Genomic DNA, 60948 nt, shown 5'->3' with positions numbered 1-60948 from the left:
GCAGCCCTGTGCTTCACAGAACATGTAGAGCCTTGGCCTTGAAACTTACTGCCCAGAAGTTGGCGTCAGGAGTTGAGCTTGGCAGGTTCTTGATATTTTCTTGCTCTGAACAGTCCTGCTCAGCTCCAGTCCAGCTGCAAACAGATGCAGCTTTTTGGCAAGAGGCATGTGCTGTGGTGCTGTCTCTTCCCTGGGATGCTTTTCCTTGGACTTCTTTCTGCATCTCCTGGTGAGACTTTGCAGAGTCCTCCAAAATTTGATGTGCACAAGCAGGTCAGATACAACATACCTGCTGGGTCTTCTCTGGCACAGAGCAGAAGAGTGATCCCTTTATGTATTATATTTTTCCCCTGTGCTAAACAAGTTGTGTCAAAACTGCCATGTAAAATGTGGTTCTACATGGCCCCCTTTGATTAGGCAGTTATGAAAAAGCTGGGCTTCAATGTGTTTGTGATCCCCCAGGCATCCCAGAGAAAGTGTAAGGACTTAGAATAACTCTCCCAGGGTGTGGAGCTTGCAAACCTAATTAAATTCAATAGAGATCCTGAAGGAGGAGAGATTCTTTTCCTCTACGACCTGCCCATAGTCAATGGGAGAAAAGATTAAATGCTAGAAATGTTTCGATCTATTTGTTGTGGTTAAAGAACCTTGCACAGGATGTGTCAGGAGCAGTTCACTGTCTTCATAATGTAATTTAAGCTATTGTGATCCATATGGGTCATCAGTCTTTCATCTGACATTTTTCCCAGCTTGGGGAAGCATGACTTTTTGGCTGATAAAGACATCTTGTTATGATGCATCTTATTATGTCATACAATACCTCAGGTGGATGATCCAGTGACCTATATGAGAGCTGAAGCTTGAGGGAAGGAGTACAAGAGAATGGGAATGGTGAGGACACTTGTTCCCTTTTATCTCTAAGGGCAGTCAGAGTGTCACACTGCCTGCTCCACCTTCACTGGGGACAGGAGAAGTCTCAGGGCTGCTGAGATCAACAGGCGTTTGCTGACAGTTTCAAACAAAGTGAGTGATTTAACCCCAGACAAGCCCAAAGCCAAACCTGATGAGTGCTGCTGCTGCCTGGGTCTTTGAACTGCAATCAGCACGTTTTGTACCAGGTACAAGGTATCAAGGTACAAGGTGGCCTGAAGAAGCCAGCAAGAGATGACAAAGATGGCAAAGCTCTGGCCTACTCACCACTCTTGGAGCATGAAAACATAAATTCCTTCAATGGATTTTAAAGCAAAGAAATGCACCTTAAGGGAAAGGATACTAGAAACGGTGAACAGTTTAGAGATTTTCCCACAACACGGGAGAACTCCTTTAATACTTCCATAAACACTCCTGGTATGTGGGAGGTCAGGAGGAGGGAGCCTGACCTTGGCCCCCACGCAGCAGTTTCCTTTCCTTCTGACTCTCTGCTTTGCATGGGCTCAGCCAGAACATATTGCTTAATTTGTGGAAGCCTTGGAGCATCTGGTTGATAAATAATCCTTATTCCCATGGTGAAGATGCAGGGAATGGATATGAAAAATCTGGGCCAGTGAAACTCAAGGTTAAGTAGAGGTGCATTCCTGGCCACCATCAGACATGGACAAGCTGGACTTAAGGCTGGTCCCCCACTGAGATGTTATTTCCTGCAGCAAAACCAACAGAGGAGATGGGAGACTAGAGATTAGAACAAGCAAGAAGGCAATATTGAGAAAGAAAAAGGCTAAAAGGTGAAACTTCTGATCTGCTGGAGAAGGAGTCAGAATGAAACCTCTCAATCACGGTGGTGGTTGTTTTCCTTGGACCCACCTGGCAGAAATGAGTACTTGTCCTTTCACTCAGCAATGGTTTGCAAAGATTTTTCCTTCATTTTCCAGACTGTGAGGCTGAAATTAGGATGAATGGCTCCATCCTGCAGGACAGTGCCAGCTGTTCCTCCATGTGACAAACTGTGTGGATGCTGGGGGGACACAAACCTCAGAGGATCCTGAACATGGATGGGAATTTGAGACATTGGTGCTCCCCACTGGAGTGTCCAGAGGTGTTCAAAGGTGTGGGGATATTTTGCAGTAAATATGTTTCACTTTTACACCCAGGAGGGAATCAACAACTAGAAAAACCACTGCAGGAAGTTTTCCTCATTCCTTGACCTCTTCAGTGGAGGCTGCAGGCTTTTCTGGAAGATACTTTTTAATCAAATGCTTACTGCTGAGCTAAACACAGCAGTTATTGAGTGAAATGCTATGGGATAGGTTATTCTGCAGACTGATGAGCTAATAGTCTCTATTGGCCTTAGAATCTGGATGGACATTTTAAGGGGATTCTATAAAAAGGTTGTCCCAATAAATAATTACTCAGGGCGGTAAAAGCTAAAGCATTTGTGAATTCCTTGGTGACCACAAGAAACTTGAAGACTGTTTAACATATTACCTAAGTGCCAGCAAGTGCAGTCTGACATCCATTGATATGCCTGGAAAGTCTCCTCTGGCTTCAGTGCATATTTGGTCAGGTCATAGTCATGGAAATGGTGGAAAGGTTAAAGAAAGCAGGGAGACAGGGCTGGGCCACCTCCCTCTCAGAGCATCACTGGAGGTGAGATATCTTCCTTCAGGTTTTAACACTCATGGGAAGGTTAATTTGATTTTCCTTTAGAAGACCTTGATGGTCAAGACTTGGAGATGAGCCAGTAACCAACAGAGAGACAGATTGCACAGCAAATTCACCTGAATGTGCAAGAAATCAGTGTGTACTTTGCACAGCTTGGAAATACCTTCTCTGCTCTGCAGCTCAGTATGGAAGGTAGCACCTTCCCAAGAGCTCACGTGGAACAAATATATCTCCATCCCTGACCTGAGACCCTCCACGGCCTCTTGTTGAGCTGTGGTCAAGGAAATCTTGCAAAGTAGGCAGGTGGTTACCTGCCATGCTTGCTGCTGCCTTCACCTGTCAGGTCAGGAAGAACCTGTGCCTCAACAGCAGGAGCAAAGGCTGAGCAGAGGGAATCATAAGCAGCACTGACTGCCAGTGCCCTTCAAGATGTTCCCTTCCAGGGCTGAAATCCAAAAGCAGCTCCTGTTGGGTTTGTTTGTTGTTGTTGTTTTTTTCTTCCCCATTTTTGACCTAAATTCAGTCACACCTTTGACTTTGTGCATATTCACTCCAGAAAGGGAGCTGGTCTGTGCTGCTGCCTGAGAAATGTTTCAGTCTTGCTCCTCTTCCTCGTGGTTAACAATGCAATCAAAAATACCCAAACTGAAAAGCCCAAGTGAAGGCTTATTTATGAAAAAGACTGGTCATGAATATAAATACTTGAATTCTTCTGGATCTACTTCAGTTGGTTTAAACAAGCTTAAAGATAAAGTTTCTTCTCTCAAATGCATTAGCCTGTGGCCACTTCAATCATCAGTGTTTTGTACTTGGTCTTAAAGGTTCATTTTACAAACACTCAGACATGCAGCATGGGGGGGTTTATTTCTCATAGGCATTTGTGCCAGCAAGAGCCAATTCTTCCCACAACCACAAAGAAGAAATTAAACATAGCAGAGGGAAGCTAATTAAAAAATTTAGACCAATATTCACAAACATATTTTATCTTATTCATCCTACCCCACAGTTAATTTTCTCTTTGTTTGTAAATATATTGAGGGGAGAGGGGGGAATCACTTCTGCCTAGGACTGCTGTCAAGTGTACTGCTTTGAGGAATCTGGCATGTTTTCGAGTCAGCACATCTGGTATGGCTGAATGTTATTCAACAGACTGATTTTTTTGGGTGGTTGTTATATTCTAAGTGATCCTGTGCCAAAACTCGTTTAGCTGAACAAGAAGTTTGCCCGTTATCAACGACTGGCTAATAACCAGTGCCAACTCAAAGATTCATCTTTCCAGGCACAGCCTCTGTGTGTGCTGGCTGCAGAAGCCAACTTGAGCAGTATTGATACTCTACTGAGATTTCAGAGAAAGTGCAAATACAGACTACTTGATTAAAAAAAGCAGTCTGCAGGCTGCATATTGCTAAGTGCTATTTAATGACTTAGAAAGGTTTGGTGTTTATCTTTAGCCTAGGAAAGCATCGACACTCCCACCCAGACTGTTACAGAGAGGTAAAAAAAGCAGCTTCCTGGGTTGTCCAGATGTTGCCTTGTTTTCCCAAATCCCAGCTGAGCACTCCAGGGAGCACAACAGGCTCAGAGAGTCTTTTCTACCTGGAGTGTAACCAGTTGTGCTCCCAGCATAGGGCTACGCTTTGGCCTTTAGATTTGCTCTTTCTCTTAAAAGCAAAGCCAGTAAGAGATGAAGGACTTGCTGTTGGCACACTAAGAAATGTAAACCAGTCTTTGAACTACAAGCTATAGTGGGGAAGGACTGTTTTTTCTATGTTTCTATCTTTTGACTGCTGCTAATAGTTTAAGAAATGTCTGTGCAGAAGGAGGTACTAGGTAAAATGAGATTTGCTTTCTTTTTATCTCTCAGTAAAAGAGATTAATCAGGAAACTATTTGGGAGTTCCTGTGAGTAGCTGAGACACCAAGTTGTTTGAAGGGTTTTTGGTATGTTGAGGTCTTGTTTTTCTAATGGCACAAATTTGCCCTGAGGTTGCTGTAAGGAAAGTGAAGTAAAGGCTTGCTGCACAACACCTCAGCTGTCAGTGGGACAAGCACTTTGGTTTGAGGTAATAATGTGTCTAATGTTTTGCAAGGTAGAGCACAGAAGAGTCATTGATTGCATCAGATATGGCACAGAGAGAGCCCCGAGCCCAGGCTTGCTGCAGTTCATGCCAGTCCGTTGGCTGTGTCTTGCTCTAGAGGGGTTGCAACTGAATGAAAAGTTGCAGGACAGTGTGAACCAGACATGAGTGGAAAAAACCTGTCTCCCCATGGGGAGTTATCAACGTGGAGAGGGAGCCAGGAAGTTATGGAGAAATAGCTAGTGAGTGTTGCAGTGATGAAAGTCTGATTTTCTTCCTCAACACAAACTTCTCCTTCAGCATCCTCAGCTTCAGTGTTTCCAGCCCTGGAGAATTATTCCTGTGCACAAACACAAAGCACTACTGCTGCTGTAAGAGAGGACAAGACAGTGGCAACTTGTTCATTTTTGCATAGCTGGGGTTAACAGCACGTGTGAGTAAGTAACGTGCTCTAGCCTAGGCCAGCAAATTGGGCTGAAATATCTTTGTATTAGGGCTCTGGTATGTAGGGAAGAGACTGTGACCCCTGCGAGGAGCCGGGCACTGACCCTGGAGAGCTGTGCAGCCAGCAGAGGTGGGGAAGGTGGGTGTGCAAGGCCATGGCTGAAGGGGACTTCTGCTTAATTTGGAAGGAGTTGCTGAAGGGGAAGGCAAAGAAGATGGGAGGTTTGAGGGAAAGGTGGAGTCTATGGGGGAGCCAGACAAGTTAAATGTGCCAGTGACTGAAGGGAAGAGGAGATGAAAGGGAAGAGGAGAGTGGAGAACAAAGCAGAGACATCAGTGAAAGGTGGGGAGGGGAAGCAGGAAATGCTGGTGCTAAAATTAGATGGGGAATGGGGACAGGGAGTGCTGAACTGGTGCTTTCCCTTTGGATGCAATTCCCACTGAAGCTGCTATCAAACCTCGCCTGGGGGAGCAGACAGAACTGGAGTCTAGATGGGGAAGAGGGGGAGTCATGGCAGACCTGCAGCAACATGAGCTGCTTGGAGGGTTATTCCCTAACCCCAAGGCCCCCCCTCCTCCCTTGAGCGTGACCTCCAGCCTGGGACACACACCCAGTGTGCTTTTGTAAAATCAATGTCTTGTATTTCTGAATCTGCACCACATTCAACTGTTTCAAACCAATTTTTGCAGGTGATTCCTAATTATATGCTACTAGTCACAGCCCACAAAATGCTAATGAAACCTTTGCCATCAATTAAATGTAATTTCTGGCTGCTGAGGGGGAAGCGAGGAAAGAAAAAGGCAAAGTGACCAGACTTTCCTCTGGCTGCAATGGGATTTTGGGGCACAGCTTCTCCCAGTTGCTCTTGATTCCAGAGATCTGGGACTGTGGGAACACTGCTCTGCACAAACTATGCTGCAGGCAACGGGGCAGTAGAGGGTGTGGGTTGAAGAGCATCCTTTCCACTGAAGCCTTGAGCTTTTACATCACAGCAAATTGTCACCAGGCTTTTACAGGAGGCAGTTTCACAGCACAGCTGTACCTTGGGCTAGCAAGTACTCACCAGGACCACACGCCAGGGGAGCACTGGCTGATACTCAACTATTTCAGCTGCATATGGTCCCTTTTCCTCCCAGGAGTTCAGGATTAATTTGGCTGGGAACTTCCTGTCAGTCAGGGAATGGTTGATCAGACATCCTCTTTCATGACCAAGGAGTGTACTATGGATCTCATTATTATTATTTTATTACATTCCTTGATTTCTAGCTGGACCAGCTTTTGCTATGGGAGCCAACTCTGGAAACTTATCAGTATCTGGAAAAAAAAAAAGCAACATCAGCTAAACCTGGACTACTGGTACGAAATTAAGTTTCCTACTTCTTCCTTGGTGTTTGCAATTCTGAAGGCTACAGGGAGCTTTTCAGCCCATTTTGATGACCTGAAAACATGCTCTGTAGGAAGTGGTGTAGGGCTGAAATCACTCAGCCATGCAATTGGTGAGTAAATGGCTGTTTATAGCATAACATAATCTGAGAAAAATGTGGAAAATGGAACTCAAGGACACTGTCTCTTTCAGTGTTGTTAAGCAGTGGTAAGAATAAATGTATAAACACTTCTTCCAGTTTAGAAATATGTATGTTTATCTCCTATTTTATTAGCTGCTCTGTGCTTTAAATGTCTTTACAGATATACATACACTGGATCACGTGCAACGTTCTTCAAAGTCAGTGGAAGGACTTGCACATCAGTAGGTTTCAGACAAAACCACTCTCCTGACTTCTTATTTCTCCTAGGAAAGCAGAGGGGTCTGCTCTCAAGGTTGTCAGACACATTTATGCCAGTTTGTCTGTAGTGGTCTGCCTCCCGGGGCATGTTTGTCCATACAACCCTTTGAATTGGTTCATCTAGTAAAGAAAAGCTGGTAGTCCACTTCCCAAACAGTACTAGGGAGATGAAAACTCAAGCCTTTGACACCTTACTGCTTTACTCACCCAGCGACACCTCTACGAAGAGCTCTCTGCAATATTTTCTGGGTGGTGTCCAAGCCGACCATCAGCAAGGGGAGAAGCAACACTGACCTAAGATCAGCCCCTAAGGTAAGGGAAGCTCCTGCCTGCCCAGACTGGCAGCCAGTGTGCCTCGGGGCTGCACATGCACCGTAGCACACCCAAGGTGGGGACTCCCCTGTTGTGCAGCCCCTAGTACCAGCGTCCTGCACCACCAGACCCCACCCCCGCAAGGACCACGACCCTCCTGACATCCCCGCAAGGACCACGACCTGCCTGCCTCAAGGGAGGTGGGGTTCCAGTGGCCTCGGGAGGGCAGGTTGGTCCCGCAGCACCAGGCTCGGGCATCGGTGGCCTCTGCAGCCCGAGGGTGTTGGGCGTGCAAGGGTGAGCGCTGGGGTGCCGTGACCCCAGGTGGGAAGAGGGTGCCTTTCCTGCTGAGCATCCCCCTTTGCACCAGGTTGCGGCCCCGCTGTCACTCTCTACCCGGATTTGGGATGCGGGAGGGAAACACCGGCTCTGACACTGCGGGAGGACCCGGGGGTCAGTGCCACCGGGACCCCTCGCTGGGCCCCCCCCCCCCCGCAGCTCCAGAGGCTGCCAGAGCGGCCGGGACTCACGCTCATAATAACAATGAAAACCAACAGCAGGCAGAGCGGGCGAAGCGCGGGTGCCCGCCCCCCAGCGCGCTCCCTGCGGGCCGGGGGGGCTCGCCCGCCGCTGCCGCAGCGCCCGGGGCCGGCCGGGGAGCTGCGGGGGGCGGGGGGGCGGTGCAGGGAGGCTCGGCCTGTGCAGCCCCCTCCTCCTCCTCCCCTCCCCTCCCTCCTCCCATGCCAACCTGCTGCCGCCTTTGTCAGCGCAGCCCGGCGCTATGGCATCCTGCTGGGGCTCCAGGCTCGGGCTGCTCTTCCTCCTCCTCCTCCTTCTCGGTGGGAAGCGGCTGCTGCAGCGGCAGAACCAGCCGTGACGGCCGCGCTGCCCGGGTAAGAGGCGGGCGGAGCCCCCAGGTGAGCCCCAGGTGTGGGGAAAGGGGGGTAGGGATGTGCAGAAGGGTGGGCTGGGAGAAAGGGGAGCCGAGGACAAGCGTCCTCCCATCCCCAGACCCCAGGGATGCTCTGGGGATGGCGGGTGCCTGGGAGGGGGATTCAGCACCGGCTCCGCCCCCCGTCGGGTTGAGGGCAGGTGGGTTAAGTGCAGGTAAGAGACCCTTCGCAGTCCCTGCGCTCCCCACCGGGCATCCTGGGGTCCCACCTCTTTGTCAGGCTTTGGGGAAAAAAGGCACTTAAAAATTTTGAAACTCTGTCTGTGACTTTGGCAGCTCCACTTTGATCCCACACAGCTGGATCTGGTTGTGGACAGCTGGAGGGGAGCAAGTGGGTGACCCCGGCCTGGGCCCCAGGACCCCAAAACCCAAGTGGGAAACCTGAAGGGATGGGAGACCAGGGAAGCTGGAGCAGAGGCTAGTCTGAGCAGAGTCAAGTGTGGGATGGCAGTGGGGTTGTTATAGGTTTGCCATGCAAAAATCCAGGTTGCCCACGGATAGAATGAATTGCTCACATGAGCTCGATTAGACCTTTTTGTGTATATCTGTCACCGTTTGTAATGGTGTCTCCTTAGCAAAAAAAATTGGGAAAAATGTGACTTGGATGTGCTCTAATAACACACTGAGAGGACAGTATTTGTGTGTGTTTGCGTGTGCCAAGAGTTGGCAAAGAATAACCAAGAATATATGATGCAGTAATAATTCAAGTAATTTATTGCATAGTTTTAGAATGGTTGTTTGCACTTTTCCAGCTCATATGGATACCTTAACCTGGATTGCATAACTGAACAACGCAAATAATCAGCCTAAGGTTATTGTGCAAGAAAAATCAACGGCAAACCTTGTTTGACTTGAGCCCTGACACGGCTGTGAGGGCACGCTGCCTTGATCCACAACTTCCTCGTTAGTTTATCCACTGGGAGCCTTTAAAAACTGCTGAATTCTGGTGAGGGGGGGCTAAGGTGTTTTGCAGAGTCCTTTTACAGCAGAGCCGGCCACTGTTAAGGAGCTGGGTTTTTAAAGTGTGGTTTTCCAAGGCTGCTGCACACAAGATAAGAGCCAGAAAACAAGTGCTAGTCTCCCTGACCCCCCAGCCAACCACGGATGAGGTTAGCGGTGGGATGCCCGGGAGGCTGCAAGGCGTGTGTCGTCCCTGGGCAGAACAGCAGCGAGCTGCTGGCGAGAGAGGGTGGCACAAGCCCTGAGAGCTCCCAGGCTGCAGGCGTTCATCCCCTTCGGCTCTGGAGGGGTGAACAAAAATCCCCGCGGTGAGGCAGGGAGCCAGCACGCATCTCCTCCCTGCCCCGGGAGCGGAGCCCGCTCGGCTCCCGCTGGAGCAGGACGCTCCATCCCGGTGTGCCTGCACAGCCCTGGGGATGCTCTGGAGCAGCCTGCCCGTGTCGGGCTGTTCAGGAGGACTTTTCTCTTCAATGAAAGGTGGAGAGAAGCGATTATCGTTGCACGGGCAGGGCTCCAAAGTGGGCTTTTTAGTTTTCTTTTTAATGAGCAGCAGGAGGCAAGGGGAGGAGGAGGAATAAGGGGTGTAGAAACGGGCATTGTTTCCCCCAGTGCCGGGTATGCATGGTGGAAGCCAGACAGGGCTCAAGGTGCCCATTCGTTTGTCAGCAATTTGTTAATGTTTTGACAGAGAAATGGATTTGTGAGCATGGGAGAAAACAAAACCTGAATCCCATCGTGATGTGTTACGTGTTTCACGCCAGGCGTGTGTGTTGCCTGCCTTGTTTTATAGTATCTGGCACTGGGAAGACAGGCTGCAAGATTGATGAGCTGAAGTTAATAGTAAACCAGCGTATCACTGGCTCTATATTAATGTTCTCCTGCACTGAAGTAGCTGGCTCTTTCCGGGAGGATTTATGCAAGGATTGCTGGCTCTCTCTGTTGTCACTGTTGTGGTGTTGTAGGGTGGCCCGTTGGTCACCGTAGGGAGAAGCAAAACAAGGATGTTGTTTCCTTCTTGGCTGGCAAATCAAAGGGAGAGGGGAAATGATGACTCCAGTGATGGCATCAGTGCATTAGCTGCACCTGCTGTGGACACTGGGAATGGGGAGAGCAAATGTCAGAGGCACAGAGAGCAGGGAAGGAAATGAAGGAGGTAATACCAGACGAAGATAACGTGGTCTGTCTGCTAGTGGCCACGATCCAGGCTCCTGCCAGGCACCTTGCCACCCACAGCTGCTCAGGGAAGTTGGGTGGTGGGACTTTCTCTGCGACCTGCCCCAGTGTGGGGTGCTTCTAGCAGAGGGGGTGGGACAGGGTTTGGGCTGAGGGTGCCACGCAACTGGAAAGCAGTACTTATTTAATGAGTTCCTGTGGATGCTGAATTTACAGGGCAGTCAGGAGGTGAGGGGAGTTCCCTGCCCCAGTGCTGATTTGGTAGGTGGTGAGGAAGTGCATTCTGGTCTTTCTGAAGGGAAGCAAGCTGCATGAAAGAGTAGGCAGGTTCCTCTGGTTTGGAGGCCCACAGGGGAGAGGTCTTACAGAGGATTGATTCCTAAAGACATCAGAAAATAGAACAGTATATTCCCTTTGTGTAGCAAGAAGCACCTCTAGGGATGGAAGCTACAATTGTGATTTTCTTGGTCTTCTTCTTCAGAGGCTGAGATAGTGAGTTAATGGTAAGATGAGAGCTCAGTTCGTTGCTCTTGGTGCAGGGCAAGAAGGCATTGATTTGTGGTAAACCTGGAACTCATCTGCTGCAAGGAGAGCCAGGCCCCATCGACTGGCCATGCAATACGATGCTGTTCAAGTCCGCACTGAGATATAATTATGCTATTAGAGCAGTGAATGTTGAATCTTAGGAAGCTGAGTCAAAGCCACCCTCCTGGTGTTAATATAACAAAAATCGTTAAAGACAAAATGTTAAATGGCTCCTTTGGTCAGAGATTATCCTGCTGAAGATAAATAAGCTGGATTCTGCCACTGTGTTTGGTTAACTCCATGTCTCAGGAGACCAGTGTCAGTTTGAGGGTGGTTTGGAGGGTGCTTGTGGCTGCTGGTACTGAAGGTAGGGCATGAGGACACTGGTGGAATTGAAGCTGCTGTGGGTGCTTTCATTCCCTTTGCTGCTTTTGACGGAGTCATGACCCTCTCTAAAAGGTCTTCCTGTCCTTATTTCAGAGCTTTGCATTTATGTGCCACGTTCAGGTTTATTCTGGTCCTGCTTTGAGAGATAATGAATGGACGTGGACGTAGCAGCTGAGACAGTTCATGACCAAGTGCTTGGCACCTGGGATGTGGCAGCTCCTGGAGTGACTTGCCAAGAGGCACCTGTCTCTGTCACAAGCTGTTAGGAGGCTTGACAAGAGACAGAGGAGTTTAATGTGCCACTGAAAACCTTGGCACCAGGTTTCACATCCCTGACCCAAGAGACAAGATTAAGGCCCTTTTATATTATCCTTGTGGGGTAGTACATCCTGTTCTTCACAGCCCAAATCTGCTGTGTGCTCCACTAACAACATCTCTGATACTCTGGCACAAGGGAGGACTCATTTGCATGCCCAGGCTGAAGCCCAAAGGTACCTTTTGCATCTAAGTGTGCTCACACCAGAAAGCTGTGAACAGCTAAGGGGTGAAGAGGAAATTATTCCAATTCCCAGCTAGCTTGCTTTTCCTCAAGGCCTACATCTGATTTTGTGACCTGCCTTTTCAATTCCCAGCCTCAGTTGAGTGAACTGGCCAAATTCCCACCTCAACAGGCTTAGCTCTTACCTGATCACCCTCATCTTATAGCTTCTGGCACCTCCCTGTCCCCTCACTGCTTTAGAGCTGACCACCATCTCTTGAGCTTGGCTCTGGGAGCCTGGAGCCCCAGGCTGAGCTAATCCAGGTCTTGCAGAGCTCCTCTGCTTGGGCTCAGTGTGGCAGTGCTGCTGCTTGGGTATGGGCTGGAGTCCCCAAACCAAGGCTCCTTCTCAGTGCTAAATAAAAGCTTCCGCTGAACTTACTGAGCTTGTCAGCACTCAGCACCTTTGAAAATCAGGTACCTGAGAGCCTAAGTTTTACTAGATTAATAGGGTTCATAGATCTGTAGGGTTTAGAAACATGACTGGAAGTTAAAACCTCTGTTGGGAAGAGTACACTAAAGATGGCTTGATAGAAACCAGAAAATTAAAAAAAATCCTATACCTAAGATATCCTCATGGGGATAACAGAATACAGACTGAAACTGGGGGAACAAATGGGTTAGCAGTTTAAGAAATATGTGACTGCAAACTGGCTACTTTTGTATTTTAGCAGGAATGTGCGTGGGGAGAAAGCTGGGCTCTGGCAGGCCAGTGCAGGCAGCAGGTAGAGTATCAGGCTGTGAAGGTGCATACCCAGGTGAGGGTTTTGTGAGAAGCTGCAAAGTTACAAATGGAAGGAGATAGTTAGTTTCTTTTGCTGGTATTCAGCCTGGAGGTGATGAAAAGACAGATTTCTACTCTTGCCTCAAATAATTTATAACATGCAGAAAATGAACTTGCAATGCCAGTCACTTGGCAGCTGTGAAAGTTCCTGAGCCCCACAGTTTACTCTGCAAGTGCTTAGTGGCTTTGATGGCTAACAGAGTAGTTTGGACCTAGCTTGGGAGCTTCATTTTCTGATGGTGACATGCCAGAGAAAGTCAAAGGCAGGCAGTTAAAAAATCTGTGCTTCCAAGCACATGCTGTTGATGAAGGGGATACAAGTCTCCTCCTCCAGCTTTTAGCCTTTCTGCAGCCCAGAGCTGGGAAATGCTCTTTTGTCAGCTAGCAGAAGAATTGTGCTGCTATGCATAATGCTTTAAAATCAAACATGCCTGCAGCAGAGGTGTTGGAAAATCCCTGTAGCCATTGGTTTCTGAGAGTAGTGTTTACAAGCACAGAAATACATTCATGTTGCTGCTGCTGCTCAACTTCTGATCATATGCAGCAGAAAGATGCTACTTAAATGAACAGCCAAGTGTTGAGGGAGACTTGTTTCATATTCTTATGGACAGTCTGATGGTTTTCTTTTTCCCTCTGGAAGATGTTCTATGGTGTTTGTTGTGGAAGCTGGTGCGTGTTGGCTTCTGACACTGAGAGAAATCAGCAGTGCGTAGTGTCAGGGCAAGATGCAGGGTTACAGGAGAGAACAGGAGCCCTGAATTTCTGGAGTGGTGCTCAGGAGTCCTGAGGCTTTTGGCTGGGAGGTAACTTTTAAAATGAGTAATAAGAAGCCTTGCAAGCCAGACCTTTGTGTTTTGCCATTTGAGTGGCTGTTTTGCACTGGGTGCAGATGGAGAGACAAGTTCTAGGGGACACCTAAGGGTGGGAGTGAGTGGGAGAAGATACCATAGCTTTTTAGGGAAGGGAAAATATTTTTGCCATTCCTATCAGTGAGATTAATAAAGTGATGAGACATGGGCACTGGCAGACTGCATCATCCCGTGCTCTCCTAGTAGCCAGCAGCAGAGACACTGACAAGGATATTCACAGTAGGCAGATGAAAAATAATCTGCCCCCATCAACATCCTTTTCTAATCCATATCAGCTAGAAGTTGGCTTCAGCTCCAAAAGCAGAGGGCTTTATATCCTTCCCAAGACTTTTGCTACTGTTAGCTGTGCTGGCTCAAGCTGTTCTTGTTATCCCCATAAATGTGGAGCCTTTACTCTCCGCCTCTACCCTGTCATTTCAGGCTGGTGAATGGAGCTGCACTCCCCAGGTTTCTCTGGGAGCTCATCACTGAAGAGGATGTTCTCTGTCCTTGATATTTCTCAGTCTTCAAATCCACCCTGACTGGCAGTCAGTCCTCTAGCATCTGCTGGATTGGTTTCAAGATTCTGTGGGATTTTTTTGTTGTTGTTAACTCTTCCTGCTCTTTTCTAAATGTTGCATTTTATAGCTGAAATGGGGCACACACAGGTTTTTTGCAGAGAACTGGGCAGTTTTTGAACTCAGGAAAAGGTATTTCTGGAAGAAATGTTGTGGTATTCAGAGGAGATGATTTAGAGTAGAGGAGAAAATGTTTTTAAATAAGCAAGATGATAACAATGTGCTCAGGTAACTTCTAAAAACATGTCAGAAGTTTATCCTTGGAAAATCTGCCTGAGAGCCATTTGCAGTCAGATAAGAAAACAGTTGGTGTTGTCATGGTGTGGTGGAACATCTCTGGTAGGACTAGGGCTGGAATTATTGCCAAACAAGTTGATGTGTCTGTACTTTGAAGCTCTTACAAGTCAGTAAGAAATTCTGTGAAAAACCCCATAGTAAGCAGGCTGGGACTGTGTATCTGCTTTTAGTTCAGCCCCCTCAGAGCTTCTGCTTGTCATTCACTTTCTCACTTTAGTAGACACTGACGTAACTGAGCCCTCCTTGGATGAAATCCTGATTCCATTTAAGTTTTGATTTAATTGATGCTAGGATTACAGCCTGGAGTTTGGAAACATGAAGATGGGTTTTACACACAAGCCCTTGTCTGCAGGGCTGGGGAGTCAGGTCCCACCTGTGGCTGAACTACAAGGTCCTGAATATTATCTGTGGGTGACTTACATTCTTTTTTGTTTGCTGTTGTGTGTTGCTGTAGAAGTGGAAAGAAGTTTCCAAGCTAAACAACAAAATAACCCTTAAGCCATGGAGTCCAACCAGGAATCCTCACTCTTCCTGGTGAAGATCTTGGAGGAGCTGGACACGAAGCAGAACACGGTTTCTTACCAGGACCTTTGCAAGTCCCTGTGTGCAAGGTTTGATTTGTCCCAGTTGGCCAAGCTCAGAAGTGTGCTGTTCTACACCGCCTGCCTGGATCCTAATTTCCCAGCGACTTTGTTCAAAGACAAAATGAGATGCACTGTGAACAATCAGCAATCAAAGAAAATCATGGTTGCAGCAGATATAGTAACAATATTCAACCTCATACAAATGAATGGGGGAGTGGCCAAGGAGAAACTTCCAGTTGCAAGGCAGAAAGTGAAGAAGAAAGAGTCCTTTGAGTCCTGTAGATCTGACACAGAAATCTGCAACGTGGCAGACTGTGTGCCCAACTGTGACCTGAACGACCAGGAGTTTAACCGGGGCTTTCCAGTCAGAAGGTCTTCAAAATGCAGAAAGATGGACTGCAAAGACTGTCAACAGTTTGTCCCCTCGTCAGAGCCCAACTTTTTACTTGGTGTTAATAAGGAGATGAAGGGCAGGGCTGCCTCTCTGGACAGGCTGCAGGCGCTGGCTTCCTACTCCATCGCCGCGTCTCCACCGTGCGAGATGCAGAGTACGTACTTCCCCATGAACATTGAAAATGAATCTATTTCAGACCAGGACTCCTTGCCCATAAGTGCAGGCATAAAAGAAACCTTCATTTCAAATGATGAGCCGTTTGTGATGCAATCGTGTATCCAGAAAAGAAATATATTCAAAGAAGATTTTCATAATCTGATTACAATATCCCCCAACTTAATACCGTCCAACAAAAAGTCAGAAGATGGACACAGAGAGCCTCAGAACAGGAAAGAAAGCTCTAAGCAGGCTTTCTTCAACCACAGCTTTGAAATGCCATACAGCAGCCAGTACTTGAATCCAGTTTATTCTCCTATACCAGACAAAAGACGAGTCAAGCATGAAAGTTTAGATGATCTTCAAGCGTCAACGTATTTTGGCCCAACCACTATTCTTGGGCCCCAGGACACCAAAAAGTGGACTGGAAAGCCAACCAAGCAAACTGCCTGGCCATCTAAAAGCTGGAGTTTAAATACTGAGGAGGTACCTGACTTTGAACGATCCTTTTTTAATAGGAAGCAGTCTGAAGAGAAGTCACGATACCAGAGTTCCAATAACCCCTCTCCAAACTTTCCTTCAGCTGACAGACATCAGTCCTACCTAAATGTGAAGGATCAGCAACCGATAATGCAGACAAACTATGCTGTGAAGCCAAATGGACATAAACCCAAGGAAATTCCTTCCATTATAGATGTGGAGAAACATGAGCCGGTCAAAAAGTTTAAGGATAAAAGCATTAATTGTACTTCTGTTCAGATCTTAAGCATTGACAGGACCACGAGTGTTGGGACACAAACAGAGCAGCAAGCTCTGGACCACAAGAAATGCAAGGATTTGTGTGCAGGGGGCCAGGGCAAGTACGGCGAGCGACACTCCCTTAAGCAGTCAGATGATGACTCTGAAATTGTGAGCGATGACATCAGTGACATTTTCCGGTTTTTGGATGACATGAGTGTCAGCGGCTCGACGGGAGTGATGCAATCTTCGTGCTACAACAGCACCGGCTCCTTGTCCCAGGTGCATAAGTCAGACTGTGAGAGCTCACCTGAGCACAATTTGACCAAGGTCTCCAACGGGAGTGTCTGTAGCAAACTGGATAAAGTGGCCCGGGCAGATATCGGTGCCACAGATGATGAACTGAAAACGAGCGTCTGCAAATTAGTTTTGAGGATTGGTGAAATAGAGAAGAAACTGGAATCTCTCTCAGGCGTTCGAGAAGAAATCTCCCAAGTCCTGGGAAAACTGAGCAAGTTGGATCAAAAAATTCAGCAGCCAGAGAAGGTCAACATACAAGTAGATGTCAATTCCTTGACAAGCGAAGGCGCGTCAGATGAGAGTAACTCCCCACAGATATTTCAGTGCCACAATACTCCTCATGGGGGCAAACTGGAGAATAATCCAGAGTGGTGCTGTTCAGATGCCAGTGGAAGTAATAGTGAGAGTCTTCGAGTAAAAGCCTTAAAAAAAAGTTTGTTTACTAGGAGGTCATCAAGATCATTAACAGAGGAAAATAGTGCAACTGAGTCCAAAATAGCGAGTATTTCAAACTCTCCCCGAGACTGGAGAGCTATTACTTACACCAATCAAGTTGGCATTACGGAAGAGGAGAGGAAAGAGAGAGATGGAGGAGAAAATAAGGACTGGCACAGGAAATCTAAAGAGGTAATTTCAACTTTATCTAACATAATAAGCACTTAAAAATAGCCTAGTTACAAATATCTACCGTAGTCATCACAAGCCTCAGGATATGACAATACTTTGCCCTGCCATATTATGCCTGTGTTTATTGTTAGCATAATTGAGTGATTTTGTACCTATATGTTCTTGCTTGGCAGCTGCACCATGGTCAAGTTGTTCCTTAGTAGCACTATTTGAAAAGGGAGGTGGGGTAATGCGGGTGAGATCTTCAAAAGTTGATGGTCTTCTTCATCATGAGGGCTGATATAATGAGGCCAGGTAATTAACTTGGTGAAAAGGGCATGAGGAAAATTGAAATTCTCTAGCGGTTGTTTTAGAGGGGATATTTTGAAATTGCATAGTGATGGGTTTTATCAGAGAAGGATGTGCATATTTAAAAGCCACAAAATGGTTTAATGGATTCAAGTCTTTCAAGAAAAGAATCCCTGTACATGCACCATGAGATGCAAACTGTAGTTATGGTCTTTGTATCTGGCTTTCATGGTCGTTTACAGGAGTCTTAAAGTTCCCCGTGAGAAAGTACAGCTTAGCTGTGAGCTTGGTTTGGTCACTTGGTGCCCACCCCACCCAACAGCTGCCCCCTGCCATCTTCTCAGGTAGCACAGCTGTTGTGCTGGGCTCTGGTTACTGCACAGTTGAAACCATGCATGGTGTGGACAGCTGTTGGTTTCATGGACAGTGGAGAGGGTTGGGGGTCCTTCAGGCCGTGTGTCAATCAGCACCATGGGATGGACATGCTGTGCCTCCTTACAGGGAGGAATGAGGGCACCAAAGTGTTGAGAAAGGAGAGGAAGAGGTTTGATAAAAATAAGTGCAGTTGGATGAACAAGAAACCAGAAAGCATGGGTTATTAGGAGGTTGCAGAAGGGAAAGAAGGTTAACCTTTGTAAGCCCAGACCTTAGCTTTTCTGTACATTGATATGCCCAGGGTGAAATGCTGTCTTTGGAAGTCCCTTCCTCACTCCTGCAGTAAACTCTGGCTGACACTGGCTAGGTACTATGGATGGTGTGGTGTCAAAGGGGTGCTACCTGGGGGCTTCCCATGAGACTTCTTCATGTTAAGACTTGATCTGGAAACAGAAATCTGGAAGCCTGCATGGGGCTCAGCTCTTCCAGATCAGCGAGTCTTTTCTTTGGGTATTGGGGCCATTTTCAGAACAGTTTTATAACCTGTAAACAGTACAAAACTTAAAGTGGAATCAGCTTTGTGTTCATGTCATGTTGAACAAGGAGTTGTCTGTAAAATGCTTCTTTTGGTCTGGTTCTGAGAAGAAGGGGGGCAAATGGACTAAGGTTATCCAAACCCTTTGTCCTTGATGGTACTTTTTTTACCATGGCTTAAGGAATATCATATGGTGAGTCTGAAAGGAATATCTTTGTCCTTTGTATTTAACCCCCTCATAGTCCTGTTTCTTCTTTCAAATTCTTTTGAACCCTATTGCAGGCAGACAGGCAGTACGAAATCCCACAGCCACATAGACTCTCTAAACAACCAAAAGATGCTTTCTTGATTGAACAAGTCTTTAGTCCTCATCCCTACCCTGCATCACTCAAGTCACACATGAAGAGCAACCCGCTCTACACAGACATGAGGTTGACAGAGCTGGCTGAAGTGAAACGTGCCCAGCCCTCCTGGACCATAGAGGAATACACGAGGAATTCGGGGGATAAAGGCAAGATTGCAGCATTGGATCTACAAGTGAGTCCTATTTGTTTAATTTGAGTGGCTTGATTGCAAATGGATGTTGCCAGAACATGCATTTAAGAAAGGATTTGGGTAGCTCAGGAAAGAGCTATGCAGTGTTGAGCCTGTAATCTTGCTGATCCCTATCCATCCTGACCAGGGCCAAACAAAAATGTGGATGTTTGATTGCTGAATGCTGATCCTTAACAGGCTGGTGCTCCCAGTTTATCCTGCAATGAAGAGATATCTGCCGGTGTTAGTAGCTCCAAAGAAGAGTTTAGGGGTAAAGGGACAAAGAGATGAACCTTACTGCAGTAAAGCAGAGAGGTGCAGAAGCTGGCATTGCTGCTTTTTCTTCTACCCTTGCTCTGTCTGAATTGTTCACAGAGAATTTAAGTGTTAGGGCTTTTTCCATTTTTGCAAGGAATATGAGGCATGAAATACTTATAGAAGATGCTCAATACCCTGACTGGTTTTGAAACACATCACTATTGCAGCTTTGAAAAGGCAGTTGGAACCAGAGTCATGGGAGGAGCAGATCAGCTAGTGTGGTCTCACTGGTTTGCATTTTAGTTCAGCTTGAGGAGTGTGCAGGCTCTTCTGCAACAAGCAGAGCAAGTTACTGGGAGACAAAACCAGATTTTTTATTTAGATTTCCCCAAGATTGGGTGTATCTGAAATCACAATCCTGGCATATAATGGGCTCCAGATGCAGGGCTCAGTGCTCACATTAGATGCCCTGTCTAACCTGATAAACACAAGACATCTTCTAGGAAGGAAGCTATCTGAGCACAGGAAGAGGAAGCTTGAAGAACCCCATCCAAAATGTGTAAAGACTAAACAAATACTGCCTTATTTGGTCATGAAACACAAAATGCATCACATAATGAAATCCGTACTGATGTGCAGATCACAGTGTATGGCTTATAGCATTTGTATAGCAGTGTGCAGACCCGTCAGGGGAATGCTGCTGATCTTGGGCACTTTGGGCTCCTTGCACGTCTGTGCAGAGAGAGCTGTCTCAGCTGGTTGGGGGCTTGGCAGCAGTTGGGGTGCACTGACCTACAGCTTGGAGCTAATGCTACCATGGCTCTGTGGAACCCATCAGGCTAAGCCCTACTAGAGCATTAGGATACTGTGAGAAAGGCTTAGATAACCCTAGGAGAGCTACCATGCCTCAGGACCCCGTGTTAGCTTGCTTGGAGTTAAAACCATCACCCACACAGTGCTGGAGTGCAACTCCCATGAGCTTTTGTGCAGGAATTTGTGCACAACAAATTCATCTCCTGGCTTGGCTCATGCAAACTTCCCTGTCCTCGTCAGCCACGGCTCCTTGCTGTGGCTAAGGTGCACTCAGAGAGAAGCCAGGTAGCCCAGGGACCAGGCCATGTCTTCCCTCAGCTGCTCGGTGAGACTTAAAAGCATTGGAGGGCTTCCTAATTTCCTAAACCTGGCACTGCAGACTGTTTGCTAAAGTAGGAGTAGGCTGAAAGAAGCTTCTCTGCAGCAGGCAGTCACAAAGCATCCCTTACCTGCTGCGTGGAAGCAGCAAGGGAGGTGATATTTGGAAGCAAGGCTCCCCTGGGAGAAGTGTTCTCCATCTGCTCCTTGTAGGGCTGTTTCGTTCCCTGTAAGCTGCTCTGCACAACTGTGAGCAAACCAGAGAAATCGGCTTATTGTCATCATTTATCTTTAGGATAAAGGTGATAAAACTTCACTGGTTTGATTTTCTCCCTCCAAAAGGACTGTCAGAAATTGTATCTCCTCTGCAAAGCCCATGTCTAGACTTTATAACAGAGCTTACTGACAAACTTAAAAAATAGACAGACTGATTAGTTGAGTTTTTTCCCCAGTGATTAAATTTATTAGAACTGAAAGTAAATACATTATCCTTTAATGAACATTCTTACGTCTGGCAATGAAATGGGAAAGGAAGCTGATTAACAGTAATGGGCCTTTTTAATAATGTATCTTCCTTCTGAAGTAGCTAAGAGGTCAATACCAAGGCAGAGAGGTCCAAAACTGTAATTTCCTTGAAGCACAGCATGGTTATTTTTGGAGTTTTTCTACCTTTGTTGATCTAAAATATCTCCTGGAACCTGACAACTCTTCTGGGTTTTCCTTCAACAGAATAAATTGCAAAACTAGTCAGGCCAAAGTTTGTCCCAGGTGTGGGGTCTGTGAGAGATCTCATTGCTTCACTGTGTATGATGATCCACTGGGACAAAATCTTGTCAGGCTATTTTCTGATGCCTTTAGAGTTCAGGTTGGTGATTATTTTTTCCACAGAAGGCTGGAACAGGTCAGTAAGAGTCTGAAGGGTACAACCACAGACTCGACTGGTGGTCTCTGTTTCAGCATCCTAGCCCTATTGTAGAGGGCTTTATTTAAATCATCATAAAATCGTTGCTCAATTTTAACATTTTTTTGGGGTAGCTATAAAATCACTTCTTGTTGTAGTTCTGTACATAAAGGAAACGCTACTTCCAGGCAAAGCAAAGTGTCAGCCAGTAGCTCATGGCCACAAAATCTGAATTAGCCAATTAAAGGCTTACCCAAATCCCTCTGAAGTCAGCTGGAGTTTCTTTGTGTGCGGTCCAAAGATCTTTGGATCAGGTCCTTTACAAGCCCAGAAATTGTATATGTTAGGGTATTCTCAATGGAACATTTTTATGTGGAATTCTTCCATTTTTTAAATAAATGGCCTTTTGGAGCCCCAGAAACAGGAGGCAGCTTGGAGGAAAAGCTGCCATTTTTCAAAATGTTATTTCTGTTTTATTCCTTTATGCTGGCAAGTACAATATGATGCCCACTGCTTGGGTTTCCCACATTTTGTCTAACTGAAAGGTGAATGGAAAAAAGCCAAGCAAGGTGGAAATGCAAAGCTGGAAGAGCTCAAATTCTAAGGAAAAAAGAAACTAAAAGATTAAAAAATAATAAGAAAAGGAAAATGAGAAAAAGTTCAGATGGACACGCTGATGAAGTTCCCTGGATTGTCTTTAACTTTCTGTCTAATTTTTTATTTTATTTTTATTTTTTAATTAAATGTGTGGAATGGGAGGGAAGGCAAAGTCTTTAAATTCTTAAGCATAGTTTTAAAATCACCTCCTACCCAGACAGCCTCAGACTTTGGCAGTAAGCAGAGTATTGCCTCCTGTAGAAATAGAGTTTGTGCCAGTGGGGTTAAATTGTCACTTCTGTGGAGGTGGCCCAGGGCAACATGTGGTACCAAATTGTACCCCTTCTCCTCCTGCCTCTAAACCAGAAACAGCTTGATGCATCCAGGTGATTTTCAGAAGATGAAGCTGGAAGCTGAGGGTCACCTTGTCCTGGGTGATTTAATGGGAACCCACTGGCATTGCCCTCCTTGGGGTGCTCAGCTCCTGCTGCCAGTGGTTGTGTTCCCACCCTGACACAAGGGACCAGTGTCCCTGGGTGTTGCCATTATGGAGGGGTCTGCAAAGTGTCCCTCCAGAGGGACTGGGGGCTGGGTGGGGCTCAGCAATCATGTCCTGCAAGCAAGTTTTGGCAGCAAAAGTAGGGTTAGCCTTATAAAATGTAGTGCATGAGCAGTATATGTCAAGAACCTTTCCTGTCAGCTGGGCTTTAATAATTTAAAGAGCAGGAACAGGCTGGTAGTTGCTGACATCTCTGCTGTCTAGCAGATTAAAGAGATTTTATTTAAACGCCATCCAAGATGATGAAGTTTCCAGCAAATCAGAGGCAGGTGAGGGATTTTGCAGCAGAATTACACTGTTGGAAGAGGGGGGATTTTTTTTGCAGCATTTGTTGCCACTTTCATCAGCCTTTTGGAACTGGGACCAGGAGAAATGAAAGGATGTAAGAAGGAGCAATAACCCATTTTATCCTGACAGCAGACCCAGCTGCAGTCGGGAGGCCTTCAGGCACAGCTGCTTAATTTATTTGTTTTCTTAATGACAGATCCCAGACAATTAACAACTGTTTCCTTTTAATTTTTAGACTCAAGAATCTTTAAACCCAAACAACTTAGAATACTGGATGGAAGACATTTATACTCCTGGCTATGATTCCTTATTAAAACGCAAAGAAGCTGAGTTCAGAAGAGCAAAGGTTTGCAAGATAGCTGCTCTGATAGCAGCAGCAGCTTGTACAGTTATTCTGGTCATTGTAGTTCCCATTTGTACAATGAAATCCTGAACCCACCGACAGACCCGTGACTCCTGGCTGTGCGTGTCTCAGCTCATGCTGTGTTTCCAAAATCTGATGGCAAAACTGTAAGGAATTTGTTCCGAAAGAATGCTCTGAGGATATCCTGATGGAGAATGCTGGAAATGTAGGCAAAACACATGGAAACCTTTTTTTTTTTTTTTTTTAAAGTGTTATTTTAAATAACAGACTGTGTGGCAGAGTTAATGGGAACTCGGTTCCATTTTTATGCATTTTTTAAAGTGCAATATTTTTTTTTTTCCTAAAGAAACAATATAATGTTTTACAGAATCAGAGACTGATGAGAATCCAGGCAGAAGAGGAAGGTTGTTTGAGCTATGTTGCGTTTAAGGGAAGTATGGGTACATGGAGGTAGCACTGTATAGAAGGGATTATTCTATATGCATTACATCAGGGAGCTAGGAAAGTCTTCAAGCTCTCTACAATGTAGAAAACTCTGAATGTATTGTATTTATTTTATAGTATTTATGTATTTCATGATCATTTGATTGTAAAGCAGACTGTGTAGCCATGAACAGAGTTCATTCCTATGTTCAGATTTAAAAGGGCTCTTTGTATTTGGTCTTGCCCGAAGACCCACTCTAACATCACTGAGTACTTAGATAAGTGCAATGTGCTGCAGACCAAAAAGATTATGTTTAAAAGCAATCACAAGAGGTTTCGTTGCTTCTGTTGAATAACATTTGCATAGAGCTGGCAAGCTTGCCTTGCCAAAAGGGTGTTCTTTACCTCTTGCAGACAGTGAAATTGTCTCAGTTTCACTGCTGCCAGCACGCAAAGCTGGCAAATCAAAGCCACTCTCTGTTACAGTTCTTGGAAATGTAATCTGAACAGTTATTTTTATTTTTTCACAAAGTCTTCGTGCCTTTTTTTTTTTAGACTGTAGATTAAACAGAACTGTTTAATTTTGCTGTTTTAAGCCCATAACATAAATCACAGCATAATGGGTACTAATGGAGGTTCTTTTCCCGCAAGCTTTCTATACAGCTCAGAGTGCTCCTCAAACAGCAGGGCTGGTGGTTCCTGAGCACTTACATGAAAGGCACAAATTCTTCAGCCCTAGTGGAAACGTGCTGCTAATGCAACGCATTCGGCACGGGGAGATTTGTTTCCCTCTTGCTAATGTACTTAAGAATGATGGTTGACTCTACCGGTCAGCAAGCAGTCTGGATCCCATGGGAAATGTCCATTTGATGTTTTATCCCAAATGCAAATAGCAGGTTCAAAGGAATTCTCAAGCTATGACAGAAGTTATCTGCCACGGTCAGTGAAAGCAAATACCGAGACAGTATTACTCTTCTGTCAAGTGTAGATGAAAAAAAATACTAATAAAAAAAAAGCATTTTCAGGAAATAATGTGATCTTGCTGGTCCTCTAAGGGGAAGGAGATTCTTTCAGTGAATGCTCTTTATGGAGGGTAATTTGGTTTCTTCAGAAGCAGCCTCCCTAGATGATGACACAGCAGCTAGGGAAGCATGGGATGCTCGTTCCTCTGGCTCCCTGGGATGTGCCACACTTGCTGTTTGCTTTTAGCTGGTTTAAAAAAAAATAGTGAGGAAGGGAGTGTGGGAGGCAAAGGCTTTGTTGTGACACACTTAGATGTGTGTCAGTTCTTTCCTGCAGCTGGGGACCTGTTAATGTGCTGCTCGTGTGCTGTATTTTATTTAGAGATAGGTGATCCTGGGACCTTGATCTATCAGGAGAAACAAGTGTAAGCACAGGGCTGGGTGTCCCATCAGCCACTACAGATCAAGGATAAACCCCTAGGCTGAAATCTGCACCTGCCTGGCCTGAATCCGGACCCAGATTCTGTAGCTTTGGCCCATGCCTGACACCAAGATTATTTCTCTTTCCTCCCAGATGCTGCAGGATGGAGTCACAGCAGGGAGGGAGCAATTCACACTGTCTATTTTAGGCTGTCTTTGGTTCTGGTGTGATTCAGGGCACCTGGGTTGAAGCGCTTGGGATCTGTGTGTAGCAAACAGGGACAGGTAGAGAAACCTCTGGGGATGATTTGGAGCTGCCAGCAAGATGTCTAATATTAGACATGTGAACACACTCTGGAGGGCATTGCTCTGCAGTTTACCTTATGCACAATTTTAGGTTGATTGTATATGTAAAAAAAAATAACCTATTTCTGGTTCCAGGTAATGTCAAAGCCGTTTTACACCCCTCCTTGTCCCTGGGACAGCAAGCACGAGGTGCTGTCAGAAGAGCAGAGTGGCCCAGTGTCAGTCCCCTGTCTGCCCACACTGGTGGTGACAAGTCCCTCAGAGGGGCAAGATGAGTGTGGGGGACACACCAAGCAGCCACCCTGCCTTCACCAGCCCCCTCTGCTAGCCCAAATGGGCTGGTCCTGCCACCCCCATCCCAAAAGCAGCATCTCAGCAATCTGATTTTAGTAAATACCTGAATGCCCAAGGGGAGATGAGATGTGAGGAGGGAGGGGGAGGTGTCAGTGAGCAGGGCAGGGCAGGCTGGGGCTGTGCTTGCCCTGGTGCATTGGAGGAGATTTGATGACCCTGTTTTGTCTGCGCAGGAATCTTTTCTTTGACTGTGAAACTCATCCAGCTGGCCAGGTGAGTCTTTGCATTAGAGGTGCGAAAAATCCTGGGCAGGATTTGGGAGGTTATAGAGCTGTGGATGACGTGGAGCCAGCCCAACCCAAGCACTCAGCATCCCAAGCATCCATGCTGCTTCTCTTTTATCCAGGTGCTTTAGCCCATCTTCGCCTTGCACAAGCAGCCAGTGGCACCTGCTCCATCAGGGCAGGTGGAGATCATGGTTCAGCACAGGTCTCCTCCCATCTGGGGCTTGATATGGCTCTCACAGCCTCTGGAAGCATCTCCAGAGTGTGGGGAGCCTGAGGGGAGCAGGGAAAGCCAAGTCCAGCTCCCTGCCTCCCCACTCCACAAATACCTCTGGGAGCTGCTGCCTCACCACCTCCTCCCCTCCCTGCTGCCCCCAGCAGCTCCCAGGCACCCACCGTGGGGATCAGCATCCCTTCTCATTCCCAGTGGGTTTTCCCTCTGGCACAGAGCTTTTCCCTGACAACAGATAAGGAGATGGAGTGGGGGGGCTGCTGCTGCTGGAGGAGAGCAGCCTGGGAAGGAGGGGCCCTGTGTTTCTGCACAGAATATACAAGCTAAGTGAAAACCTGACAATATTAACCTGCAAGAATATTGTGATCAACCTTGTGAACCAGTTATAAACTAGTATATACTGTATACTACATGATAGACTTTTGTATTAAACAAAAAACAAACAAAGCTATAGGTACATTGTAATTCTTGGTGTGATTGAAAAAAAGTGTCCTAGATTGTATTACTTAATTAAAATAATGACGAGCATATTGAACTGTTTTTCGTATTTATGCCTTATAAACTTGATATATTACACATGATAAAATGAAACTGCAAGAATTATGAAAAAAGATACTCCATTTTGGGGGCCAATCCCATTTGCTTTTTCTAAAACCTGAGTGCTGCTTGAAGTCAGCTCAATAAATCATATGTGTGAAGAGCAAGAGCAGGATCTGTCCCCAAATGACTTTTTAGGATTTATTTTTTTTTTTAACTGGGGTTTTGGTTAATGTACTATGTAATATTTTTATTTTATAAAGTCACTGTACAATGTTGCCTTTTGGTTCATTTAAGTATACTACCAAATAAACTTTAAAATTACAGTGTCCTAAGTTTTAATGAAACAGTTGCAATAATTTATTACTCCAGTGCTTTTCTTTCTTTCTTTCTTTCTTTCTTTCTTTCTTTCTTTCTTTCTTTCTTTCTTTCTTTCTTTCTTTCTTTCTTTCTTTCTTTCTTTCTTTCTTTCCTTTCCTTTCCTTTCCTTTCCTTTCCTTTCCTTTCCTTTCCTTTCCTTTCCTTTCCTTTCCTTTCCTTTCCTTTCCTTTCCTTTCCTTTCCTTTCCTTTCCTTTCCTTTCCTTTCCTTTCCTTTCCTTTCCTTTCCTTTCCTTTCCTTTCCTTTCCTTTCCTTTCCTTTCCTTTCCTTTCCTTTCCTTTCCTTTCCTTTCCTTTCCTTTCCTTTCCTTTCCTTTCCTTTCCTTTTCTTTTCTTTTCTTTTTCTTTTTCTTTTTTTCCCCCCAGGGACATCAAGATAGTAATGGGATGCAAACGTCTCAGTGTTAGATAACTAAGCAGCCTATCTAGTTCTTGGCAGAATTGCTGATGGATTTCTCTCTTGTGAGATAGTAAGATTGCAGAAGATAATGAGAAATGAATTTGTTGGGCTTCGTCTAAAAGCTCCTTTGCATCACATTGCCTGGGCTTCTGGGAGACTAACTCTTGACACTGATCATAAGGTTTCATTTTATAGGTTAGTTCATGACTAAGTTTTGCCATATCAACTGTTTTAAGAAGGTCATGACTAAAGTTTTGGTATCTATTTCACTGACATTTATGCAACCACTGTCCTTTTTCGGTCAGTGCTACAGATAACTATCTGTAGTCCCCTATCAACAACCATCAGTTGCTGAGGATCTCTAGATGAACTTCATTTGCTGCTTTTGACCAGTTCGTTGCAAAACCAGGTTGCCTTAAAATTCCAGGAGTTGGAACAAAGACAGAGTGGAGCCTACCACTGAAGGTAATCCAGTATCAGAAGTTGCAAAGGGCAACCACAGAGAAGGGGATGTATGTAAATAATGAACAATGACATGAAAATGTAGTTTTCTGGGAGCAGGAATTTTCATAAATAAGTGAAGTGTGACCAGGCTTATGTCAAAAAAATCCTAAGCACTCTGGCACAGCATTCCTCAGCCAAGAAGCTGGAAATGTAGGATATACAGGCCTCATCTGGGTCATTGCTGTGCTGGGAGTTGGAGCAGCTGCCTGGTTTGTACAGGAGCTGCTGGACAGAGCCAATGAGTCTCAAAGTAGAGGAAAGTGATGAAGGCAGATCCCTCCCCATGCTCTCTGTGCTGCTTTGGTTGCTCACAGCAATCAGTTGTACGATTGCATGAAGTCTTTATTTCAGATATAGCTGTGATGACTGGCTCTGCCTGATGCACAAGAGTCACAAGTAAAATATTTGGTCTCAAGGCCATATTCTGCACTCTGAGTTGGTTCTGTGGCTCCATCCCATTGAATCTGCACATGGAAGAAGAGAAAGTAGCCCATAGCCTGCCTGTTGCAGCATGGTCCTATAGAAAGGAAAGGTCAGTTGTGTTGGTGTGCACTTTGGAAAAAGGCAAGCACCTGTTGGAGTAATAATGAAGATGAGGTACTTTCTTTTATCTTATTTTTTTCTGTGCTATCTTTTCAGGAAAGAGCAGCATATCTTGTAAAGTGCTGCTCTGCTAGCTGTTCTCCAGCAAGCTTGGTCACTTCGGATAACTTCTGAGACCGTGGACCACTTGATCTCTTGCAGGCTGTAACATCAGTCTTCACCATCGACTTAGAAACTGCAGGAAAATCTACAAAAAAAGGAAGAAGTGGGCTGTCAGTAGGCAAACTCCTCCCATAAGTAAGCTTCATTTGGTTTTATTTATTTTCTGCAACATAGCACAAACTACGTGCAGGAAAGTCGCGAAGCTCTTCCAAAAGCACCAGTGCATCTAATCCTTCCTGAGAGCAATAGACTGAGATTTTCAAGAGAGACTCACTGATGGTCCTGGATGAGCCCAGCACCATTAAGCAGCTGTGCTTGGTCTGTGCATGGTGCCACTGGGCACCACTGGTCCTGGTGGATGAGCAGTGGATGCAATGAAGAGATGTGCAAAGTTCTCTGCCCATCCAGGGAAGCTGCCCACAAGACTGCATACAGTAAAGGGTTGATGAAATGGTGGGGTGTCTTGGGACACAGTTGCTGCTGAGACAGGAGGTTTTTAGAGTTGAAGAGATGTGCATCAGCATCCTCCTAATTACCCATCCCTAGTCTTGCTTTTCCCTGCCCTCCCAAACCTCAGATCTCTGGATTTTGGGTAGATACCCCCACATGTTGGGATTCTGGAGAAGAGAAGGCTCCAGGGAGAACTCATAGCAGCCTTCCAGTATCTGAAGGGGGCCTACAGGAAAGATGAGGAGGGACTTTTTACAAGGGCTTGTAAGTGAAAGGACAAGGGGTAATGGATTAAAACTGGAGGAGGGGAGATTTAGGTTAGACATTAGAAGGAAATTCTTCAGTGTGAGGGTGGTGAGACACTGGCACAGGCTGCCCAGAGAAGTTGTGGAATCCCCATCTCTGGAAATGTTCAAGGCCAGGTTGGGTGGGGCTCTGAGCAACCTGATCTAGTGGAAGGTGTCCCTGCCAATGCAGGGGGCTCGGAACTAAATGATCTTTAACGTCCCTTCCAACTAAACCATTCTATAATTGTATGATTTGTGGAAATCATATTTCCAGGCCAATCTCTGCAACCGGAGGGTTGAAAACAGATTTCATTATTTAAAGATAAAAATAAATGAGTGAACTCCTCAGGTAAGAACATGCAGTTCTGATTGCGGGTGCTTTAAGGAAAATGTCAAACCCTGCTATTCACAACAAAATTGCTGTTTTCCATGCTTCCTTTGAGCCTGTGTGCTGTCTGCATGTTGTTGCCCAGCATGCAGTGGTGCTCCAACCCGTACCTGCAACAATGGGTGTCCCCCCTGAAAGGGGGGGAAAAGAGGGAATTATGCACAGTAAAACACTCCTACTTGGAAGACGGACTAGAGAAATGCTTAGTATTCTACCTGCCCCTGGAAACAATGGGGAGCCTGGTTCCTGTTGAAGAGCTTTGCTGTAAACTTCTTTAGTGAGAGAGAAACCTCTGCTGCTATTGAAAACCCCTCCTGATCTGCCATCCTGCAGGGCTGACACACTTTCTGCAATGAAACAAATCTGTGTTATGTGTGTGTGTTTCCCCATGTCGTGGTGGGGGGAGAGGGGAGAGCCAAGCAGGCTGAGTCATTTGTCTTCTTTCCTTGCCTTGATAATGAAATATTGCTGCTGAACCTCAACCCTGCCTCTCCTGTTGCTAATTTCTCCCCCCTCAGTGGTCACCTTTTAAGAGGCTTGTAAAATCGCATTACTAAAATTTATGACTGTGTAGCAAATGTGTGCACATGCATTAGTTCTGTTCATCGCCAACATCTTGTAGCTGCAAAATTAATGTTATGGTGCAGTTTGTGGTGTGGTTAATGGCTGTTCAATAAAGCAGGGCTCATGCTTTGCTCACCTCACAGTACAGCCCTGCCTTGAAGGGTTTGCCAGGTAACAGTTAGAAAAAGGTACATGTACAACACAAGAGTATGCATTTTTATACATTTCTGTTTATGCAATTAGAGCCTTGAAAATCTTGGCCTCGTGAGTTGGTTCAGTTGTGTTCCAGCTCCTTTGCATGGCATGGTGGTGATGGGTTGAGGGTTGGACTTGTTGATCTTAGAGGTGTGCTCTATGATTTAATTCAAAGGTTTGAAGGCAGATGTCAAGATGCCAAGAGCCTTTTCGGAGAACAGTGACAATTTTTTCTCTCTGCTGGAAGACCTGAGACAACAAAAGTAAGGCTGGGATGGAGAAACCAAAGTTGGGGGGCAGAAAATCTCATGTGAAAGCTCTCAAGGCAGTACTGTATGTCTTCCATGTTCTGGGACCAGTCACTTGATCTCTGTGGGCTTTAGCTTCATGCCATTTATTCACTATGTCTCTTTAGGCTTTTTGTTGGAGCAGAGCTTTTCCGGTGCTGTGTGGTCATGAGATGCCCAGGAAAAAGGTGCCAGACAACAGGCAGAGATATCCTGCAGATGTTGTCTTGATGCTTATAATGGCACTACCAATATCATAAACAGTTGCAGCCAGATCAGTCATCAAACTTGTAACTCTAGTTAATCAGTGCTACAACACCTGGGAGGTAATTTGGCTCAGCTTGTCAGAGTGTTTTGGTATTGTGAGGATGATGAATGTCACCAGGAAAGCTTTTTGGGGAGGTTAAGAGGAGAGAGAAAAGCAGAGGATGTGGGTTGCTCTGCTGGGGTTGCAGTGTGGGGAGAATGGGATTAGTATTGCAGGAGATGGACAGACAGCAAGCATCTGCTCTGGGCCACCAGGATCAGAGCACAGCAGGAATGAGAAATTCTTGGACCAGTTATCAAGGAACTGGGAAACTCCAGGATGCTGTACTCATGGGGGATTTTTACTACCCAGACATCTGCTGGGTAACAAATGCAGCTAATCACAGTGATAATGTACAACCCTAATTCACTACAAATTCTCTCCCATATGTTTAGAATTGTATTTACAGTAGGAAGTGAGGGACAGTTATTCATTAATCAAGGTGGACTGAGTTGCCATGTCCTGTGGAAAATAATGTATGGCATACTTGAAAAGAATCTCCCTGAAAGCATGGCTGTATTTCATGAATTTTAAGCAAAGAATACTGCTGTAATTACTAATTGCTTTTAAATAGGCCAATTGAACTCCTCATTTCTCTGTAACCTTGGTTGACCTTGAAGCATGAGTTCACAAGTGGAGCTGATGAAGAATTATCTGCCAGACAAAATACACCTCCTCAGATTAAATTCTGCTGATGGGGACACTCAAAAGGGTTAAGAAAAAAAGAAAGGAACCATGATGTTTAGCTGTTTAGCTCATTGGTAGCACACAAAACGATGTTGTTTTGTTGATATACTTCTATGGCCTTTCTTCAGTTGCAGGCAATAATTTTGCTGTCTGACTTGCCATGGACCCAGAAGAGCATTGTGAGCTCAAATATATCTAATATTGAGGCAGGAAGAAGGTGTCCCAGCTGCTGGAGCTCAGGGCTGAGCACAGTTAGTTACTGATGAATTATGGTGCCTTTTCTTCCCACTAAGCAATTCCCTGTTCCCTGGCTGTGCTTGCCCCAGTGCTGCCTAATCCTTGGTTTATTTTGGTAAGGAAGCTGTGTGCTGAGCTCTGGCTTCAGCCACTCAGGGCCCAGAGATTTGCATAATGGTGTTACTTCTTATTCCTCAATTACAATCTTGGAATATGCAAATCTGTTGATGCTGGTTACTGTAATCCCCCTGTCCTGCCTGGTTCCCAGGCAGGGAATTCTTTGAGCCATTTGCCTGCAACAAGGGTTTTCCTCATGGTTTCTCATTTCCAGCTGTGGGTGAAGGAGAAAACTCCTTGATCAGCTACCTGGAAAAAATGTAGAGCAAAAAGCAGATACAAGGGGCTGTGGGATTCAGAAAAAGGGAATATATTTCTTTCAAGAGAGCTTGAATGCCTTTTTTTCCTCAGTTATTTTCCTTGCAGGAGCTCATGTTCCTGCTGCTGGTGAGAGATGGGATGGGTCAGGTTGCTCCAACCCACCCACTGCAGAAAGGTTTTGTCCTTCAGGTAACTGTCTGCCCTAGATTCTTCCTGCTAGAAATCTGGTTTCAAAGTGAACTGAGATATCAACCAGCAGTTTTGAAGAAGAATGTCCATCCACTGATCTTGATAGTCTGCCTATTCCAGTGGAGCTGGCTCAGCATGAGGCAGGAGAGGAGGTCAGCAGAGGATGTGCTTGCTCAGGTGGAAGGATGAGGAAACCTCAGTTGAGCTGCAGCACTTGGGGTTACCTGTCCCAGTTTGGTTGTTACTCTGGACTAAAGAAGGATTGGTCAACTGCAGAGTATTTTATGGTGTGCTGAGCTGTATATACATGTGTAGAGCAGGAGCTCTTCCTATTGAGACATTAATTGCTTAACTTTCCCCACTTGTATTACTAATATTTTTCTACTAGTGTTTTCAGAATTACTTATATTTTGCCCCCCTATATCTTTAGAAATAAGTATATACAGAGAGTAACTGCCATTTCTGGTACACCAGGAAAATCAATGCCTTTTAAACTTCCCGGGCCAAGGGTGAAATCCCATGTCCTGTCCCATTATGTGTTAATGGATATGATCTATTTCAGAAAAAGAAGAAGAAAACCCAGGCAAATGTAGAACCAATGATTTACGGGGAAGCAACACTGTTTGGAATATAAATACTGGCAAGCAGCATATTTGTTACTGGTGCTGTGTTCCCTGGGATAATAAAGTAATTTTCTATCTATTTGTCTGTGTCTTGAGCTTGCACATATTTTGTCTCAAGGTATTTAATTTCTAATGAATTTCTAATCCTGAATATTTTTCTCAGACCGACAAAAATGGTTTGACATCCATTTGCTAAAGGCTTCATTGTAATGTATCTGTATGTTCTGTTCCCACATCAATGTTTTCTGTTCTCAGGATCTCCCCCCATACTCCTTTATCAGCCAGACATGGGGGAAGATACCTGCAAATAAAGATGTGTGTTGTACCAGGGCCCACTACTCAAAATGTCCTGAGCTCTGCTTTCATGCCATATCTGACAAGAGCTTGTCATGCTCCTTTCCTGGAAGATGAGTATGAAATGAAGCAGTTGGAAAGCAATTGTTCTTCATGTGTTTTTGACCCTCTTAGTAACAAATATTTTTTGGAGGTGTTAAACTCACTTTCACTGCAGGCATTTCTGCTGTACCATAAAAGTAATGACAAAAATTGAGATTTTAATCTTATTATATGATAAAGTGGTACTCAAGGACTGTTTTTCACTATGTATAAATGAATTGCATCTTTTTTAGATGAATTGTAATGAAGGGAAAGAACATCCTGGGAACTAAAGACCTATGTTCAGGGCAAGTAAAGGGCAAGAGTTGCATGTATTATTTTTATCATCCTTTATCTCTAACCTGGAAGAATTCATATACAAACATTTAGATGTAAGAAGGTAATCTAGTGCCTGGCTTTATTTAGCATTTGGCTTGTCTGCTGAGACCAATGGGAAGAGATGAGTTTATTATGTTGACATTTTCAGGAAGCTGAGGTGATAGCACCAAGGCTCTTCAAGCATATAAAGTGCCAGGGTTAGAGAAATCAACTCTTTATCTCACAAATGGTTCTGAGAGAATCTGACCATTCAGAAACACTACAAAGAAGGAACATGCTCCCAGTTTTGTGTTGTGGAGGGACATGGCAATGTGGAAGCCAGAGCCAGTCCACCTAGGGCAGGACTGTCACCTCATGGCCAAGGTGTCTCATCTCTCAGTGCCTCTTGACCCAGCCTTCTTGTGGTCAAAAATTGTACTCATTGTGAGACTTGAAATACATTTAATCAAGAGAGAGATTTCCTGACATGTTACCAGATTATGAAGCTGTCCAGCCTTTCTGTCTTGATTTTGTTTTATTCAGGTTTCCCCACTAATAGTGGGTTATCTTTTCCACTCCTATCAGTTTGCCATAGGTTGTGAGTGGTAGAAGTGAATAAAATTTTTCAAGAACAAGTTCTGCTGCAGTGATCCATTTTACTTAAATATGTGATCAAATGAAAATGCAGCTTCTGAAGCACATTTTAGAACAAGAGCAAAATCTGGCAAGCTGTTAGATGCCCTCAGTGACTGTAGTCTTACTGGAGACTTTGATCACAGCTTCCTTCAACTCTCTTAGTGTTGCTTACAAAGTTATTCTATGTCAAAATGTAGTGTATGATTTACTTTAACTAAGGAAAGACAAATTCATTCTGAAGGCTGGAGATAGCCAATCTCTGGGCTTGAGTCATGTAGGATTTTGGAGTGGTTGCAGTGGAGAGGATGTAGCAAGTGGCTGACAGCAGGGCCACACCAGAGGACATCATTGTGCAAGTCATCAACTATAACAAAGTGGCAAGGTGACCTCCTGCAGGTTTTGTTATTTCAGACCTGGAGATGGACTTTCCCCAAAATGGTATGGTGTGTATAACGGGTATCTCTGAGCTATCCCTTCCACCAGCCCTACTGCACACCTACATTTTGAGCCACCTGGAAGCTCTTATGGGCCAGGAGCTATAACCTGAAGTGGGACAGTCTGCTTCAGGGGAGCTGTAGTGGTTACCAAAATAATTCAGCCTTTATTTGGCTCATCAGAAATGTTTCCCACCACTGCTGAACTGCAGGTACTTCTTGGTTGCTGTTCTGTGTCTGCTGCACTACATTGCAGTATTTCAGGAGGCAAAGTGGAGAATGACTCTTCTGTTTGAAGCCATATGAGGGGATTCAGCCAACCAGCATGTAATTACCCTGACTGGAGCCAGGCCAAGGGAGAGGATCTGCAGCTCCCCATCTGCAGGCTTATTTTCAGCATTTTAAATGAGAGATTGCACAGAACACGTTGAAATTAATGAAAGAAACTTAGTTTCTGTCTGGACGTCTCCTCCATCATGCCCACATCAGACACAAATAACTCACCAATACAGTTTGCCCTGGACTGCCCTTCAAAAGCTGAATTTACAAGCCCAAGTGAAAGAGCAGCTGCAGGCAAGGAGCCTTTCCCATTCATTCAGGTGAGTTGTGAAGTGAGTAATGAAAATGCTATTGTTTTCCAACACGGACAAAATAGGTTGTTCAGAAAAATAAATTCTGCCTGTGACTCTTCCTCTTACAACAGAAACCATGGACCTAATCCAGTAAAACACTTTAGTATGTGCTTAACTGGAAATTTGTGAGGGGTCCTGCTGATTGGGAGGGGTCTGCTTAAAGTTAAATATGAGGAGGGGGAGCTGGCAGGTGGGTGAATGAGTGGTGCCACTGCCCAGGGGCTCTGCCTCATTGTCCATGATTATATGGGTTTAGCACTTGGCTGGATCTGGGCTGTCTGAACAAAGAAGAGGGATTAGTGGGCGTGCAAACAGGGAGCAAAGCCAGAGGGTTCCAGCAGTGTTGAACACAACTCTGTTACTCTGACAGAATGTATAAAAGTGAATGAAAAGGCTGTGTGATTGCTGTTGCCATCCTGTTAATTAGGCTGAACTCACGCTTCATTAGTGCTACAATATGCTTCCATCTTAACAAAGCCCTATTGGGTGGATGGAGCCACTTTGCTATTAGTAAAATGAAACCTTATCAGAAAGCCCTGTAATTCATTTCCTGAGACAACTCATGACATATGTTGTGCTGAAATTGCACTGAAGAGACAGATTACTTGCTTAACACTTGCTTTTCCTAATGAACAGGAAAAGATGTTTTCAAAACTCAGTTATTGTTTTGGGAGCTCTTCTGACCTGATGCCTAATCGCGTCGCGTAGCCCTTTAGCGGTGTCTCAAGTGGTTCCTAAACCACACCAAGTGAATTGAGCTGCTTTTGCTTTGCACATTGTCTCCATGGCGTTGTGAAAATAGCATCAAGCACTAAAATCTCTGGCTCTTGCTCTGACTGTGGGGAAGAGAGTTTTGTGGACAGCCGGTACAACATCCCTGCCGCAGGAATGCAGCAAAAGCCCTGGCACAATCTGCATTCCCTGCTTGCAGCAATGGAAAGCAGCACGGTGGAAACTTGAGAGAGAAGCAAGAAACGATGTGTGCTGGTTCATTCCCTGTCTCCAGGGAAGTGCTGAGCTCCCTGACACTGCCCTGCCCTGGGCAGAGCCTGCCCTGTAGTGGTGTGACGATAGGTGCTGACCTGGCAGTGATTTTCCTATGGATTCACTGTGTGAGGAAGGGAGTTTGGATTAAATCAGGGCACAGGTCCACAATGACCTCACTTAGAGAGCTGGTTTAAGTCAGTCCTGCCCTACCAGACATCCCCAGTTATGCTGGTGGGTTTCTGTGGTTGCCTTTGAAACTGGATTTCTGCAGATTACAATATGCTAGAACGAACACAAAAAATCCCCAAGAGTTTTTGCTGACCATGGTTGTTTGACCCATCCATCTAGTGTAGCACATGGCAGCTCTCTGCAGTGTGGTTGGCACCACAGGAGTTGGTGGAGAGAGAAGGAGCCCATGAGTGAGGAAGTGGAGGGAGAGAGGAGTGACTTCAACAAATCTGCCACCAAGGGTATAAAAATCAGTTGTGTTCACAAGGGCATGAATTCGAGGCAGAACCACTTCCCAATCTGTGCAACTGTTAGGGATGTGGGGCCAGGTTGTGTTTCATGCTTCAGTGATTGTCTCATGCAATGATTCTGTTCTACAGGCTGAAGTAAAACGTTGGCTTCATTTCAGTACAACTGAACTGTTTAAATAGAAATATCTTGTTCTTACAGACATGGAAAATGCTGCACTACAGTAAATTTGGGAAGATTCTGAAAGGTTTTGTTCCAAGATGGAGTGATGTCTTAGGGACAGCATCACCCTAAGCCACAGTTGTTCTTTTGTCAGGTTAGTGTGAATCCAGCTCAGCTCCCTTGCTCTGCTTTGCCAGGCAGCTGTAGAGTTGCTTCAGCTGAAACAAAGTGATGGAGCAGGGCAGGACAGGAATGGCTGTGGTGGTAGCAGAGCATCAATTTCAGGCAATCACTGAACTGTCATATGAGAAAGGCAATTGCTGATGTGCTGATGTTCTCTGCTGCTTGTGGTCAAGGACACATCTACAACTATTTGGTCACTTAAGCAAATGGTTTTCTAAGCTCATTTTTGTGTAGGTTAAACATACATAACCAAAAATGGACAAAGAAAACCAGTGCGTCAAATGGCAGGAACTTGTAACTGCCAACTCACAATTGTGATTTTTAGTATATATAAGCCATAAGAGCATCTAATTTTCCATTCTCCTAGCTGGGTTTGTAAATGTGAACATGAAATAAATGAGCCATTATCAATGTGTTCCCACAAAATAACTTCAACAACAGTACAAGATGCAATCCCCTTGCAAATGTCTAATCCAGTTATTCTGTGAGTATTTTTAGATGGTCTACCTGGGGTGAAATAATCATTTTTAAAAAGTGGATGGTCAAAATTTGACATGTTGAGGAGCAGAGGCTCCTCTCCCACTTCCCTATGTCTGTGAACTGAGTTTGCAGGGCTACTGGTTGTCAGGTGTTACTGGCTATATTTTGCTGTCATATGCCTTAACTCACCACAGTGTTTTGCATCTGGGTCAGCTGTATTTTTATCAAGCATTAACATGCGTAAGAGTTTGCCAGTACTTAATAAAAATGCTACTGAAAACTGCATTCTTCCACCTCTTTATTGAAGTGGATTATATTGTGTTTGAACTGTGTTTGAACTGCAAATCCACTCCTGTGGAAGCTGTTATATTCATAACCCACACCTAAGCAATAACAAAGAGCTCAGTTAATGAAAATCACTCAAAGGAAATCACTGCCCACTTCTTCCAAGATCAATTAGAAAGACTATTCCAGCATCCTTACTGCTGCCATGCTGGTGTTGCACTATAAAGCACCTCTTCCCTTTAGAAGGCTAAGGCAGGGAGTCTGACAATAACACGTGATAAACAGTGCTGGGAAAAAAGCATTTATGGTGCAATTACCACCATAAATTCCCACAGCAAAGGACAACACTGAGACAGTGTAAATGTACAAGGTCTCCCTATGAGACTCACATTCAAATGAGCACAAGAACAGAAAGTTTGGGGCAAAAAACTGTTGCCTACAGCAGGATGGGAAAGTTTGAACAATCCTTTCAGACAAAGGCTGGCAAAGCTCTTTCCCAGGCAGTTCTGTCTTTGGAGGACACCTCAGGATGAGTTCCCAATGCTCAGTAGAGCAAGGATCAGTTGGAAGATGACTGTTCCTCCAAACAGAGAAGAAAACATCCTTTCTGGCAGTACACCAGCAAATTCAGATGCTGTAACACCACAACAGAAGGAGTAGCTGCCAGAGAAGAAATACTGTGTGTAAAGTGGGGAATCTAATGTTTTGCTGTGCTGTGTGGTCAAACCCTCTGTTGCTGGGACACGACGATGCTCCTCAGGTTTTACAGACATATAGCAAATTACACCAGTTGAGAGTTCGGCTTTTTTGTGGATATTCCAGTTTCTAAATGTGTTTGTCCTCCTCTCCTTTTCCCTCTCCTCTGATATCTCAGTTGACAGCAACAGGTTTCTCAAAGGGATTTATTTTTCCTGCTGCATTAGAAGGTGGGCCTGAGCTTTAGCGATGCAGACCTGGATGCCAGTTTCTGAGTAATTGGCAAAAGTCTTAAAATCTGAGACTCTGGTAGGTATCTGTAATGAGACACTGTTAGAACTGCTTTGAATATTTGTCTGATACTAATTGTCCTGCCAAAAATAGCCACGTTTTTTAACAATGTGAAAAATCAATATTGCCAAAGCATTATTTTTCACTGCAAAAATACACTAACCCTTTAAGCAGCATCAAAGGTATAATTAATTGACTTATGCAAATGGAAAATGTTTATAATCAATTTGGTAAATATTTCATTTAGTGTAAATACAGATCCATTTTAAACTGCAAACCTATGCAAAGGCAGGTAAGGTTTATGCCAAAGAGTTCACAACACAAAGAGCTGCTGCATTTTTCAAGTCAGTTTTCCTTCTGCCCACATCTGGGAGCTAAAAGGGAGAAGAAAGAGAAGAGGACAAACTTCTTCTTCCAATGGTCATGACTGAATCCACGAGTAGGTACTTTCTGCTCTTTACAGAGGTGTTTTAAGATGCAGTGTGAGTCACATGCTGGAGTGGGAAGGGAAAAATGCCCCAACCCAAACAGAATAGAAAGCAGAAACATCAATCTTAACAACCTCTCTGCTTAAATAAAGAGGATTTGTGGAGCACAACAGGAGGTATCAGTTCTCTTTCTCACTTTGCTCCCTAGCTGTACAATTCCTTGGCCTAACTTGTTACCATGCATTAGTTTGGTCATGTTAATTCCTTTGACATGTTTCAACCCACCGTGTTTCCAAGCACAAAGTGGAGCTTTACTTGTTTATGGTTTGTTGGAAAGACTGGACATGCCCTATTTGTAGTGTTCACTAACCATGTCCTTCAGATTCCTTGTCTGAGCAGTTAATAAAATCTCAGACAATTCTGACTGGTGTGATTGCAATCTGGAAACACCTTTTTCAAAGATATTTGTCCAAGGGCTCTGCATGGGCCTCCTCCGCTGGCAGAGCCCTGAGCACTTGCTGCTGGGAATGGCTTTTTAGTAGTAGCTTCACTGCTGCCTCAAGGAGGTGAATCCTGCAATATTCCCAGAGGGTTTGTACCTGTGTCTCCCAGAAGAGAGGCAGTTGACTCTTTGCTCTTCAGGTGGGAGAGGACTGTTTGCATAGTTAAAACTGCCTTTGTTTCTTATGTTGCAGTTGTTTGTATCTAATTTGCTGCCCTCTCTTACCACCCAAGCACTTTAAGAGCTGTTACTTGCCAATACACACGTTTGCTGTATTTTTTTGTTAAATGTACATTTTGCTCTTCTAAGAGGTATCTTATGACCTGAAGTCCTGAACAAAGCCAGGAGGAAGCTGGTGGTCCCACCTGCTTGCCTCTCCTCCCCGCAGAGCAGTGCTGCAGAGCAGCTGAAATGCATGGTATGGACTTTTCCCTCAACCAGAAGTTGCAGCACAGCATCAGGACCAACAGCCTGGCTTGTTAGCATGAAACTCCCAGCAAAGCTTGGGAACTGAAATCCTGGAGTCACCAGGGTCTTCTTACCGATAACTTCAGCAGACTCAGGATATCCCCCACCACCCTCCCCAGCAGTGCAAGATGGGTCCTGCTGGCCTTGTGCTTTGCTCAGCACCTTCATTCAGGGCTGAAATCAATCATTTGTCTTTAGAGCCAGTTTCAGCCTTTCCTTGAGATTTCCTGTAAACCCTCAGACAAGCAGATAAAGCCGACGTGATTTGCCACTCAGAAGAGGAACAGCTACGTGGGAGTAGGAGAGCATCACTGCTGCAGAGGACACCTCACCTCATGGGTACAGCCCCTGGGGAGCAGGGGAAAGCAAGGGAATAAGCTTCACTCTGCAAAATATGAATAATATCCAGACTGCAAGCCCTTGCTTGGATCTGCTCCCTGCAGAGACAGTGCTACTTTCAGGACTCCCAGCTCAGAACTGCTGCTTGTTTCCTTTGGCACCTCACACCATCATGGCACGTCACAGCTGTGCTCCAGATGTACTATACTGTAATATCTTGATTTAAATGTTCCTGAAAGATATACACAGCATTTCCAGTTTTTAAAATGCTAATACAGGGGTTAGCCTAATTATTTATCTGGTTGGTATTTTCTGCCAGATGCAAACATGTCTAAGCAGATACGTATTTACTGGCCAGGACATTTTTGTTTTGTGAGGGAAGCAACATCAACAACGTTCTTGCCCCCTACTCCCATGAGGAGTTTAAGCAAGAAATTGTTCATTTAATTGAAGTTTTTGCATGATGTGAACTCCAAAATGCTTTTTGCTACCTTAATGGGGTCAGCTGTGCTTTTCTGCAGATTGGCTTGGGATGAGGGAGAATGTGGTGGAACAGGAGGACCTAAAAGGGAGATTACATGGTTTGAGAGATGAGGGTCCAACAGGAAGATGCGTAACAAGGAAGGCATGAACAAGGAATTGGGAAAGCTGGGGGCTGAAGGGATTTAGGGATAGGGAGCAGCAAGTTGCTCTGGACTGGAGCAGAGCTCTAGTTTGAGCAGGGTAATCCAAGTAAGATTCTGCTTCGTAAGTGAAGGCACATGTGGGCCCCCTCTCCCAGCAGAAAGCCCCAGGCTGTGCCCTCCATGATGAGCTGATGTGCAGCAGCTGAGCTTGCTTGCCCCTACAAGTTGGGAGGCGGGCAGCAGTGCTTTAGGGTGATTAGAGCTTGTGGGGATGTTTCCTGCTGCAGCTGTAAGGTAAGGCCCTGCTTTGGTCAGGAATTTAGTTTTTTTCTTTTCTTGTGCAGAAAGGTAAAAATGTGAGCAGATGTCTCATTCCTGCTGATGTAACTTATCTGGTAGTTGCAGTTCTCTTTGTGCACCTTCTTTAGGTATGAGAGAGTTGTCTGGTCAGGAAGCCAAGTAAGAGCTTTTCCCACTAAGATCAAAATGGTTGGAAAGGAGGTGGTTTGCTTATTTTCCTTTCCTTGCAGTATCGTGGAAGTGCAGCTTGATCTAGTCAGGTGTGTCCCTGCCCATGCAGGGGGAGGTTGGACCTAGCTGATCTTTAAGGTCCTTTCCAACCCAAACCATTCTATGATTCTGTGGAACTCCTTTGGGTTTGCTCTTTTATAAATTCTGACCTTTGACTCACCTGTCCAGACACAGTTTGGATTTTACACTGATTAGCCAGTTTGGATGAAGCTCAGCAGTTTCACCTGAGTTCCTGAGTTCAATCAAATCATCATAAATATGAACTCAGAAACTTACCATGAAACACCTACTGGGAATTCACATGGCAGCCCAAAACCCAATAAAAAAAAATTCCCAGGAGAAGTGTTGAAGTGACATCTTGTATGGCTTCCCTGAGGAAACTGTTAAATATCTTATGGTACTTCTGGTGTGACCCAGCCATTGCATCCCCTGTGTCTGCCCTTCAGCAGTCCAAGTTGCTGCAGGAGTTGCTTCCTGCTCCAAACTCTTCTGAAATTCCTTAGTTTGCATTGAACTTGATTTCGGTTTTCCCCAGCAATGCAATAATTTACTCTCTGAAGGAAAGGCCACACAGGTTGGTTGTGCTCATGTATAAAGCTTACCTGTCCTTGAAGACTTGTTTTTCTGCACTGATGTGTGCAAGTTACACGGCAGGACACCCACACCCCAAGAGCTTCCTCTCTTCACTTTTCTGTAACATCTTTTCTCTCTCTCAGGCAAACCTGCCTCAGTTCTCCCTGTCTGATTTCTGCCTGGCCTACTTATGGGTCTGGGTTATCTGAAGACCCACAGTGAAGGAAAAAATGTGAAAATATGGTAAATTGCCACAACTTGTGATTACATTTTTGAGGACCGTGTCTCATTGGCTGTAGTTTGTCAGTAAGCAGTTGCTATTTAAATTGTAATGGTGTTATTTGGGTGCGTCTACAGAAGCTTTTAGACCTCTGTTTATTTTTAAATAAATTGAAAAATATCTCTGGGTCAAATATAGCTTTTGCATTTGGACTGCAGAGTGATAAAGCATTTCAGTCTTTGTGTTGCCTGCTTGCAGCTAATGCTGCACCCGTGGAGGTTCTCTTAGTGGAAAGAGCATTTTCTGTAGAGGAGCCATATGTATGGAAAAGATAAGGTTTGAAATGGCATATTTGAAAGAAAAAAAAAATTACATGGGACAGATGAGCAGCTGGTCTGATTCCTGTTCTCAGTGAGTTTCCTTGTGGTCAGGCTCAGCTCAGGGCATTTATGGAAGTGTGGCACTGGTTAAAGCACTGGTAGATGAACTATTACTAGTCAGTTAGTAGGAAATAGCCCAGGTGAGAGACCAGGAGCACAGGGAAAGCCTCAGAAGTTTATTTAGTGCAGTGAGATTTTTCTGAGCTAACCTTTTCACCGGGTTACTGTGCCTGAAGGAACAGACTGTAGCTGGTGCAGGTTTCTCAGTTAGTTTTAGATGAGCACCTGAGTTTTATCTTGGAAAATGCATTAAAAAGTTGCTGTTGCTTTTTTCCCCTCACCCTTGTTTTTCATATGTGGGGCCAGGCTGTCTAGGAGGTGAGTGATGGGTTCCCATCCGTACTGGGACTCTGGCACCTCACATGAAGATGCTGGGAGTGCTGTGTGCCACCCTGGGGGTGGGACGTGGGGCTGGGGTGGCTGCAGGCACCAGGCCCAGTGTGATGACCTGAGTTTGGCTGAAGTTTTCAATCCACTTCATGAATTTGAAAAAGAAATGGAAACTAGAGGTCCAGCTCTCTTAGAGGGTGTCTGGAAACTGTGGCATTCAAGGTTGTTGGAGGACAGATTTACGTGTTTTCATCATATACCCCGTTTCTCTTGTGCTGTTCCTTGGCCAGCTCATTTGCTGAGATCCTTCTGATTTAGGATATAGATTGTTCATTCTCCTCCCAGTCACTCCCTTGCTGTCAATGATGTTTTTTGAGAGAATACCTGGGAACACAAATCCATCAGGAATTTTGATTAGTGGCTTGTTTGCATAATATTAACTCAAGTTTTGTACACCTACCTCCTTACAAATACACTATCGTGGGGTTTTTTTTGTGAATTAAAGCCAGTGCTTTGGTCCTCTGTCTGAGCTCTGTGCTCTGAGATGGGCAGGATGAAATCTTAGCCCTTTTCAAGTCAACAAGAGCCTTGTTGTGAACTATTTCTACTTTATTTCCACTGGCCTCTCTCCAGGAATAATGTGTTTGTGGCACCTCCTCTAAGATCTGTTTCCCTGCTCTTTTTCTATCTCAGGACTTTAAATGTAGTGATCTTGCTGCTCATTTTCAGAGATGAGAAGTGATAGTACATTACAAGTATATTGAATTACTTATGATTTTTTTATAAACTCAAGAAATCAGTGGTGCAAGTTAATGCAGTGCTGAAGGAATGTTAAATACCTCAGGCCCCGTGTGCAAGTGGCTTCTTGGCAAAGGGGTGGTCAAATTCAGCCTTAATTGCTGGGCTAATAAGGTGGCTGTGGACAACCTGAGATCCTTGGTGCTCTATGCCTTGGTCTGACCTGCAGCTGAGGATGGTATAGACCAGAGAACAAGTCCTTGTGTGTCTGTCAATAATGGTGGTGGTCTCCAGTAAAGGTGTGTTGGGATTGCTGGTGTTTACCTCCATGTGCTGGGGCTATGAGGGACACCCTGGGCAAAACATCTTGGATGGGAGGAAGGTCCTGAGCTGCCCAGCTGGGATGCCTGCAGCTAAGACAGAAGGAAAACATGGGATATGTAAGGAATTTGCTAATCAAAGTGTGTTTATTCAGGGTAGTTTTCACTCTGAATGAACTCGAGCAACCAAACCTTGCCCTTAGCACTTTGGGTTCCTGACCCCTTTCATATAAGAAGGGAAGAGGGGGATAAGTGTGTGTGTGTTACAAGATGACTGTCAGGCACAGTACTCATCCCTCATGCTGATTTGAGACACAAAGTATGTTATGTGGAACTTCTCCCCTAATTCATTTTCAGTTAATGGGTAAAAAGAGCTGGCACAGCTTGGAAAGTGCAGCGCGTGTAGTTCAGGAAAGTCTCAAGTCACGGTGAGGAGAGTTAAATTGTATTTAGTTAGTCTTGTTAATCTGATTTATTATAAGCAAAGGCACTCCAAGCAAAAGAGCAACCCCTTAGATTTTTGTAAGAGATCTGAAAACAGTTTTGCAGAGCCATCTGATAACATTTAAGAATACTAAAAAGTGTATATAATTGCCTCCTAGGAGAGGCATTTGTGCAGTCAAAGTCAAGAAAGTGGGAAGTGGCAGATTTGATGAATAACAGTAAAGAAAAGCTGAGCTCTCAGAAACAATATTATGGCAGTGTGATGTCTCAAGGATATTTTCGCACTGGCAAAACTTTACACAAAAGTTTAGGTAGTAAATCACTTGTTCTCAAACTCAGAGACAATGTTTGTCCAGCAAGATACATAGACTCCTGCCTTTCTTGAGTAGCAAATACTGGACTCTGCCTTACAGGTTTGTGCCTTTTAATTCAAGGACCAGTTCTTAAAGATAAGGGAGAGGAGCTGGACATTAGAAGCTTTTTATTTAAAAAAAAAACACAAAAAACAAAAACAAACTGCTTGAGCCTGAAATCTAGTGGAAACTGAATTTGACAAATGTATATATTCTGAAAGAGTAATACATGTGAAAATCATCTGGGGTGGGAAGAAACAGTGTTACTGTGTGGGCATCAGTGGGATGCAGCTGCTCTGCTGCTGCAGCCTTGTTCTGGGGCACCCAGCAGTGCTAGGGAGGCCAGGATTCAGAAATCCTTCACAGTCTGTCCCAGCACAGCCAAACTCAGTGAGTCACTGAGTCATTGAAGTCAAGTACTTTCAGCCCCAAGTATCACACTCTGTTCTGGCTCTTTTCATAGATTTTTTTTTTCCCTTTCTAAATGACAGCAGGACTGTTCCAGCACCCAGGCAGCCTCCCTCCCTGCCCCCTCCCAGAGTCAGGCCAGGGGCAGTCAGCAGCTTCCCACACCTCAGCTCTGTGAGCTTTGTTCCCAGCATCCCAACCATAAGCAGAGAGAACTCCTTATAGAGGTTTGAGTTACTGTTGTTTTCCATCATGCCCTAGCAGGTGCAAAAGGAAATGACAGAGATGGACAGGCCTCCCTTCCCTATCTCTGTGTTTTTGGAGACATGCACAGCAGTTCAGTGGTGAGGCCAAGGCGAGCAGGAGGTGGCAAGAAAGTCACAGGTTGCTATTGTAAAACATCTGCTACCTCAGCCCTTAGGGATGTGTTGCAAAAGGCCAGAATTGTACTGATGAGGTGCTCCTGGCCTTGGAAATACATCTTGAAGTGCAACCATGCACTACGTGTCTAGCTACTTGTTTTTTTTCTTGTCCAGAGAAAAAAACAATTACAGGATGCAAGATAACCGCCTGAAGGGAGGTCTCTGCAGAGGATCCTGCCCTGAGATGGAGCAGACTGTGAGCAAATCCCTTGGTGCAACTGGGGTCTGCAGTCAAAGCCCCAGTTTTGCTCTGGATAGTAAGGCTGCTGATCTGGGAGAACTCGGTGCTGCATTTATGGTCCTTCCTATCATGAGGCAAAATACGAGATTAGAAGATGCTACTGTGGACTTCACCTTGGGCCTGATGGTGGGTTGGGACATTCTTGTGGGGGGAACCTGACTGTTAAGGGGATGAAGCAGATCCACCACAGCTGAAATGAGAGATGCCTGATCTAGCTGTTTGCCCAAAAAAGGTCTGTGGAAAGATTTCCACTACCTGACACCAGATCAGTTTTCCCAAGCACTTAACAGGTGCAAAACTGTCTATATAAACTTCCAGAGAGTCTGTTCACTGCCTCAGGTCTGGTGCATGCTAATTTTTCAAAGGCCTTGAAACTAAATAGGCTCCTCTGTCAGTGACATGTGGAACTGTTGGAAAGATGGATGTGCTAAGGTCCCGTTGCAGTGAGACCCTGAGCAGCCGTGGCAGCCACGTAGCTCTTTCAGAAGGCAGCAAGGCTTTGCTCCCTCTTAGGTAGGAGCAAAGTGCTCTGGGGGGTGTCTGTGAAGACTTGCAGATATTTGGGGCTGCCAGCTTGGTGTCGGAGAAGGATTTGCCCTGGAAACCCTTCTCTTCCTTAGCTGTGAGGGTTTTGTGCAGAACACCTGCTTTGTTGGAAGGACAAGGGATGGGAGCTGCCAAGTCTGACCCAGGAGCTGCCTTCTACTGCGTGGCTGGGGGGGCAGACTTCAGACCCTCTCTCCACCTCTGGCTCCTGAAAATGGAAAAATGAAATTTAAGAAATCATGAAAATATAGGAAAAAATGAAAAATCTTGAGAAAGCTGTGATTCAGGGTTGACATGGCTGTGTGGCCTTCTCTTTGTTTGTTTGTTTGTTTTTGTGTTTTGTTCATCTTTTGTTAAACAGATGAGCTTCTCTGCCTTTCATTCTTAGATTAACTTTACAACCTTTTCCTGAGGCCAAGGGAGCTAGGACACTTGATAATGCCTTGAATGTGAAACACATGAAACTAGAATTTATTACTTTAAAGACCTATAAGGGGAAAAAAATAAGGTAGCAAAGGGAAGCTTATAGTTTGGATTGTGAAGACCTGCTAACACCACCAACTCTGGATTCTCTCATGGGCTCATAGTTTTATATCAAGTTAAAACCACACAATTCAGAAAGTATAATCCAAAAGTCATTAAAGAAGAGGATAATTCCAACTTCCAACGTTTTTTCAAGAAAAAAAAGTCCTACAGGGAGTTTAATCATGTTGTGCTAATCACTTTCATTATCACTGGTACAAGTGTGAGACTCTGCAAAGTTCTCTAAAGAGCAACTTAGCAATTTAGGGCCATCAGCTTTTATAGTTTCAGGTTCCTTGTTGTAGCCCTAGTGAATTTGCTCTGTGTGTGTCTTGGCTCTTTGGGCCTGCAACACTTGCTTGATTTCCTCCTTCCTCTGAAAGCAGAGCACTGTTCCAGGGACTGGAGTAGTTTTGTCACTGACAAAACCTCAGAGGATCTACCAGAGAGGGAATTTCCAGGATTCTATAAAAATTAAATGGGGTTCCATGGAAATGGTTTGAGGAAAAAAAAAAAAAAAAAAAGACAACAAACCCCGGAGAATTGGACTCTGTCTGCAAGGGGTTTAGCCTCCAAAACAGATCTCTGGTGGTAATGTGAATGTGTTCAACTCTACTGAATGCTTTCCCAGAAAGTGTGTATTTTCCTGTTGAGATCCTGAAATTCTGCACTGTTCCACATACAAGAAAATGGGAGTATTTGTTTCATAATCTCCTTGGTCCTTTCAAACTGGGAAAGTTCTGAATGTCGGATTCAGTAGCAGAAGGCTCTTTTCAGTGTGTGTTTTGTTTTATTTCATTAAATGATACCACTCTGAGAGTCACTGTACCAGAAACACAGCACGGAGCCCCAGACTGATACAGGACATGCAGAGGATGAAGCTGCCTTCCAGCACCAAGTACTCAGTATCACATCTTGAGTGGTATCTAAACTATCTTTTCTGCTGAAGACTTCCAGAAATGGTTAATCTCATGTCACTGGGAATCCAGATTCCTATACAGCCAGGGAACTGGAGGCAGGACATGCTGATACTGGGTAGCAGGAGCTGTCAGCTCAGCAGGGTATGGGTGTTCAGGTTCCATCCTCACAAGGTACAAGAAGGGTTAGCCCTGCTAGACAGGGATGATAGCTGAAGTCAGACCTTTGTAAATCTGTGTATTATGTAGAGCATCACTCAGAGGAGCAACACTAGAACTATTTAGAAGTTTTGCAAAAGATGAATTTCAATAATGTGCTATTGTGGGGTTTTTTTTGATTTCTTTCTGTTTTGTTTTTTTTTTCTTCTTCTTAAAGCCCACGTGGGGCCAGGCTCCTGGCTGGTGTGTGTTGCTCCGACTTTGTGAAGCTGCGCTAATTGAGAGCAGCAGAGGATCCGTCCCTCTTGTGTTACGTTTAAAATATTCATACAATTAAAGCGTGCTTTGAAGTGCTCTGGAGCTAGATGTACCGTGCTTTACTCTGGGTGGTCAGGAGATGAAAATGGAAATGTTGTAATTGGATTTGGTCCTAAGAAAGTGTGCCATGTCCTTGTTGGAATTTCCTTGCTAAGAGACACCTTTTCCTCGCAGCTCGGGGCGCCCGGCCCTGTGCAGAGGGGACTGTGATGAATGGGTAGTTTTAATCAGCCCTACTTTGCAGTGAATTAGGGAGGAGGGGTGTTTTTTTCTTTTATTCACTGACTTTTGGATTTGAATCAAGGTGAGAACTCAAGTGCATCTTGGCTGTAGGACAGGTTTGGACTTGTTTGTTTATTTGTTTTAGGGGTTTTAGTTTTTTGTTCCGTTCTTTTACAGTGGAAGAAAAAAACCCCATTTACTCCAACTTCTTGCAGCTGCATAATAAGGTGCCATTTTTGATACACAATATCTAAAGGTCAGAGAAAGCCTTGCTGCTATAAAGTAATGGCTTATACACTTGCAGAGTGTGTGTGGATGTACAAGAATCTCCCCTTTCCACCCAGAGCACCAGGCAGAGGCTGCATGCAGGGACCAGGGCTGTGGCACCATCCCCACAGCAACACTCCTTTCCAAAAAACCTGCCATCAGTGGTGACATAGCATTGAATTTTAAAAATTGCTGTGCTATTGGATGGGGTGTTGTGTGTTTTTGTTTTGGTTTTTTTTACATATTTGTCTCATTTCAGTTTCATTTACAAATCTTTCAGTCTCTGTTTACAAAAAGCTTTCAGTCAAAGTTGTCACATTCCCAGGCTTTGCTGGGTAACATCTTGTTGGTGCTACCTCTGGCACAGCTAGGAAGTCACAGCAGATGAAATCTGTGTTGCTTTCAACAACAGCAAACATTGATATTTTCACAAAAAAAGCCCTGTTTTCTTCTGGAGTCATAAGAATTTTTGTGTGTGTGTCTACACGGTTTAAAAAAAGTGCATATGAGTACACGCAAGTCAAGTTACGTATAGTGTGTGTATGTATATACACTCAGTGTGTATATATAAACGTTAGCTACTTGGTGATATTTCTGGTAGGTTAGATGACATTGTAGTCACTTGGAAGTTTACTTCCTTGAAAGTTTAAGCTGAAAATATGCAGGCAGCATTAAATCCACTGACTTCAGTCACCAAAATAACTTGCCCCTCAAATGTATATTTCTGTGACACTCCTTCCACTGCAGGTCTGTTTCCTCATTTTAGTTTCCTCTTTCATCTTCCAGCTGCTTATCTGTCCTTCCAGATTCATTACCTCTCCTTTCCTTTCTCCTTCCTTTCTTCTCCTGCTGTGTTCTCATTTTTAATGATTTATTTTATGTTTTCTTTCATAATGTTTATATCTGCAGAATGAACTGGGTTTATAACCTTCTAGAATTTATTTTCCTGGTGAGGTTAATGCTCCCTGCTGCTGCACAGTGTCCTGCTGACAGTGATGCACACCCTGGGCTGATGCTGGGTGGCTTCAAGGGGGTTCCCACCACATGTGTTGGCTGAGTCAGAGGGTCAGGACTGGATCAGGATGTGGGTGCCTGGGGGATATGACCAGGAAGTGGTAGGAACTTAAGTACAGCCATTCTGAACCAGATGTCCTCTGTCCCCAGCTCTTGCCTTTGGCTATGGCAATTAACAGATGCTTAAACGAGAGCGTGAACTGGGGGAGCATCCAGACCTGTCTGTCCTTAGGCATCCAGCTCCTCTTTCCCTTCTTGCCTTAATTTACAGACATCAGAATATGGTGACTCGCTGCACAGAAATTGCATCTCAATAATTCAATGTAATAGCCAGAACTTAGTTTGTCTCTGTAAGTTTGTCATCCATGAGCTTATTTATCTTTTCAGGCTCCATAATCCCATGACAGAGTCACTCCCTTATTCATGGAAGAAAAAGTATTTCCTTTTCTTTGTTTTAAACCTGTGCCCTGACTGTTTCACTGGGCACCTCCTAGTTCTTGCAGTGTGAAAGTGGCCAGAGACATGCAATGCTGGGTTTGTGGTGGGTTATGAGCCTCAGTTCAGTGTCAGGAATCTTTATCTCCTCCTCAAGGCAGAAACACCTTATTGCCAGCTGGAAACTAGAGTCCATAAATGCATAAGCATTAGTGAGGGGGTGCATGGGGGCTACAGAAGGTGCATAAATCATCCAGGGTATTTTTAAATAACAGCATGTCTCACTTCATTTCCCTTGAGCTTATTCCTCAACCTCTCGGTACGTTTTGACATTCAGACTTAATCATACCTTCCAGTCAAAATGCAGAGCACAGAACCACCCTGACAGAAAGCTGCAGCTCCCTCGAGCCCAGCCTGAGGATCGGTAGAGGTTGGGCAGAGCCACGGGGAGGCTGATGTTGCAGATTATGGCACATAAATGGCACCAGGTCTGCAGCACCCCTGGGAAATCCCGGTGGAGAGCAACAAAGTTGCTGCCCTGGTTATCCCTGGGCCTGGGCAGGAGCAGCCCAGTGCTGAGCAGTGTGTTTCTGCTCTTCTCTCCTTCTGGTTTAGGATAAGTTATTCTGGTCACTGAGCAGAAGACTGGAATAAGTGGGTGTGCAGGGTGGTCCCTTGGGGGTTCTTGTTCTCATCCTGCATTCCTGATAGTGGACCTGGGATTTTGGGGATTGCTTTCTTAAGGGGTTGTATACAATGAGAACTGTTGGATGCAAGTGCAACCCCACAAGCATTTAGGAAGCATAAGGAAGGGAAACTGGATCCAGATCTTGCCTTTAGGAACACAATGCAATTTCTAGTGGTCTTTGTCTGGGTTTTATCGATGGACAGGTTTGCCTTGTTTGACCACCTGCCTCCTGGCCACTGTGACATGGTTTGATAGCAGAAGCATCATGTGCATCTCCCATTTGATTATCCATCAAATTTCAGCTCTGCTGCCAGGAGCATGAAAGAGACAGTGGGAAGAGCAGCGGGAGGCCGGGAGCGCGCTCGCTTTTGATTTCGCCCTAAAGGAGGAACAGAAAGAGAAAGATGAGGTGGTCTGCAGTGCTTTGTGGAAGGGTACATATTTTTCAATTATCCATGTCTGCATTTGTGTAAAGTATCAGGAGTCCCAGTACATACTCCCCAATATTCCACTTATGTCAACACAGATCAGCTCAGTGCACAGAACAGAGACGTGATACGAACAGCTCGTCCAACTCAGTAGATAATTGCTGGGTGCTCCATCCAACCAATCAACCATGCTCTGGGAAACATTAATACTTTGGCTGTGGCCCTTGGGAGTGATTTTAAAACTTGCAATATCCTTTATCTCCTCCTGCAGTTTAGGAATAAGAATTATTTTGAGGAGTAATTCAGTCTAAAGATCCACTCTGTGGCGCGAATTGCAAGGAATACACCAAGCGTGGGGTGACCACCTCAGAAAGCTGGGATGACACAAAGAAAAGCTGGGTGTGTGGAAACATGTAAAACATTTTTATCAGAATTGTTCTCTGTAGTCTTGGTCTGACAAACCTGCAGCTCTCTCCCCCTAAGACAGCAATTTCCTTCTTGCAAAGCCCTGCTGAGAGGAGCATCCTCAAAGCTTCCAAACAGAGCAGTCTCTGGCAGAGATAAACTACACAGGACTCTCTTTCCCCCAGTGCTGCCTCTTCATTATATTGGTGTGTACTGCAAAATAAGATAAAAAGTTCTCTTAGCATCAAGGGCACTATCTCCCAGCAATGCAATCCTTGCCAGCCAGAGAAGTGAGACCAGATGTGCTTTGCTGCTCTTGAAATACCAAAAAAGCACTGACTACAGGGTTATTAACTTAGGGAAGTTGTCCATCCACCAAGAACCATAAATAATCCACAACAGCATCTCTGCCTGACTCCCCATCTGATCTCCCCTGCTTATGCTGGTTCAGAGCCAGATGAGATTCCACCCCTTGCAGCTGGTCAGCAGATGATTTTGGGCAAAGATGTGATGAACTCAGCTGGAACCACCTGCTGCCTCTTTGGTACTTGTTTGCTCAAGGCAGCTCTTGTTATTAGTCTGGACAGTTGCTTCTGGGAGCAAGAAAGGATGGAGGGACCTGATTATAGTTGGAGGCCATTGCCATCTTCCTGAGGATGGCAGCCAGAGGTGTGGACACTGATGCATGTGGGTAGAAGAGATCAACTTTGCAGCTGTGTGGGTTATAGTCTGGCTGTGGTTTGTGAGCCTACAGTAAATGGGGTCAATAGCTTGAGGCACATGTGTTTTGGTACTCTGGAAGAAGTTCCTGTCAGCTGGCAACTCAGGTTTTCGTGGCTTTGTCACTGCCTGGTGGGCCTGGAGATGGGCGTTTCCCACCTGCTGCAGGAACGTTGGTGCCACTCCATACCATGTCTCCAGCTCTGGTGTCTGGGTGCTGCTAACAACCTACTGAACTCTGACTTCAAAGGGGTGAATAATGCTGAGGGAGACAAAAGGAACTATCTTGGTTTGATAAGATGTTGTACCCATGTGTGATTTCTGCACATCTCTGATAAAACAGTGATATTAGAAATAGCTTGATTGTCTCTGTCTGATTTTTCAAGTCTGTTTTCTTGCCTGATGCTCCAACACGGCCTTTTCTTGCCTACATGTGTATGCATCTCTTCAGATGGCACAAAGCCTACTTACATGTTAGCAACATGTCTGTTGCACTAGGAGAAAGTACCTCTTTATGCTTAATTACCTTCAATGAGGAGAACTGCCAAAATGGGCAGAAACAGCTTCAGGGCTTCAGCCTTTTCTGTATCTCCCTCATCTCCTGAATAACACGAGGGACTTACCAAAGTTTCTGTAAAGAGCAAGAGAATAACCTCTTAACTCCAGGACAAAGTAATGGCTTAAATTTCAGCAAGGAATATTCTGACTAAATAGGAGGTAAAACCTTCTAATGGCAAGGAGGAGGGTTTCTTGGGGAGGCCATAGGGTTTCCACAGCTGGTGGTCTTCAAGCAGAGGCTGGATAAATATTTATCAAGAGTGACAGCCATGGCTGAGCTTTCACAGGGGAAAGGACTAGAGACAGTAAATTGCTGAGATGCTGAGATTCTTTCCAGTCTTTTGATTCCATGAAGTAGGCAAGAAAATGTTCATTCTAAAAATAAATAAATTTAAAAAATCACTGCTGCTACTCATGCTACTGCTCCAGGGTGCAGAGTCAGGATATGAATTACCTGTGCCAAAAACTGTGAGCTGAACGGAACAGGACAGAATATGCTTTCCCAGCCTATACAAGTCAGCAGCTGTGGCTTTACATGCTGGATCAGCTGCAGTTTCAGTGTATTTACTGTCAGCCCTAAACCCAGCAATAGGGCACTCAAAAGGAACAGAAAATTGGATATTTGTGTTCATGCACATCTTTTTCTGATGCTGCCTTAACTTTCTAGAATAGTTAAAGCCATCCTTAGGAAGCACTGTTGAAAGTGACTTTGTTATCTGCTGAATTTACATTTTGCTTCTCTTTGCATTTAAAAACTCCTACTTTGGTTATTAGAAGTCCCACATGCATCCCCCTGGTCTGCCTGCACCTTGCTTCCTGCAACTGCCCCTTTTTGTACTTTGCATGGGCAGTTCATGTGCTTTGCCAGGCCAAGAAGTCTGAGAAAGATGATGGCACTGATGCTGTGAAACAGCTTTCTGTCGTTACCATGGAGAAATGGCTGCTGGCTGGACAACAAGAGAGGAGAACCCATTGCCTCAGGAACAACCAGAGATGTTCACCTGCCATCTGTCTGCCTCTCAGCTCTGGAAGGGCAGAACCTGCAGCTGGCCCAGCACATGTCCTCCAGCTCCCTGGGGCAGCTGGACCATCTGCTGCCCATGGGAGAAGGAGCTAAACCCCTGCTTATTGCAGGGAGTGCAATTACCTGGGTAGGGGGCAAATGGTTATTTCCCTCCACAACCTGGTACCCAAAGTATGGGTGGCAGGATAAAGATAACAATGCTCCCCACAGTACCGAAGGTCCAAATTCCATACCCACTGAGCACTCCTACCCAGGAATGTAAGAGCTGATTTAGCTTCAGGGATTTGGCACAAAAGGAGCCTGTGGAAATTCACTTAGCAGCCAGCACTTGCTTTTGGCTGTAGCTGTTACTGTAGCAGATGAGGCTTGTATGAACTCAAGACCATCCATCTTCTCGAAGAGAGGAGATGCTGTGAGCACAGGGTGAGGTGACTGGGTTTTTTCCATTATTTTGCCACAGCCCCAGCCACTCAGCAATGGCTCTTTTTCTCCTCTCATTTGATTTGGAGCCAACTGCTTCTCATCCGGATCTTATTTCATCTGGAGAATGGCACTTTCTGGGTAACTCTGTTACTCACAGGTCTGAGGAGAAGAGGGGAGCACTATGAGGTCAGCAGAGTGCTGGAAACCTGTAGTGTTCTGCATTTTCCTGTAAACTGACAAGGCACTCATGCATTTCTTGTCATTGTTGTAGGTCATGAATGCATCACACATCCAGCTGGGTGTTAGCCTGCCAGTGACACTGATTTGGGACTGAAATAACTGTAGTTTTCTGTCTGTTTGGCTTAGTTGTATACGTATGCCCAAAGAATCCATCAGCAGGGAAAAATATATAGTCCAAAATAATTGAGACTGGGTCTCCCCATTTGCAAAGAAGAGGGCATGGTTGGGGATAGGTCTGACTTACAAAATCACAGATCCAAAGGTTGAAGTGAGTTCAGAACTGTTACTCACCACAGCCTGCAGCATGAGCTGCTGTGGGAGGTGGGTTCCGGAAAGGTGGTTCTCCTGGCTTGGTGACCAGGAGTAGCAGTGCAGTGCTTGGCTGTGTGGTGGCAGCCACCAAAGCTTTGTTGGGAGCTGGGAAAAAAATGCCTACTTCATCAGCCAAGCACAAACATTCCAAGCTGGCCAGTACTGGCTCAGCTGGGAATACTGGGTTGGCAGCTGACAAAACTATTATGGTTTGTACTGTGCAGAAGTGGAAAAAACCCAGAAGACACAGCTCTAGGAGGGGAGACTCCAAACTTTGCTGTGTTCATGTGAAAGCCAGTCCTGGAGGCCATACATGTACAAACAACTTTATTCACTAGCTGGGTGGATGCCATATCCGATAGGATATGTGATGGGAACACAAGCTGAAACCTTTCCCTGTGGATGTGTATGGTACATCTGTGCCAACATAGACAGTGATCTGTGTTTTTCAATTTAAATAATTTCTTAATTTCACAGTGTAGGCAGCCAGGGAAACCACTGGTTTTTCCTAAGCATCCATGGAATTACTGTTGCAACCAGCACCATGTTATTGCCAGTGGATGAACTTCATGCAGGCAGCAGCAGTGGTACTTCAGTGGAAAAACCTACAGCTTCAGGGTGATGATCTGTTACATAGCTCTCCTGCTTTAATATTCACTCCCTGAATTGTTCTCTTGGATGTGTTAATTCCACATGCCTTTGTCTGCTGTTCTGCTTTCCTCTCACAAAGCTGGGAAAGAATAAATAGCAGTGTAATGCAATGTGCAACAGTATAAATGCCCTCCAAAGAACGACTGCTGAGACTGTTGACACGAGAGTATGTCAGAGAAACAAAAGAAAATATGCTGATTCTGCTGGTTTGCTGCCTAACTCATGCTGTGCCTGACTAAATGTTGTGTCAGGGCTTGGTTGCTCATGGTTTCCTGATGCTTCACTGAGGACTAAGTGTCATTGTTTGAGTAATGCTGTTAAATCTTAAGTTGCAGTGGGAAGACTCACCTCTCTTCTGTCAAACACCTGTCTAAACATGCTTCTATGAAGTACAGATACTAGATGGGAAATCTTATTTTGTTTCACAATATTTTGTAAATATTAAGAGTAGGAGAGGGATACACAAAACACCCCTGACTGCAGCACAGGGATACCCCCACCCACCTGCCTGTCAGTTCTGCTCAGCATCACCCCAGAGTGTAAGACCGGGGAAGGTGCCTGCTGGAGGCAGCTGGGGGGGCTGGATCTTCACCTGGTGGAAACTGAAGTGTGAAGTAGAAGTGTGGTTTGCAGCCAGGTCAACATTCAAGGGAAGACTAGTTTCAGAAAACAATATAAAAATACTTAACTCTGAGGAGGGGCTTAAGAAAAGAGATCTGCATCACTCCCACCATCGTCATCAAATGGAAGAAGTGAAGGTGCAAGAAAGGATTTAATCCAAGGTCACAGGCTGGACTGGTAGAAAGATCAAAGCTGGAGCCCAGGTCTGAGCATGGCTTGCTAAGAAAGAGAGGATGCTCCCTAGCTCCCCAAAACCATAAGGAGCCCACAATCTTACAGGATCCCTTTCTTATCTGCCCCACTTCCAAAGACTTGTTCCCCCAGACTGTTGTATTTCTCATTCAGGTTGCTTTGCAGAGGAAAAATAACAGTGTCCTGAGAGCCGAGTCTCAGGGGATGTGTGTTTAAAAGATGGAGCAGCAGTGCAATATGGGCTGTGGAAGGATAACATACTAATCCATGTTAGAAGTGCTCTCTTACGATGACCATAAGGTCCTTGCCTTTTCTTGGCTTTGGAAACAGTTCAGATCTGGAGTGCTGATGGCATTGAATAATAGTCTATTACAGTTTATTACAGCAGAAGACATTCCCTTGCATTTAATGACAGGAGATTGATAAAGTTGCCTGAGGTAAGGAGCTTAAGGGGGCAGGTGGTCCATGCTTTCAGCTCTGTTGACTGCCAGTGCCATAGCATCTGAGTGTCTCAGTGCAGACCTGACCTGCTGAGGGAGCTGAGGATGTTGATTCTGAGGCAAATGGTGCATCTGCCCACCAGCAGGATGAGTCACTGCCACCCTGAGCAACAACCATTAATTCAAGGTCAGCCACCCATCTCTGGAATCACCTTGTCTGTTCCAGCAAGTTGTTCACTTAAGACCCATGGTCTCTCTTTTCCATCACATATTTTTATCTTCCTACCTAATTATCTAAGGCTTAAAATGTGGAGCAAGGCTTAACTCAAGAGAGAGATAGTGATGATAATAATAACTTAGCATTTATCCAGTAATGTCCCATGGAGGGAAGCTCTGTGCTGATCTTCAGTGATTATTAATATTGGTTTTCCTCGTGTATCAATCTAGGAACTTATCAGGGTGAAAAAAACATTTGGTTAATAATCTTAATTTAAAACTACTGCAGAGCAGCACATTAATTGGATGCAGGCAGTTGGAGTGGGTGGGGTTGGCAGAGCTAAACAGAGGGTCTAGGCTACCAAACCTTTTCCAAGGCAGAGCAGCAAAAAGTGGCAAAAACTTCAGGAGAGGCAAACCAGCTCTGAAGATTGAATGCAGGGAGGTTTGGGGTACTTGGCACAGGGTGGGTGCTGAGGTTTTTAGTTTGGCTTCCCAGGAAGATGTATCCAGCAGCATCTCTGCGTGCCTGGTTGCCTTTCGTAGAGTGGGATTCTGCAGAGGTTTGGTGTTAGGGGAGATGAATCCAGACCAAAGTGCTTAATGATAATGTGTTGTAAACTTCAAGTAACCCTGCAAGTACTGCAGAGCCTTGCTGCTCTGGGGCAGCATGATTGCAGCTTCTGGCTAGGAAAGGAAGTTATTTCCTACAGCCCTCAGAGCAGGTGCTTTTTTTCCTCTCAAATTGGTTGTTCTGGCCATGGTGCTTGGGGAAGAAAGGGAGAAGTCACTGTACTTGGAAATGGGTTGGGATTTAATATCTATGTGGTCCATTTAGGGATTACTTTTGGCTGAGGAGGATTCTTGATCAGCTCTGAGATAACCTGATACAAACTGACCCAGAGCAGGCTTCCAAAGTTTCTGGTGACAGCTGAATTAATTGCACAAAGCTACTCACAACAGCAGCACCTGCACATGAAAAACTGGCAATTCCAGTTAATAGCATCTGGCAGTTTCAATAGCAGTGTCAACAACCCATGCAAAGGTTATTGGAATTACAGAGAATTACAGAATTGGTTTTAAAAGCTTAATAAGATCATGAACTCGGAAGACTGGATACACAGGCTCTGGTTTTTAAAGCCATTCTAGTGCATCCTTCTGGCAGAGGTTATTTCTTTGACCATCTGTGAATGTTGAGCACAGAAATAAGGCTCTTGGCAAACTTTCCTTTAGCTATTTGTTTCCTAAAACAACATTGTTCACAAGCTCCCTAGGAAGAGAAGCAAGTAAATCGCGAGAGAGTATTGGGTGTGGCTGAGGCAAAAGATCTCTTCAAGCCATAGGAATTTTGTGATCCATTTCAGGGACTTGACAAGCATTTTATCTGTAAGGTCTCCATATAAACAAAGTGCAACACAGCATCAGAAACAATGACAGATTTTTCAGTGGGCTTTGGATTTCAGTTCAGTCCCTGGACAGGAAGCCTAACATCCCCGAAACCAATGGGATTCTTGCTGATATCAGTAGGATTCAATCTACTAAGCACTTCCTGGATCTGAAACGGATTCTGCTGACTTTCTATCAGCCAAAATGGTTACAGTAATTGAGTTACTTTTCCTTCCGAGGGAAAACAGACATGGCTTAAGGGCTACTCAAAAATAGAGAATCTCTCTGGATCCTCCTGTGTTTCCAACCCAGGTTCCATCATTCATATCTCTGACCATTAAATACTCGTCACGTGCCTTGCAAAACCTGCAGAGGAAGTGCAGATGCTTCTGAATAAACCAAGCCACTGCAGATTTACCAGCGGGGTGGATGGGAAAAGCCTCCTTTCTGGTGTGATGGCAACAATATATTTTCACACCTGTACATGTCGCCTCTAAGCCAGCATCCCTGTTCCTACCAGAAATCCTCCTGACAGCTGCAAAACCAGACAAAACTATGTACAGGGTACTTGTAGGCCAATGCACGTGCAGGTAAGAAACAGCATCATGCTTCAAAATCCTTAACACAAACTGCAAACCCTTCTTCATTAGAAGAAAAAGAGATGCAAGTTCCTTAGTGAGTTACTCCCTGGTAAAGAAGGAGTGCATGTTCAGATACCTCCCAGTCAGCTCATCAATCTCTCGTATATACGAGTGCCACCCAAAATCTTACATATTTTTTATGTCAAGCGAAGCACAGGCTTATGGGAAAACAAGCAAAAATAAGTAAAAGGAATGGAAATGAATTGCCATCCTTCATTAGGCCACTCCCCAGGGCCGTCAGGCAGACATGAAATATGCCAGTGTAAAATCTTTGTTGCTTTACATGCTTGCTTCAGGAAATTGCTTGCAAACATTCCTTTTAGTGCTTCTCTTTGTAAATGGAATAACTGAAACTTAAATTAGTATTTCTGACAGAGGCTGCACCCAGTGAAATGCCTGCCTTCCTGGATGGGAAAAGAAATACCCCTTTCAACCAGGTTAAGGGACTGGGGGGGACCACTGGCTGCTGGCTTCCAGCTACACTGTGACACTCTCTTGCTGGGCACATCATTTACCCTTCCCATCCTGGTTTCTTCCTTTGTAAAGCTGCAGGATGAATACCTGCCTTCCTTGCCACACTCTGCTGCCAGAGGTTTTATACAGAATAATAGAAACTAGTTCAATTTTTTTTTAGAAAATTGAGTTAAAGACCAAGGCAATATTACCCTCCTTTTAGCACTGAGTTATGTGTCTCATCAAGAGCAGCTTTGGGCAACAAGGTGAATAAAGCAGCAATGTCATATTGCTTAGGCACCAGATAGCTGTGCCATTTGCAAAGTTTACCCAATATTAGCAGAGAGAGAGGAAGACAAAGCAAAAAGTTTGGTATATCTGCAATTCAGGCTTTGCTGCTTTGATTGCCAATTCTTCCTACAGCTGCTGAAGGTCTAGCTGGCCTTGCACATTGGGGAAAAAAAAAAAATCCCCTGCTTCCCTTTGAAACCTACTGCTTCCTCTGCAAAATGCATGGAAAATAGAAAGACTTGGAATGTGCCTGTAATCTGTGCCTTTCCTCTCACCAACTGGTAGTCACAGGCAGCTGATAGGAGCAGCCCACAAAGAAAAACTATAGACAAGACTGACAGCAATTTCAATGATTTTATTTTTTGAATTTTCAGAGCTGGAATAATGTCATTACTGTGTAACATTGCCAGATTCTCTGATCTCCAGAAAAAAAAGACCAAACACAAACTGTATCCATAGTGTTTGAGAACACTTCTCATTTGCACAAATTTGCATTCCTAAGATGTGCATTAGAAAGGCAGAATTCACTGCAGAAGCTGGTGTTCAGAGCTTGCATGGCTGCCCAGTGCCAGCACATGCTCACAAATGCTATATA

General features: G+C 44.9%; 1 protein-coding gene across 3 annotated transcripts; it reads left to right on the top strand.

The window, feature by feature from the left end:
• The first annotated feature begins 7180 nt into the window (after window positions 1–7180).
• On the top strand, window positions 7181–26705 carry MINAR1 (membrane integral NOTCH2 associated receptor 1). Of its 3 annotated transcripts, none has more exons than XM_051628633.1 (4): window positions 7181–7216; window positions 14713–17057; window positions 18538–18792; window positions 22759–26705. In XM_051628633.1, the coding sequence occupies exons 2-4, from the start codon at window positions 14760–14762 to the stop codon at window positions 22954–22956; spliced, it is 2751 nt and encodes a 916-aa protein (XP_051484593.1). In that variant the 5' UTR covers window positions 7181–7216; window positions 14713–14759; the 3' UTR covers window positions 22957–26705. The 3 variants fall into 3 exon arrangements, with proteins under 3 accessions (XP_051484593.1, XP_051484592.1, XP_051484591.1); XM_051628632.1 differs by lacking the exon at window positions 7181–7216 and adding an exon at window positions 8000–8109; XM_051628631.1 differs by lacking the exon at window positions 7181–7216 and adding an exon at window positions 8000–8133.
• Window positions 26706–60948: the final 34243 nt, after the last annotated feature.

Source organism: Apus apus, chromosome 10, assembly GCF_020740795.1.
Source record: "Apus apus isolate bApuApu2 chromosome 10, bApuApu2.pri.cur, whole genome shotgun sequence".
In the NCBI taxonomy this organism is placed as follows: Eukaryota; Metazoa; Chordata; class Aves; order Apodiformes; family Apodidae; genus Apus; species Apus apus.
Note: the sequence above shows the minus strand (reverse complement) of the source record. Positions and strands in the feature narration are given on the sequence as shown.

Excerpts from the sequence above, each read along its gene's own strand:
- MINAR1 (XM_051628633.1), top strand. The coding sequence starts at position 14,760 with ATGGAGTCCAACCAGGAATCCTCACTCTTCCTGGTGAAGATCTTGGAG. Across the intron at positions 17,058-18,537 it reads GGCACAGGAAATCTAAAGAG|GCAGACAGGCAGTACGAAAT; the intron begins GTAATTTCAACT and ends ACCCTATTGCAG. Across the intron at positions 18,793-22,758 it reads TTGCAGCATTGGATCTACAA|ACTCAAGAATCTTTAAACCC; the intron begins GTGAGTCCTATT and ends TTTAATTTTTAG.